The 63917-nt window shown below is 41.9% G+C and overlaps 4 protein-coding genes across 4 annotated transcripts; 2 read left to right on the top strand and 2 right to left on the bottom strand.

The window, feature by feature from the left end:
* The first annotated feature begins 3324 nt into the window (after positions 1-3324).
* Positions 3325-10274, top strand: txnl1 (thioredoxin-like 1). The gene is made up of 8 exons (XM_069706400.1): positions 3325-3351; positions 4447-4543; positions 5276-5449; positions 6170-6292; positions 6898-6967; positions 8118-8290; positions 9802-9906; positions 10003-10274. Exons 1-8 carry the CDS (start codon positions 3344-3346, stop codon positions 10030-10032), a joined length of 780 nt encoding a protein of 259 aa, XP_069562501.1. The 5' UTR covers positions 3325-3343; the 3' UTR covers positions 10033-10274.
* A 948-nt stretch (positions 10275-11222) lies between these two features.
* Positions 11223-38637, bottom strand: LOC138625406 (cilia- and flagella-associated protein 44). The gene is made up of 35 exons (XM_069706305.1): positions 38601-38637; positions 38305-38408; positions 37512-37656; positions 36535-36697; positions 35655-35757; positions 35349-35565; positions 34473-34587; positions 33653-33817; positions 32933-33088; positions 32788-32835; positions 31944-32043; positions 31662-31756; positions 31370-31579; positions 29911-30021; positions 29661-29813; positions 28397-28612; positions 26613-26755; positions 25354-25651; positions 22296-22351; positions 21867-22029; positions 21201-21331; positions 20541-20746; positions 20324-20468; positions 20056-20209; positions 19132-19373; positions 18589-18853; positions 18289-18492; positions 17303-17498; positions 17093-17206; positions 15599-15729; positions 15364-15480; positions 14317-14518; positions 13515-13675; positions 13093-13227; positions 11223-11505 (listed from the first exon to the last, which is right to left on the bottom strand). Exons 2-35 carry the CDS (start codon positions 38378-38380, stop codon positions 11293-11295), a joined length of 5349 nt encoding a protein of 1782 aa, XP_069562406.1. The 5' UTR covers positions 38381-38408; positions 38601-38637; the 3' UTR covers positions 11223-11292.
* Positions 38638-39129: 492 nt separating this feature from the next.
* Positions 39130-51493, top strand: pum3 (pumilio RNA-binding family member 3). Its single transcript, XM_069706257.1, has 18 exons — positions 39130-39186; positions 40546-40636; positions 40717-40920; positions 41515-41701; positions 42146-42221; positions 42501-42594; positions 43494-43560; positions 43866-44040; positions 44201-44304; positions 45077-45155; positions 45328-45426; positions 46146-46199; positions 46421-46501; positions 46633-46775; positions 47641-47863; positions 49422-49509; positions 49603-49693; positions 51055-51493. Exons 2-18 carry the CDS (start codon positions 40570-40572, stop codon positions 51182-51184), a joined length of 1962 nt encoding a protein of 653 aa, XP_069562358.1. The 5' UTR covers positions 39130-39186; positions 40546-40569; the 3' UTR covers positions 51185-51493.
* Positions 51494-54494: 3001 nt separating this feature from the next.
* Positions 54495-62730, bottom strand: kcnv2a (potassium channel, subfamily V, member 2a). Its single transcript, XM_069706746.1, has 9 exons — positions 62259-62730; positions 61683-61820; positions 61088-61266; positions 59206-59377; positions 57821-58012; positions 57473-57727; positions 57260-57376; positions 57006-57131; positions 54495-54764 (listed from the first exon to the last, which is right to left on the bottom strand). Exons 1-9 carry the CDS (start codon positions 62385-62387, stop codon positions 54495-54497), a joined length of 1578 nt encoding a protein of 525 aa, XP_069562847.1. The 5' UTR covers positions 62388-62730.
* Between the last annotated feature and the right edge of the window lie 1187 nt (positions 62731-63917).

Here is a 63917-nt window from a genome sequence, read left to right as displayed (position 1 = left end):
AATGTGAATTCCAATAGACCCCAAATGTTTTCTATTTTGTTGGTAGATTTTCTTAAAGCTCCCCGTGGGCTACTCCATGCACGTCCGACTTAAGAGTCTCAAAGAGGAACAGTTTTATCATCAGACTGAACACATTTCATGTCAACTTGGTTATTTATGTCTAAGTCAATAAACAGCAGGCTTTAATGATCAAAATATGGATCTCAACTCTTGTATATATATATTATACTATATAGTGCGCTCTTTACCCTTGTGGACAAAAACACAATCCATATTCAGCAACAAAAATGATTTAAAAAAAAATAGCGGGTATAGAGAAAGGTCTAACAAACAACATATGAAGTTGCATTATGGGAAATATAGGCGCTTAACCCCAAAAGTCTAAAAGTCAGGATTATCAATTTGATTTTTAATTCAGGCATACTTGTTTTGATGGAGGATACTCCATTTGTTGAGCATCAGTACTTATTTCTAGTAGCCTAACTACATTTAAAAAATTGCATTTTGTTTTCAACTGCACATGGCAGACACATTAAATAGACACATTTAAATGAAGAAGGAAACAATGAAAACTGAGGTGAGGAAATCAAATGTTCAACCCAGCGATGAGATTTTCCCTGTTTTTTTAAGATATGCTAAAGGATGCAAAGGTTCTTGGACATAGCCTTCCACATTGGATTTAGGGAACTAAGAGAGCTTCATTAACAAGAAGGAGGCAGAAACATTATGGCAAAAATGTGAACTGATCTTTGAAAAACGTCCAGCTCGGTTATTCTAATGTAGTGCCCTAAACTTTAAAAAAAAAAAAAAAAAAAAACATAACACTGAAAGGAGGGCAATGAAAAAAAAACTATTTAACTCAAAGGGGGTCAAAGTTTTACTAGAAAAGGTGATGTACGGTTTTTCTATCCTGTAGAGAGCAGTAAAACGGCCAGAAGCGTTTAAAGTGCAAAAAGCCTAAAGAAGAAGAAAAAAGAAAAGGAAGCCCCGCCAGAAGTAAAGATAGGGACTGAGATGATGAGAAGCACGAGAGGAATTAGAAGAGGACGGCAGCATCCAGTGTTGAAGAAGGGGAGGAAACAGCAGCGTCGGATGGGGAGAGGGCAGAGATGATGGCAAAATACAAACAGAAATCCACAGCTCTGTCAACCTGACAGTAGAAGGTAAGAGAGGAAGGGAAAGGACACGATCAGCTCATCCTGGTATTCATGAAAGAAGAGACAATACTAACAGTCCACTTGATGCCACGTTTACTTTAGAAGAGTTGAAAAGAGCGATAGAAAGAGGACGACTTACATCACCAGGGAAGGATGACGTGTTACATAATAATAAAGCGTTTAGGTCGTTTAGTAATGATGAAATTGTTCTGTTTTCATCATCAGGTTTGGGAAGTGGGGAGACGACCTAGTTCTTGGAAAGAAGCTGTGATTATTCCAATCAGGAAACCAGGCAAGGACTCATCAAACCCAATGAATTATAGACCAACTAACATCTCATGGAGGTCAGATTATGGAAAGAATGATTAAGACAGATTAACATTTTATTTGTAAACCAGGGGAATGATAACAACTCATCAAAGTGGATTTCAGAAAGGTAGAGGAACTATGGACCCAGTTATTTGTTTAGAAACAGAAATGAATAAAGCTCAAGTGAATAAGGAGTCAGTGATGGCTGTGTTTTTTAAAAGGCAGACGATATGGTTTGGAAGGAGGGATTGTTGATGAAATTAAATATGATAGGAATAGGTGGCAGAGCATATCATTGGATTAAAGACTTTTTATTGAACAGATTTGTGTGTCGTGTGGTTCGATGATAAATTAACATTGAATGATCATATTCAGAGGATAGTTATCAAATGTAAACAGATTTTAAATGTAATGAGGTGTCCAACAGGGTCAGAATGACGAGCCAGCACATCTGATGTTAAACATATGAATGTCGCTCTGATGAGATCAGTCCTTCATGATGGTCGTGTTGTATTCGGATCAGCTGTAAAAACTTCATTAAAGGAGCTGGAGGTGGTGAATCCGAAGCTCTGAGACTCTGTTGTGGTGCTTTTAAAACAAGTCCTGTGTCTGCTCTTCAGGTGGAGGAGGGTGAGACGCCGCAGCATGTGAGACGCAAGCTCTTAACTATGAACTACTGGGACAATCTTCAAGGACGTTGTGGAGATAATCATCCAACCACAAAGCTGCTTCTCCCATGTTGGGAGAGAGAAAGGACCAAACAGGATTATCCAGACATGTCATTAAATCAGATAACATTCACCCCTGATGTACCGTTATCAGCAACACCACCTCGGCTGGTTCCCTCAGTGTCAGTTCATAATTACTTTTTGGGGAAAAGTACTGTAAGATCTTGGTGATATTGCAGGAGTGGTGGAGGACAGACTACAGACCACATATCAATCATTTACCCCGAAACACACGGACGGATCTGAAGATCCTAATACAGGTAGAACTGGTTTTGCGGTCAACATATGCAGTCAAAAGGAAAACATCAGACAATATCTGTTTATACAGTAGAGACGTTGGTCATCTTAACAGCACTGCAGTGGGTGAAGGAGCTTCAGATCAGAAAGGTCATCATCTGTTCAGATTCCAGTTCAGCACTATTGTCATTACAATCATTCACATCTCATAGCAGGCAGGATTTAATCAATGAAATACATGAAACACTGTTCAGACTTCAAAATATGTGTCTTCATGTATCATTCATGTGGCTGCCGGCACACGGAGGGATAAAAGGAAACGGAAGAGCAGATCAATTAGCAGAACAAGCTTTGCAGAGTCAGCACAGTTCAGCCGTTTTATTCAGCAAAGCAGAAACTAAATTAATAATCAAAAGAAACTTTGTGAAGGAACGGCAGCACAGTTGGGACTCAGGAGACACAGGAAGACACGTTTATGCACTTCAGAGAGACGTTGGCAAATGGAGGACATCCAGAAGAAGCACCAAGGAAGAAAACATATTAACCAGACTGAGGGTTGGACACACGAGGCTGAACAAAACAACACAACTAATAAATAAACACCCAACAGGACGATGTGAGTTCTGCAAAATACCAGAATCTGAACATCTTATCATTTGTCATTGCCAGAAATTCACAGGACAGCGAGACATGTTGAAGAGGAAGCTGGGAGTTGAGGAACTTCATCTAAAAGACACGTTAACCTTATGGGCAGGAAGTGTGTTGCAATACTTGAAAGAAACAGGATTGAGTAAAAGAATTTAGTTCACTGAATTGGTGCAACCTTTGTTTTGTTTTTGTTGTTTTTTGTAAGGGGATAGATAACTCTGGTCCACACTCCCACACAGTAGGCTCGCCGTGGTGAAGTTCACAATGGCCGGGTAAGATGACCGAACCGGCCGCGAGGCTGACCAGGCCTGTACTTTCTTTTCTCAGCGTACGAGTGGAAACATTCAAATCTTGTCGTTAAGCTGTTTTGAAAAAGTGACGAGCAGAATAATGACGTTTATCTGTCAAGGAGAACTTAAATTACCTCAACGGGGCTAAAGGCGTGCTATCGTTAGCAGCGGTTAGCTCGCTAGCTTACAATGACATAGCAGTATTACAGCCACTGGGCTGCTGAGGTGTCGCAGGATTTAATGACGTGTCGGCTGATTAAAAGAAGAACAGGACACCATCTCTGGTGTTGTCTCCAAGAAAAAGTAGCACTATTACCGCTAACATAATGCTCAAAGGTGAATGGTTTGCTCCCCGGGTGCCTGGACATCGTGTCTTTGTACTCTGGTCCATCTGTTGAGTTGATAACATGACAGAGAATCAATGGCAGCTTTAAACATGTAAGATATACTCTGCTCAAAGTTGCTGAAATGAAAAGTTGAATTGGGTTGTCCCATTAGCATGCCATAAATATTGTCAAATATTTGTAAGTGATGACATTAAACAACCCTCAAATGTAATTTGGACCTCTGGTAAGCTTTGGGTGTTTATGAAGAATGCCTTTATTTCAGAGCCTGATTTAAGCTTATTTACGACCTCACGCTATCAAAAACTCAGAATCAGAACCTGCTTTATATATTTACCAACAGTGGGGATGATATAGTAGTGATAGAGTACACAATTAATCAATAGCTCTTAGGAAGTACGACAAATCAGTGCTAAGTTCATCGGATTCATTTTTGGGGATCGATATTATGTTTTTGCTGTATTATATCAGTGAACATGTCAACCAATAAGCAACAAGACATGTCTGCAAGGAAATACTAAAGATATCTTTAATTTAGAAATAATGTCTCCGATATAAATCCAATCCACGAGAGCACTGTCTAGTGCAAATCAAAACAGCAGAAACCGGTTCTTCAAATAATTCACTTTACCATGATGTATAACAGAGGCAGTTGATAAACCGAATTATTTCTGCACTCCTTAAAAGATGAGAGCAGATCCTTAACCTAACGTCCTCCCCGCTGCCTCCTCAGGTGTCGACCCTGCGTCAGAATAGCTCCAGCTTTCAACATGTTGAGTAACAAGTACCCACAGGTCGTCTTCCTCGAAGTCGACGTTCATGTTTGTCAGGTAAGTCTGATCCACCACATCCCCCTCATGGTTTACATCAAGTCCCAAAACACACAGAGCAGATAGAGAGAGAGAGAACAATTACTTATTGTTCAACCATTAAAAAAAAATCTAGTTGTGCCACCAATATTAAGGTTTATTATATGATGATCTTTGGACTATTCAAGCAGTGTCAAACCAATGCGAGAATCAGGCCAGATAACGTTGTTTCAACGATTTAATCTTTAAGCTTTTATTATTATTTGTACTTGCTGATTTCCATCGTGAAGCCGCAAGGGTAAAAACCATATCCAACAAACCTCACTCACTTCTTGTGAAATCAAAACAAGTTTACTGTGAGCATTAAATTATTAAATTGTGGATACATCATTTTTTTAGGTTTGTAACAATAATAGAAAATACAGCCTATTGCATACCTTATCTTTTAAATTGAACTCATACAGTCATACATACCATCATTTGGTATTGAAATCTGAACAGCACGTTCACTTCTGAAATAACAAATGTGTTTGGTAAGTTGGTTTTGCGGAAGCTGTGGACCAAACACATGTGAGGCTGGGCAGACTGAGTCAGAGCACCAGAGAGGGAACTTCATGAAATAGGCAACTCACCAGGCAGAGAGGCGCTGGTGAAGAACTACAATCAATAATACAAGGATTTCATGTTATTGGTGTAAACTCTAATGATAATACAGTGATAGTTCTTACAAAACCATTTCTCTCTTTCACTCAGGCGACAGCGGCAGCCAACAACATCTCAGCCACACCGACGTTCTTGTTCTTCAGGAACCGGGTCCGGGTGGATCAGTACCAGGGGGCAGACGCTGCGGGTCTGGAAGAGAAGATTAAACAGCACACAGAGAACGACCCGGGAAACAATGAGGACTCCGACATTCCAAAGGGATACGTGAGTGGACGTCCCCGACACCAGTCATCGTTCTGTTGGAGGGTTCTGATGAGATGTGTGCGGGATTTACTGTCAGGTTTTATCAGACGGCCATCAGCAATGTTTAAATATGTAAATGATGTTTGCATTTTTGATGTATTACTCATTGAAAAGCAGCTGAACATCTTCAGCCTTGTTGAGAGTAAAGGTGGATTTATACACCTGCATTAATGGGCGTCACTGTACTAACGCAGGCTCCTTTAACTTCCTCAAAAAAATTTAACAATTATGATTTATGATTATGATCAATCAACGGGAGATACCATGTGGGGTGGCAGGAACCTGATTGGCTGCTTGCGATTTTACACTTAACGTTTGGGAGTGAAAACTGCATTCAGGAAGTCAAGGAAAGACTCAGTAGTCCTCTCCTTTTCAGGAACAAACAAAGTGATGACACAGCAAAGCTTCTGCTCTCTGTGATCATCGCTCCTGAATGAATGAAAGCACAGTGATTCTACAGCAGTGGTCTCTTATCCAGTAACAAGACACTTTGAATAAAACATTAAAGTTATCTAGATGTAACTCCAGTGTAGGGATTCAACGGTACGTCAGAGGAGAACAAATTCACAGGAAAACAAAAATAAATGCATGTTATGGTTTATATCGTTGGAAACGATCTAATGTTGAAAAAAGGTGACAGAACCAGAAGTTGAGTTTCTCTTTGTCTGCTGTATTTTTCAGATGGACCTCATGCCTTTTGTCAGCAAAGCCGGCTGCGAGTGCCTCAACGAGAGCGACGACTGCGGCTTTGACAACTGCTTAATCAAAGACTCGTCCTACATGGAGTCCGACTGTGATGAACAGGTGCGAGCTGCCAGTTCATGCACGATATGTAGGAGTTTGTCTTTTTATTTGTGCAACAAATGGGCAGATGTAAGAATCCACAACGACTGCTTTAAACCCGCATCAGATAACATCAGTGCCTTGCATATACTGTTTCTTTGTCTAGGCAGGAGCTATTCTGAATAATATCCAAAATGTCCCTGTTAAGCGAGTACTTCGGGGTTATTACACGTTTGAGAAGCTGCAGGTTTCAGGTCGTTGTTCTCTTAGTGGAAAAGACCGAATGTCACTTGATTTTAAATGAAACATATCAACAGATAAACCAAGAAAACTGATTGCTGATCTCTATTTTCATTCTTATTCACTTCATGTGCATCTGCTCAAATCTTACATTATATATTACACTTAGCCTTATTTAAACTTTATATGTGGTGTTACTATGCAACCTCCACAGTTGATGGTGAAAGAGATGATAATTTTCTTTCCTCTGTCCCCTCAGGAGTAACACTTTTTAGTCCCAGTGAAATTGATTGTCCTTCTCGGTTGACCTTTTTTAAGAGTTGAATTTTGTTGTATGTGGAGTGTTCCGTTTTCTGACGTGTTGCTTCTTTTTAAATCTTATCCAGTTGTTGATAACGATCGCCTTCAACCAGCCTGTGAAGCTCTTCTCTATGAAGCTCCAGTCGACAGACTTTGGTGAGTTTTATTGTGCTGCTCACTCGGGTTGTGCCAAATCGTATTGTTCATGGCGATATCGTTGTCATTTGTGATTCATGTCATGATAGTGGCAACATTGCAACTTGTTGACATAGTGACATCGTGCCCTTACGGTATGATGTAAGGTACGTGCGTAACTTTAACACAGCAACAACAAGCATGGCTGAAGCAGCTCCACGGAGGAGGAGTTCGTTCCGAACAGGGCAGTGACTTCAGAAGTGTGGGAGGGGTTTCTTTACTACAGATCAGATTTACAACAAACCACATAAATATGTTCGTTTCTACTGAATGTTTGAAGGCAAACAGCTTCGTTTATGCTGATATAAAAGTAATTTTAGTTATATAGCACATTTAAATAAAACAAAAGTTGTTCAAAGTGTAGCACAACAATCAAAGAGCCTTTCAAAACACAATAAGCAACAAAGCCAAAAGAAATACATTAAATGCAATATGAAGCAGGAACAACACAAGAAAAATACCCGAGCACTACATAATGCTCAGAAAATACAATCAAAGGGAAATATCGGAAAATTTAAATATGATTTGAATCGAGATTTGATTTCAGTTGGAGGAAGAGTTTAGGAGCCATCACTGAGAAAACCTGGTCGGTCCCAAGAAACACCAAAAAGCGCTGGTTCAGACGCCTGCGCATGACATGTGGGGTATCTGTTCAGACAGAAAGGACGGAGCGTCACATTTAACCACTTATACACCGACAATTTTTTTTTTTTTTTTAAATGTACCCTATACTGAACAAGCAGCCAATGTAAGGATGCCACAAGAGGAGAATTGTGCTCACACTTGAGTCAGGAACCTCACCGCAGCATGTTGTATATCCTGCAACCAGGATATTAATGTCTGGCCCAGGCAACATACACAGAAATGCAATACTTTCTTCAAATTATGAATAAAGTATTTTACAGTATTTTCTCTTTGGTTATTGCAGAAATACCCTAAAATATCTTGATATCATTTCAGGGCCGTATCGCCCACCTCTACTGCTTACATTAATCTGAATCTGTTATACAGAGGTGATACAATGAAAATCCTTTTCAGTTTCCTTATAACTGTTCTGCCCCGCAACCACCTCGTCTCATTTGGTTCTTTTCGCCATCCCTCTCTCCATCAGCCCAAGCCCCTAAGGTGGTGAAGGTGTTCATCAACCTCCCTCGGTCGATGGGTTTTGACGACGCGGAGCGAAGCGAAGCCACTCAGACTCTGGAGCTGTCAGAGGAAGACTACAAAGAGGACGGCTTGATTCCTCTGCGTTACGTCAAGTTTCAGAACGTACAGAGTGTAACGGTAAGGACCGGATCAGCGAAGTTACTGCCGGAACCCGGCATAGGTAGACCTGAGACATGTTATGTTTCAATTTGAAATGTACTGAAATGCGTTCATCAGTTGCTTCTCAGTACATTTTATTTAAGACTGGAGTTTTCTAGCTGAAATCTGACATCTTCCCACCTACAGCAGAAACCCAACTGCACCACAGTCCTGTCAATCAAACAGACACAACGCCAAATATACTGCTTTTTGACTCCTAATATCTAATATTTGTATTATGTTTGGAGGGACTTTAGTGAATGACACTATTGACTGTGTTTCATAATAGAAGTTAAATGGGAGTCTGTGGAGGTTTTTAGGAGCCAACCCTTGCAAAGCTCGGTGGTTTTGCATTTTAATCCACTAATGCACTGGCCTCACTTGTCACACCCTGAAGCTGCGTCCAATTTTATATATATAGTTTATGGCTTCCACACAGTTAGGAAATGTTTGTCTACTGGCTTTGAGGACACGGAGGGTTTGATGCGCTGTAGTTGTTTGAGTTGGAGTGGATTATCTCACAGGTCCTGTGCATTTGTCCTGAGATTCACACGTGTCCAGCGTGTCTCAGTCTGTTGCAGTGCCTTTGTAGTTCTGCATCTTCTGTCTCACATAGTTGAGTCATACTGATAAAGAGTCCAAACACATTCTCAAACGCCCACAGTGTAAAACTGGTGTTTCATAGTAGCCTGGTTTCACCCGCCTACTACTCACAGTTTGAGGATTCGCAGTGATTGCAGCCTGGAAACCCTGTTCACATTAAGGTTTGCTCAGCTGCTCTGAGGGGCAGAGGAGTCAGTGACCAGGGGGCGTGGCCAGTCCGATGATGTTAAAGTCCAGCATTAGTTTCTAAATGTAGGTCGAGGTCTGTGCTAGATTGACTCAGCCGGAAGGGATGCACGCTCTAAAGTCCACGCTGCCGTGATTGATTGTTTAATATTAATTCTAACCTCAACCCTCCGACAGTGTAACAACCAATCCCAGACACAGCGTCCCTCCCGAGGATCCAATCTCGCACAAGGTTTCCGACAGTGGAGGCAGCGGTTGAGTTTTTTACACTCATCATCAAACAGTCCTTAACAGTGGAAACAGTGGTCAGAAGCATGTATTAAACCTCGAGTTTGGGTCCAGATAGTTTTACAAATTTACTCTGGATTTGGGGCTCAACCCAGCAAGGAATAATCACGTTCATTTTTTGTTAAAAAAGTAAAAAAATAAATGTGCATGGCATGACCCTGTGCAGCTGATTCACTCACACACTCTTAAAACTTGTATGTCTTATTTTCTTAAGTGAAACATATTTTGAGCCATTTTTCAGACTCATCAGTTGAGCAGTTTAGTGTGAAGATATCGATGAGTGCGAAAGATCAACCCAGAGACACTTGATCAGTCTGCTATACGTCTGTTCTTCCTAAAACGGTGCCTGCTGAGCTGTTTTAACTGCTTTAGTTTGATTGTTGATGGCTTCTTTTTTTCCCTCTTCTTCCCAGTTGTTTGTCAAGTCGAACCAAGGAGATGAAGAGACGACAAAAATCAACTACCTGACATTCATAGGAACTCCAGTGCAGGCCACCAACATGAACGACTTCAAAAGGGTATGAAGCAGCTGCAGCGACCTGCCTTCATTAACGTTCAGGTTTGTTTTGTCTGTCGTACTCATGGATGATGACGTTTGTTTTGTCACCGCGCAGGTTGTAGGAAAGAAAGGTGAGAGTCACTGAGCAGGAGGATGAAGAGGAGCAAGAGGAGGAGGCTGCTGATACATCCAAGGACTTTCCCTCTGCCAAAGCTGCCACACACACCGCTGTCAGACAAACACACGCATACACACACACACAGCCTCCAAGTGTCCTCCTCAAGCTCTGTTTGAATTCTCTGCCTGTGGAGACTCGGTCTATAAATGATTTGTATTGTAATTCTGATGAAATCACTGTAAATAAAACACAATCCTTTTTCAAAGGCATGTGAGTCAAGCCTGTTTTCTGTGGGAGCTTCAGCAGGTGGAGGAGAAGGGGGTAGCAAGAGGGATGGTAAAGTAAGACAGGGTTGAACTGTGGTTATATTAGTAACCAGCCGTGGAAATATTACCACAGATTCCTTAAAAACATGTCCATCATGGTTTCTATATGAAATGGATTTACAATGGAAATACATGCACTGGTGTTTTTAGGTGCCTACAGCTCTTTGAGTGCGTTTCAGTTTCACCACCAGAAGCTCCGTCTGCTCGGACTGTACAGAGCAGGAAACCACTCGGGAGTCCACCTTCTTCATCAAAGCACATTAAATCCACATTAAATCAGGCCAGAAATGGCCGTTTGCAAAGCTGTGCAGAGCTTATGTCTGCCCCCTGTGGTCAGTGGGGGAATCACCCCTGTCCAGTTGTGTCATTGTAAAATGAAACATTTCAGTGAAGCAAAGAAGTCGCTTAGTTGATCTTTGTAATGTTAGAGAAGGACCAAAGTCAAAGCCTGCTGTTACTGTGTATTCCTCAATAAATCTGTTCTCTGATATTTCAAACATTAAGAACAAATGTTTAGGTCACTGGTTTAGTCATTCTTATCAGCACTATATTTCTCTGTGTGGTTTGAGGAGCTCGTCTCTGCCCACCACACAGAAAGCGCCTGATCATTTTTGATCCAGGCTATACTGAACTGTGCGAATTAACTCTCAGAAGACAGGACAAGACTACATGTAAGCCGGTTTTATATTTATCTCATATTGTTATTATTGACATTGTACTACTATACTAATGATATTGTTGTTTGCTGCTCTACCTGCCCTTTTGCATGTTTCTTATCTAGATACACAGACAGAAAATGGATAGATCTTAATATGTGACTTAATCATGGCAAATATCAACTATTTACTTCATTAATCATCGACTATGAACCATCAATCATAATCACCGCTGTTCAATCAAACCTTTATTCTTTTCTTTCCAGTTCTGCATTTGGGTCCTAAACCTGCATTAATCATAACAGTTAGTTAGTTTGTTTGTTCACTGTGGGGGTGTGCAGGACGGCGTGCAGTTGGGCCACATCGGGGGGCAACACGTGGCCTCCTTTGCGGGACAGAAGTCTGATCTCTCTCCTGAGGGCCTCAGCCTGCTGCGACTGTGTGTGGGCCAGCTCCTGCAGCTTCCAGATCTCCTCCTGGTCCACACGTCTCTTGTAGTCCTGGAACTGCTGTCTGCCCTGAATACACACAAACACATGAACACACACCGATCAGTCACAACATTAAAACCACCTTCCTAATATTGTGTAGGTCACCCTCGTGCCACCAAAATAGCTCTGACCCGTCGAGGCCTGGGCTCCACCAGACATGTAGGTGTGTCCTCTGGTGTAGGCACCAAGAAATCAGCAGCAGATTAAAAAAAAAAAAAAAAAAAAAAAATGCTCATTTTCAGGTGTTTATTTTATTCTGGGTCTCCACCAGAGGAACTTTTCATGATTAACAGTTCAAACAAAAAGTTGAATTCATCTTTTACACGCCGAGTATGCCGGCCTGGTATTCCCAGACCTAAAATTCACTCCATGAATATGTGGGTCTTGCCAGCCTTTAAAGGGAATCATTTCCAGTCATTAAATCCTAATGGGATTAGTTATTAATTAATTATTAATGAAGGCTGCATAGCCCCCCAAATGCTTAGAAACTCCTCCAACACTGGTCGTTGGTTGGTCCAACCTTTAGAATGACCTTAATGTGACCAGGGTTTCCAGACTATGATCACAGTGAAGAACCAGGATACCTGTATGCAGCCCCTGTCTTTTTAAGGCTTGATGGTAAATATTACATTATGTTATTAATTTTTATTGAAATGCAATGTGTTTCATCAGTGACCTCTGCCGTGGTGCATATTAGACAATTGGCTAAATGTAGGCTCATTGATACTGCATTTAAATGGGTTGTTTTATGTAAGTAATCTTTTCATTGTAACCATAGAGTCACTGGACTAACACACACAGCTGTAAAAAAGTTTTCGGAACAGGGACCCAGGCCCAGAGTTTTATGTTTCAATTCAACTGTCCAATGTGTGGTTTTTAAGTCAGTTTGGCTTTCTGGAAAAAAGCTCCTTTTTCCTCATAGTGCATCCTGCCGCAATCTCTCCCTGAGGTATACAACATGAACATCAATCTGCCCAATCTGAACACGAGCAGATGTGTTTCCTCTGCAGAGGAGAGTTTTTTCCTACTACTTGGCAAATCTTCCTTTATAATAGCAACCAGCCAAGGTGCAAACACACCTGGCTTTTAAAGGGGATGGGAAATGACACTCAATGACAAGTTTAATGCTGAAAATAAGATCTGTCTAACATCACAATCAAGTCTAATCTCACTGTGTGTGTGCTGCAGGTTACGTGTTCATGTCACGCTTTTTTAAGTTTCTTACTTGACAGGGATTGGCTTCCAAAATATTTGTGATTGTCACAAATCCTGCTTGTATTTGCTTTGCCTTAAAAAGATTTTTAAGGTGAGCTCAGACAAACTTTACCCCTTTAGCAGATGGATGTGAAAACTGTCTTTAAATCAAACTCTGCACATCATTCTGAGAACATATAATATCATATTAGGCAGACTGATCATCTTGGAATAAAAAGATCAGGCTGGGAAAAGTTTGAAACTACTGAAGAATGATAGTAAGATATAACTTACTAAATATACTATAACCATACATTGTAAATATATGGTTATGGTATGTTTATATAAACATATGTATAACTCTGTGGATCCCAGCATTGATTATTCTCACATCAGATGAATTTAAGGCAGTAAAGTTACCATTGTCTTCTGCCTGGTGCTGAGTTTCAGCTCCAGTTCCTTCTTCTGATCTAAGAGGCTGATCATGGTGTGAAGATGCTCCGTGTTACACCTGGTCTCCTCCATCGGAGCCTGACGTGCCTCTTCTACCTTTGCCTGACACACACACACACACACACACACACACACACACACACACACACACACACACACACACACACACACACACACACACACACACACACACACACACACACACACACACACACACACACACACATCCAGAAAAAGGATCAATAAACTTGTTCCGGTTCAAGTTGTCTTTAAAAATGATATTTTGAATTTGTTGATTATCAAAACAAAACAGAAATACAGACATCTCACAAGTGCTGAAGCAACACACACACACAGACACACACAGACACACACACAGGTAAGCGTACATCCCACTGTTTGAGCTCCCTGGCGTTCGCAGCTTCTTGGAGGAATTTTTCCTGCTGGAGCTCCTCCAGGCTCCTGTTCCCCGACAATGTCTGCAGAGCCTCCAGATCCACCAGCTTGCCAAACTTTGTCATCATCAGCTGGTCATTTCGCTTCTCCAACTCTGCACCAACACACATGCAGACACACAACAATACACAGATTAATAAACGTGATTGAATCTAAGATGTTGGAATATTTCTCCAACACCATCTTGTCAAACTTGCAGCGCAGATCTATTTGTTTTCATCTGTTAGTGTCCTTTCTTTGAGTTGTTTGTGTTCATGTGACATGTAAACTTTACACTTTTCTGTGTCACAGATGGTATATAAAAGTGGACGTAGTTTCCGGCTCTGAAAAATGAGGCCGATGCAGAAGTGCCTTAAACTGTAATACCACCGGGTGCCACTAGAGGTTGGCTCCAAAAAGCCTCCATAGACTCCTATTCAACGAGTCTCAAAATTCTCAGTGAATTCTTTTAGTGTTCTTGTCGTCCATCTGAAAATAATCCCGTCATTAATTATAAAATAATCTCCAAAAATATGTGTTTTTGGGGGGGCGTGTCTCTTTCATTGACAGGCCTGTGGTGCAGTCGGGTTACAGCTATCGGTGGGTGGGACGTAGTATTACTGTGTTTCCAATCAGATGGAGTTAGATCCATCACTCCAAATATGGTCCCTTCTTGGTCTGTACACATCTCCAAGGGTTGCGGTTGACATGGAGAGGAGCTCGAGGTCTCTAAGGCCTGACCTGTGTGGCTCTTACCCTGGACCTTGGCAGCCATGTCCTTGCGGTCGTGGATGAGCCTGGCCTGCTGCTGGCGAGCCTGACGGTACAGATCTTTCTGGTGGAGCTTTTCTGCCTGCAGCTGGTGGATGCGCTGCTGCAGCCGGTTCAGCTCCGTCATGTTGAGCACCAACGCCTCACTCAGGTCTGACGGCATCGAGCCGTTAGTAACAAATTCAATCTGGCAGACATATGGAGTAAGTGTAAGGAAGAGAGAAGATACAGGAAGTTTAACAAGTCAATATCATATTGTGTAAATCCGGGGCTGTCGATATTTAAATATCATTTTTCATTTGTGTGCACAAGTTACAAAAGAACAAACTCTTTATTTATTTATTTATTTTTTTTTTTAAAGATAATAGACATCAAACAATTTAATACAATTTGCCATTGCAAACTTTAAGAATAACAACAATAGCAAGACGGGTCAAATAGAGGAGGCCCATTTTCCATGTTAAGTAAATGAAAAAGGAGGTGCAGTGTCATTCAGACAATTTGTTCCAGCTTCCCCTTTTTATTCAGAAGCTGGAAATATTTGGCAGCAAATTTCTTTTTAGATGCTTTGTTTTTTCATTCAAAAAAAATAAACCTCCTGGTGAGAAGAATTGCTTAAGATCTATTCAACTTAAAAACTCCCGATAGGGAACTCCAAGTCTCATCATAGAGTCATGAAAGAATTGATTGTCCATAAAATTTTAGAGATGGTTTCAAGGACCAAATTCATCAAACTGGATCATTTTAAACGTCCAAAACAAGTCAAGTTTGTGACTCGCAAACAAGTCCCAAGCAAAGGACTGCTCACATCAATCACATGGAGCGACGAGATCTCTGCAGTTTGGCTGTAAATCCAACAGGGATTGGACAGGACATTCTATTAATTTATTATTATATTTATTGGTAATTGGTTATGTTTCTACCGTACATCCCAGATATCACATACTTTTTACTTTTCAGTAAGTGGGTTAGGAAAGAACAGAACTGATGTTGTTTTGTCTTCAGTGAAGCTCCGTAGTGTTGGATGTTTACCTGGTGCAGTCTAATGGGCACAACCAGATCCAGTTCGTGCATTTTCCGCTGTTTCGCCTTATTGATTAACTCCAATTCGTCTTCGACTGCCTTACGATTGTTCTCTACTATTTTCTCCTGTAAAAACACAAATCAAATACACACACATACGGCAGGATGTCAGTGAAAAAGAGTGATTAATAACAGAAACACAGCAGTGATGAAAATATAGAGGAATTCAAAGGAGGAGTTTGACCTTCTTCAGGAGGGTCTCGATCTCTTTTTTCAGGGCTTCACTGCTCTTTTTCTCCTCAGCCAGCAGTTCCTCCACGTCCAGCCGATGCTCCCGCAGCTGCAGTGTATTCTCAAACAATTCAGGATCACAGCCTAAGACACACAAACGCAGATTCATACTTAAAACTGAAGCCTTAAGAAGCAAAGAGACGAACTGCAGAAGTGCTCTGATCATAATCATTCTGTGCAGGTTTTAACAGCGACTTAAGGACTCTAACCCTAACTCCCCCTAACTCTAACCCCCCTAACCCAAACCCTAAACCCTAACCCAAACCCATCCTAACCCTGACCCTAACCCTAAACGTAACCCTAACCACCCAAACCCTAACCCTACTAACCTAAACCCTAACCCTAACCCTACTAACCCGAACCCTGACCCTAAACATAACCCTAACCCTATCCCAACCCTAACCCTAACCTAACCTAACCCAACCCAACCCTAACCCCACTAACCCCACTAACCCTAACCCTATTAACCCTAGCCCTAACCCTACTAACCTAAACCCTAACCCTAACCCGACTAACACGAACACTAACCCGAACACTAACCCTACTAACCCTATCCTAACCGAACCATAACCCTACTAACCCAAACCCAAACCCTAATCCTACTAACCCTACCCTACTAACCCGAACCCTAACCCTAACCATATCCTAACACTAACCCAACCCTAACCCCAAACCCTAACCACCCTAACCCCCTAACTCTAACCCTAACCCCTAACCCTAACCCCCTAAATCTAACCCTAACCCTAACCCTATCCTAACCCTAACCCTAACCCAACCCTAACCCCCTAACCTTAACCACCCTAACCCCTAACCCCTAACCCCTAATCCTATCCTAACCCTAACCCTTACCCCTAACCCTAACCCTAACCCCTAACCCGCAGACGCGGCCCAATTAGCTGTGTACGCAGACAAAAGTAAAAATTCCCTCCAAACAGGGTTTAAGATGTATATAAAATACCTCAAATTGAATCATAATCTGATCTGGTTTTTCAATATATAAGTTTTAATTATCTGGTAAAAATCCTTAAAATAACATCTACTCCTTCTCACTCAGTAAAACTTCCAGAATCTATAAAAATCCAAAAATGTAATTTAACATCAGAAAAATTATTACATCTTAATTAACAGAGCTCATATTGAAACTGAGGTGGGTTTTTTTTTGGACAACATTAAAATCTTGAATGTTTTTTCTATTTATGCATTATGTATCTATCTGGCCCCTGGTCGGGCAGCTCAAAAAGGCTGCACCAAATGTAGGTAATTACAAACAGCCCCTCATGTTAAACAGTTGGTATTCAGGCCTCGTAGCAAATATTCCACCATCAAACCCGCTGTAGCTGTAGATATGCAGGTCTGAAGTGAAATGCTTTGATCTGTCCTGCTAAGAATGAAGAGTTTCCACTTTACTGTGAAAAAAGATTTGTATTTCTTGCAGCATTACACTGACCTGTAGGGCAAAAATTGTCATCCACAGCAGCTCCTCCATCGTCTGTGTTGCTGTCATTGTCATCAGCCCAGTCATCGTCTTCATCTGAGTCTTCGCCGCTGTCCTCTTCTTCTTCTACAAACACGTTGGGATCGTAAAGGACACATGGACAAACTGAAACACACATCATCATCATCATCATCATCATCACACTGCATTCCTTTCTCTCACCTTCATCTCCCGTCTGCTCCTCCTTCTTTACACGTTTAATCTTCTTCTTGAAGATTTTGGTCAGAATCTCTTCAAACTTGTGGTTTTCCCCCAGCAAGTCTTGGAAGGCAGCGGTCAGAGCCTTCTCTCTGTCCTGCAGCTGGGTGATGTCGCTCTGATTCAGCTCCAGCTGCTCTTCACACTCCTCCAGCTTAAACTGTCAGCAAACAGAGAAGACGTAATGTGGATCTATAAACAGTGGTCGGAGGAAGGAAATCACTTGTGTTACCACGTCTACACACAAGGCATAGTGTGAGCACCGCAGCAGCCTCAGTCCTCCTGTGTCTGTACAGGAAGCGCTCGGCTGTCAGTGAAGCTGTTCACATGAAAAATGGAAGCGCAAAAACTCACTTTGGATTACATGTAGGACAAGTGAAACGTGAGCCGTTACATGACCTGCAGCTGATTGATCAAACAACAAGTGGATCTGTCAGACCACAATTAAAAACCGTGTATGAAAAGCCTCCTGTGTAAACAATCCATCAATACTACATGTCTGTCCACAGGTCTGTTAATGAAGACCAAAATCAAACTTATTTTATAACTCATTCACTTGCAGAATTATAAGTGACATGCTGCCAGTGACCGTGCTGTTTTAAAAAAAAAAATAATTTCAGACTTGCTGTGAAGTAAATATTGATGTAAAATAAACTGCAGTAGACACAGTGAAAGTGAAGAGCATTTACGACTGCAGCAACTTTCAGATGTGATTTTGACCAAGTGACTGCCTGGTGTTTGATGGCAACATTTTATTTAGTGAAAAATGTGGCTCTATGTGTGTCTTATGGCTGCATGCAATTCTATCTGCCACTTTAATACTACATCCAGGAGGTTTCCAATCTCCTAAGATCTGAATCCAAACCAAAGGCGGCTTAAAGGAAGGAAATCAAAGAAAGGCAGCAATATTGTACATCAACCAGTCAACAGGTACGTTAAATTCCTCCCACCGTGATGCTGTTCTCCTCCTTCATGCATCCATTGAGCTTCTCTTGCAGGCTGTCCTCGCTCTTCTCAAACTGCTTGAGAAGCAGCATCTCCTGGAGCAGTGTCAGCAGGCAGCGTTCAGCCAGCTTCAGCTGGATGTCCAGACGCAACTTCTGGCCACGCAGCTGCAGGAGCTCCTCATCGAACTGACAAACCGAACTCTCCATCTAAAGATGAAAAATATCCACATAAGACTCCTGCTTCTTTAATCCACCTTCATGGCCTTTGATTCAATCAAAGATGAAGTGTTTCAGGGTGCTTACCTGCTCCAGCAGAGACTTCTGCTCGTGCAGCAGTCTGATCTCCTCCTCCCTCCGCAGCTCCTCCCCCAGCTCGCTCAGCTCTGCTCCTTCATCCACTGCTGCCTCCTCTTCCTCTCTGGTTACACAGAAGGCAGATGCAAAGGACATCCCCTCCTCTCCTCTCTCCTGCTCTTCTTCTTTCTCCTTCTCCCCCTCCATCGCTTTCTCCACCTGCTCCAATAAGCTCACGGCTCCCTCCTGTTCGTCCAGCTTCACGGTCTTAACCCTGTTAGGAAAATAAAAGAATGCAGTGATTCCTGTAAAAGTATAAAATCAGCAGGTTAGAAAAATCTTCCCTATTTTCTTATCTGTTCAATAAACAGACCAGCTTTTCAAAATAAATTCTCTACATGGGTAAAGATGTTAAAGTCCCAAACTGATGCAGCAGTGCAGTATACAGTCATATGTGATAATGCCTGACTGCTGGAGGTCTGCTGGTCTCCTAAAGAGTCATTTTATAGAGAAGTTCAGTATTTATTGTCCACTTCGAGTCTTCTTTCGTACCTCTGCTCCCTCAGCACCCGGTATCGCTCCAGTGTGCCGCGGCTGAACTGCAGCTTCATCTCTGGGGTTTCCTCTGGTAACAAAGATGGCAGGTCGGGTGGGGGGAGGTGGAGATGGGTGGCCAGCCGCTGTTGGACCTTCTGCAGCCGCTGAGCCTGAGCGTGCAACTGGGACACCAGATGAACCTTGGAGTCCCGCAAAGCCCTGATCTGTCCATTCATCTCCATCTGCTTTTCATGGCTCTGATGTGATGGAGGGAGTCATTACATCAACCGGCTGCGCCTGCAACTAATATTCCATTTACCACTGATTCATTTGTAGATTATTTGTAATTGAGTTTCCAGAGTTCAAAATGATATGCTAAATTTGTTTTTGTTTTTTGACTAATAAATAACTCCAAATTGATCAAAAATATATATGATAATGAAATAACTGATTAATCAGATAATGGGGGTTCAGTTTTCTTCCTCTTGTGTTTTATTTTTAAATCATAATCCAAATGAACGATTATTATGTATCACATCGTCACACTCTGAACTTCATGTCATGTATGTCCTAGTGTTTATGTGTGCTTCATTTCCTGCCATTGTTTGGTTTCCCAGGTAGTTGTGTGTGTATGTAGCGCAGCCTGTTCACCTCCCAACCTTATGTGAGTCTTTTTTTCTGGTGAACTCACTGTTTTGTGAGTAAAGCTTGAATTTCTTTGACCTCAGGTTGTTACTGTGTGCCGATGAGTTGTTTGTTGAGACCCAGTTTTCAAAAGGCAAGTGTCTGAGTGAAACTCCTGCCGCCGAGCAGTAACACACTGTGTTTTACTGTATGTGATTGCCATTAAAACTTGGTGCTGTAGTTTAACTGCATCTGAGGTCTGTGTGTGGATTGTGGAAACAATTAGCAGATACGTGTATTTGTGTGAGTTTATACGTTTCTCTCCAGGGCAATATGCTCCTTTCTCTTCCTGTCAGGGTTCACTTTTGGGCATTTCACTGCTGTGATGTCTCCGATGTTCTCTTTGGCTTCTTTGATAGCCTGCAGGTCTTTTGGATGGTCATAGTCCACGTTTGGCTTCTCTACATAACTGAGACACCAACAACACATTTTTGCACAACCTCCAAGTATCTATATAGCAACTGATTACAAACTTTTTTAGGAACAAGAGGGAAAGCATTGACCACACTTGAAACCCACTCACATTTGGGCCCATTCCTGCTTCCTCTTTTCTATATTGGCCTGAGCTTGCCCCGCTTTCGCTGCAGCCTTTCGGAGCCTCTCCTCCTGCCGGTCTCCCAGCTTTATCTTTGCCTGGCGAGCCACTGGGGGGCGCAGCATCACCTCTTCTGGAGAACAAACACAGATGAGGTGAAGACGTGTCTATGACAGGTGAAACAAACTCACAAACACTATTTTACCCTCTAATTTGTCTTTCATGGGCTCCATTCTGGATTTCCTGCGTCCTAGTGCAGCATCTCTGTCCTCCTTAGGCTGGCTCGATGTGCTCTGCTGTGTGACACTAGTTGAAGGCTCGGTGAGCAATGGCAGGCAATAGGTGGAGACTCTGTGGTCAGAGCGGATGGCGACCACTGTGACCATGTTGGCCTCCAGAGAGTCACTGAACCTGTGAACAAACACATAGAGGGCAGAGGAGTTCATTCTGAGCGGAGGAAAGGCAAATCAAAATGAAATCAAAACCTCTGAGGATGAGTCAGCTTAAATATTTAAATTCATACAAACTCATACAAACTCAGACAACACTCACTACAATTGTGTAATGACCGAATTGCTTGTAACAACAACCCGATGGAACCTGATCGTTGTTTCCAAGTCTGCAAAAACACGTGTAGACTGGAAGGGCAAATGCATTTGGTGCACATTGCTGTAAAAAAATTCTGAAGGGACTTTATCTGTGCATGTCCAGGTAATACATTTGTATTTGGTTACTGTGTGTGTGTGTGTGTGTGTGTGTGTGTGTGTGTGTGTGTGTGTGTGTGTGTGTGTGTGTGTGTGTGTGTGTGTGTGTGTGTGTGTGTGTGTGTGTGTGTGTGTGTGTGTGTGTGAATGTGTGTGTCTACCAGTCCTGTGGTTTTCTGAGTGCTATGCTGCAGCGTTCCTGCTCCCAGCCCAGCTGCTTTCTGACCTCCATCACCCGCTCGGCCTTCAGCTTCTCGGCCTGCTCATAGAAATGTGGGTCCAGCTGCAGCTCCTAGGCACACACACACACACACACACACACACACACACACACACACACACACACACACACACACACACACACACACACACACACACACACACACACACACACACACACACACACACACACACACACACACACACACACACACACACACAAAACACAGAACTAAGAATATTGTACTAGAATTACATTCCCCAGAAACCGTGCAAGCCTTACCTCGACCTTCAAGCTCACAATTTGTTAAATCTGTGTTACAACAGCAGTCAGGAGCTGATATGTACACACAGGTGTGTTACATGCCTCTTCATAATACTTGGCATTTGGAGATGCCAGGTATGACGTATGAGCTTTTAATGAAAGTGATGAATTTCACAATCCGTGCTTTGTACAAAAATGTAACAAAAACTGAAGTTTCAGATGCGTCAGGCAGAGTTCTATAAATCACATAAAATACTTATTTAAACCAGATCACAGCAAACTAGATGAGTTATCAGTCCTGTGGACAGTTCGAACATACACACCCGGGTGTCTGTGTCTGTACCTCAGGTTTCAGGCGAACGTGCGCCGGCAGACTCTGGTTGTCATTCAGCACTTGTTTGAACTTCTTCTGAAGGTCAGCCAGCTTCTTCTGCTTTTCCAGAATCTTTAGCTCCGCCTCCCGACGCAGGTGGTCGGTTTCCAGCTTTTGTTGAGCCGTCTCAATGCTGGAGAGAGTCAGAGTGGGGGTTAGAAGGTAAGAAGGGATACAACTTTCATGATTTTCTTGAGTCTCAGTCTTAAATGTTTATCAAAGCTACATCTTCCACAAAAAAACCCCGAAAAAATAACTTAAACATGACAAGATACAATGCAGACAATATAATTATTTACTTCACAATTGAAATGCACAGACAGTCAGACAGAAAGAAATATGACAGAGAGGAAGATAAAGAACAGAGAAAAAGAAGACCAATTATGACTAAAATCTCACCTGTAGGCTGCCGGGTCCTCAATGTCCAGAGCTAATGCCTCATTCTCAAAACCCACCTGAAGAACATATCAACAAAATGATGCTGTTTTTATCTATGAACACCTACAACCATCTATTTGGTTAATCTGCACTGTACAATAAGTCAACTTCTTATTTTGACTACTCAGACTTCTGAAATATCTGATGTTTTCTTCTAAAACACTGCTGATACAGTGAACCAACAACATGTGACAGTTATGACAGTTTAGACCTCATTCAAATGTCGGGCATTGCCTGTACAGTTAATAACCTCCTCCATCGAAAAAAAGTTGTTAACCTTGTTAACGTGTCCATGTGGTGTTTATATGCTAGAAGACCATGATTGAAATAAACATAGATCTGCACATACTGAATGAAAGCAAAGGTGTATAGTTATATGAACAGGAAGTATTTCTTTTGGGGAAATTTTTTTTGATATGTAATATTGATGAAGAGAAATTAGTTTTTAAAAGTTGAATCAGTCAGGAGAGGGACTTTAAGACAATACAAACAAACCATCACACAATGTGAAAACAGTTTGTTTTACACTTACAGTGCATCCGGAAAGTATTCACAGCGCTTCACTTTTTCCACATTTTGTTATATTACAGCCTTATTCCAAAATGGATTAAATTCATTTTTTTTCCCTCAAAATTCTACACACAATATCCCATAATGACAATGTGAAATTATTATTTTTTGAAATTTTTGCAAATCTATTAAAAATCAAAAACGAAAAAAAAAAAAAAAATCACATGTACATAAGTATTCACAGCCTTTGCCATTACACTCAAAATTGAGCTCAGGTGCATCCTGTTTCCACTGATCATCCTTGTGATGTTTCTACAACTTGATTGGAGTCCACCTGTGGTAAATTCAGTTGATTGGACATGATTTGGAAAGACACACATCGTCTATATAAGGTCCAACAGTTGACAGTGCATGTCAGAGCACAAACCAAGCCATGAAGTCCAAAGAATTGTCTGTAGACCTCCGAGACAGGATTGTATGGAGGCACAGATCTGGGGAAGGGTACAGAAACATTTCTGCAGCATTGAAGGTCCCAATGAGCACAGTGGCCTCCATCATCCGTAAATGGAAGAAGTTTGAACCACCAGGACTCTTCCTAGAGTCGGCCGCCCGGCCAAACTGAGCGATCGGGGGAGAAGGGCCTTAGTCAGGGAGGTGACCAAGAACCCGATGGTCACTCTGACAGAGCTCCAACGTTGCTCTGTGAAGAGAGGAGAACCTTCCAGAAGGACAACCATCTCTGCAGCACTCCACCAAGCAGGCCTGTATGGTCGAGTGGCCAGACGGAAGTCAGTAAAAGGCACATGACAGCCCGCCTGGAGTTTGTCAAAAGGCACCTGAAGGACTCTCAGACCATGAGAAACTAAATTCTCTGGTCTGATGAAACGAAGGTTGAACTCTTCGGCCTGAATGCCAAGCGTCATGTCTGGAGGAAACCAGACACCGCTCATCACCTGGCCAATACCATCTCTACGGTGAAGCATGGTGGTGGCAGCATCATGCTGTGGGGATGTTTTTCAGCGGCAGGAACTGGGAGACGAGTCAGGATGGAGGGAAAGATGAATGCAGCAATGTACAGAGACATCCTTGATGAAAACCTTCTCCAGAGCGCTCTGGACCTCAGACTGGGGCGAAGGTTCAACAGGACAACGACCCGAAGCACACAGCCAAGATAACAAAGGAATGGCTTCGGGACAACTCTGTGAATGTCTTTGAGAGGCCCAGCCAGAGCCCAGACTTGAACCCGATTGAACATCTCTGGAGAGATCTGAAAATGTCTGTGCACCGACGCTCCCCATCCAACCTGATGGAGCTTGAGAAGTCCTGCAAAGAAGAACGGGAGAAACTGCCCAAGAATAGGTGTGCCAAGCTTGTAGCATCATACTCAAAAAGACTTGAGGCTGTAATTTCTGCCAAAGGTGCTTCAACAAAGTAAAGCAAAGGCTGTGAATACTTATGTACGTGTTATATTTTCATTCTTTATTTTTAATAGATTTGCAGAAGTTTTAAAGAAACTATTTTCACTTTGTCATTATGGGATATTGCATGTAGAATTTTGAGGAAAAAAATGAATTTAATCCATTTTAGAATAAGGCTGTAACATAACAAAATGTGTAAAAAGTGAAGGGCTGTGAATACTTTCCGGATGTACTGTATATGTTATGGGTTGTTTATCACTGAAGATTATTTTTCACATTGATTTTTTTTTCACTCCACGTCTACTGCATATTAAGACCCTGTTTCACCTAGCTCCCTCAACTAAACCCTTTTTTTGACCCAACTTTGCCATTTGCACATTTATAATCTGTACAACCTACAACACCCTCTTTGATTCAAGTAAGCTCAGAGTCCACAAAAAACTTAAACATGCGAGGCTACAACTGAGGCGGACAATTACATCATTGGTTTATCACAGGTGACCCATCCACTTATTTGTGAACTATAGTTTTAAGCTTTAAGCTTTAAATTCTGATTTTGTCATCGCAATCTTCTTGCCAGAAGTGACCATGGTTGGACGAGCTGGGGAGAAGTGAGATGTGGATCTGACTGAGAAGCTGAGGACACTGTGCCCGCTCACCGGAAACCTGACTGCAACTCAGGCATGTCAATGAGGCATGTTTGGTAGTGTGTTTGGCATGTCAATCAAGCCAAACACACTACCAAACATGCCTCTCTTTGAAGCCTAATATCTAATTACAGTAATGATGGAATTATTTTCAGAAGGACCACCAGAACACTGATCAGAACTAGTGAATTTAGTGAATGACACTATAATGACTGGAGGAAAATATGTATTAACCTACTTTTTTTTTATGAGAAGTTGATGCTTTTTCAATGGTAGATATTTTTTTGATGCAGCCCTAATTGGCCCCCAGTGGTATTGTACTTCAAGATACTTGCGCATCGACCAGGAGACTGTGTGCATATTTGCATATCGATTCTATGGTTTATCACGACAAGGACACAACAGAAAATAAATAAAATAAATGTCAATTTAATATGGACTGACCCTGGGTGAAGCAACCTCGGCCCTCTTTTTCTGCAGGCTTTTCTGCAGGCTTTTCTGCAGCTGCTCCTCCTCCGGAGGAAGCATGCTGAAGGAGAATATGTTCCCATCGTCTCCCGCTGTCAGCACAAAGAGGTCGTCGTGGCTGCAGCGGATGTGTCGCAGGTGTCCGTAATAGTTGTCGTGCATGCTGAGAGCCCAGTAGGCCTGCATGGAGGTGAGGCTGTGGTCGCCAGGCTGCAGAGGGTAAACCCTGATGGAGCCTGAGTGCATGCCACAGAGCAGCAGCTGCCCGTTGGAGCTACAAAACACCAGGAAGGGCATTTCAACTATCACCTTAAACAGTAACCAATACTGTTGTGGTTCTATGTGTCAAGAAGGCTGTAAAGTTTACATCCTGAAAAGGTCCTTAATTTCTGGCTTTATTTCACACTCTTTCTGTGTGAGTGTAACACAGACTGGCTGTTACCATTTGACTATTTCAACCCGGACATATACGACCTGGCCGTGATCGGACCACAAGTAGCCAGCAAAAGTACAGATGGAAACACACTCAGGTCGCATATGTCCGGATTGATATAGCCAAATGGAAACAGGGTCAGAGTGTTGTTAAAGGGACTCTCTTGATGCACAGATTCAATTCTGCCTTAATTGATCCTGGGAGATATCCCTGACCATATAAATTTACAACCTGGCATCACCCTAAAGCATGTAAGCAAATTAACTGAGAAGTATGCATGTCACAAAAGTTACATAACGTACGTTATATAATTTTTTCTCTCGTGTGGACTCCCTCCCACCACCACCAGCGTCCTCCTTCTATGACTCTTTGCAATTTCTCACATGACATCGACCCTGGTCATACATGCATGTACTTTAACATCTAGGCAAGATAAAATATGACATTGACATGGTATCCTCTAGTAGACTGACAGGTGCATTACACACTTTCGTGTAATACAAGGCAGGAAGGTTATGAAGATGAAAATAGTTGCCTTTTTACACATGCTATAATCAAAGAGCAACATTTCTGATTTAATGTATTAATAATGAATATAAGTTCAGTATTCACTCTCTTTAAGCTCCACCAGTTTCTGACAAAACTATCTGTCTATGTAGTCGCTAGATGCTTCATGTTAATGCTGTAGTTAGTTGCTAACTTTAACCAATTTACACAGTAATGTGCTGCAAAACCAAAACAATGAGCTGAAAGAGGTCGTATTTGAATCATATGAAGCATTCTGATTGGTCAGCCTGGCTACCTGAAAGTGAGGGAGCGAACAGGGTCGTCGTCTGCGTTATGGATAAGCAGGAAGTCAAAGGGTTCATCCTCCCGCTGTTCCGGATCCTCATCCTGGTTCTCAGAGAACTTACAGTGATACAAGAAACCTGAGTCAAAGCCGCCCTGCAGGAGAGAGAAAAATACATTCAGTCTTTAAGGAAGATTTTATCCTCGGATACCTTTCCTGAATTACTAATGTGTCTCAGCTTCCAGCGATGTTCCATCTTCCAGAATGTATTGTGACATCCACAAATAATGATGATAAACTTCTACTATTAACCTCCACATTGGGTTACTGTTTGAGGTTCTTGATACAACTGCTGGTAGAATACTTACAGATCATGAAACGTACTGTAGTCAGGAAACACATTTTCATTGTTGAGCCATTAATAAGAAGTGACAGCTGATCAAACCCAGTAGCACTGAGTCTATTCCAGTCAGGATCAGCTGATGCTGATAGTCAGACAGGGAAATAACATTATACAGTGTGTCGTGTTGAAGGACTCACTGCCAGTTGTTCTTATTAAGGCCCTGTTTACATGACATCAACATGCGTCCTGAGTGATCTGATCACAAACTGTGAATACACCCATGACTGAGTGACACTCCACTCTGGTCAGACCACATCGGAGGATGCATGTGGCCACATTCTTTTAGCAGTGTGAATGCAATGCATCCTGGGTCACATATAAGAACCACTTTAACTGACATCCTCTGAATAAACAAAAATTTCTGTTGGAAAAAATATCCTGCGTGACTCTGTAGACTGCAGCTGAACCGTACAGGAAGTGGAAACAAAAACCTGCAAAATACAAACTAAACTGAACAGCATGAACAGTTAATGTATCCACCGCAGCACGGAGCCAGACTGTCTCAAACCCGCTGGAATAATCAAATAAACCGACGTGATCGGGTCACATCTGACGGTTCAGGTTGTGAATTACAAACTCGTATTCAGACATAGAAGGCTAATTGACAGTGCATTAAAAAAGGCTTGGGTAAGCAAGGGTGTCTCATTGTGTTAAATACCTGTTGCCTCGACTCATCTCTCCACTGGTTTCTGTCCGTGTTCACGTGTTTATTTGTTTGTTTATGTACATGGTGTATATATTTATTTGCATATTGAGCGGGGAAGTGAGATCCAATCACAAGTGGTCAATCGAGATGCATGTGGAGACGCTTGATAATGGCAGGTGTGAACAGAACGTATGTTTCTGTCCACTTGTGATCGTATCACCCAGGATGCATGTTAATGCCAGGTTTGATCAGGGCCGAAGATTATAGAATAATTCACGGCTCATGTTTCACCCATTAGTGCATGCACCATCTCGGCCAAATTGGAGATAATTCTTAGTTTCTTTTCAGTGTGGAGTGCTGAATCAGTTAACAAGGCCAACTCTCACAGATGAGTTTATATTTGTAGCTTACCCACTGATTACTGTGTGGTTGCTGTATTCACTCAGACAAAAGAAACTGTGGTAGAAATATTTGTCAAGCAGACAAATAGTGAGTTTCCATACTCTGTCACCTTAAACTGTGGCTTATACATGGAGGTGGGACACTGATTGCAAAAGTTAATGGAGATCTTTTTCATCTATGATGCAAGAATGAGACCAAAGACAACCTGTTCTGGTCCTGCATTGCATTCAGGTTGATATTCAGCTTGTGCAGCTGCAGGAAATTGGTGTGTTTTAGAAAAATTAAATCAAAGTTGTCTAATTCTGTTACTGTTAAGAAATCCGTAGTGTATGGCTGTGTGTGTACCATGGAGAGCCAGAACTGTCCAGACTGTGAGTAGAAGCCACAGCAGAGAGGACTTGGAGGATCTGGGATGTGGAAAGGTGGTAACTCTTCCTCTTTCTCATCTTCTTTCTCCTCTTGCTCTTCATACAGCTGCTCCGATTCCTTTAACTGCTCTTTCTCTTTCTCTTTCTCTTTCTTCTCCTTTACAGCCTTACGTCTTGCAATTTCCTCTTCTCTCTGAAACACGCAAACGCACAGATTGAAACACAAATCATCTCATCTGAAATGCTGGATTTATTACCTGCGGCAGCAGTGTGTATGAATACAGCAGGAGATGAAGGACGCAGAGATGAGATCAGAAGTCAAAGGGAGTTATTGGTGGGTTCTAATATGGAAACAAGATGTTTGTATATTAATGTGAGAATATAGAGAATTTGGCCTGTTTTGCTCTCATAAGATATCTTTGCAGGATGGCACATAGCAATGAAATGTGAAGGTCCTTGCAGTTGATAATATATAAAACCTCCTTAATAATCTGGAGTTGTAAAACTATAAGAAGAAAAAGTCAAACAAGCTTATAGAGAGGAAAGAGCAACATGCAGTTAATGAACAATAAGCACACATTTGTTTGTTGGTAAAAGTGGCTGATTTGGTTTCTCATATGCAAATGGGACATGCAAACATCTGCTTTTGGCAGTAAAACTCTGAGTCTGACTTTCAGTATTCTGAAGTAAATCCAGACATAGAATCTCAATATTAGCCATTCTGTAAAACTATTAAAATAAAGACAATAGTTGTATGTAAGGGGATGATTGTAATGCTTTTTTCAAATGTGTTACAACCCACCTCTGTCTGTCCTTGTTCAACTAGCTGTATCAGCATAGCGGTTTAATATTAACACGGGAAAAATGCATTATATTTTGAATGAGAAACTGCTATTCAATCTAAAACAAGCCATATGATTGTATCTGCAATCGTAAAGTGCTAAACAAAAAATAGACTTTGTCAAAAAATTTACTTTCTCACCAAAAAAAAAATGTTGCTCTATAAAATCTGCATCTGCCTGTTTACAGCCTTGAAAATCATTACATGGGATTGGGGAGGAAGTAGGTAAACAAATGGTCGAGTAACTCCTATCTTATTCCTGTTATGAGGATTTGGTGGTGTTACAACTTTCCCCATGTTACAACATACCCAATCTACTCCACAACATGATGTAAATACAGTTCTACAGACGTATTTATTTAATCCAACAAATTTAAATGAAGACAGAGCGTAGTCAGACCTTGATTCGAGATTTGATGCTCCTGAACCTGAAGGATCTTCTGGGCAGCTCCGGCACCTGGAAGGTTTTGGCCGGCTTCTGGGCCTCTGGATCAGGACGCTGCACCTCGACCACGTGACCGTTCTGACACAGAATGAGCAGCCTGTTTTCAGTCTGTGTAAAAATGTAAAAAAAAGAAAAAGAAATGTTAAATGAACAATTTTCCATCACAGAGACACTTGGGTTCAAGTAAAATGAGAACCAGACTTACGTGGGAATGAGGTGACCACTCCAGTGTCTGCACCGGCCCGGGAACACGGATGAAACCGATGGGGTTGTATTTCTCCCCGACAGTGAAGAAGAACACCGTGCAGTCAGCGCTCTGAGCAGGAAGGTCAGAAAGGCAAATGGAAAAAACAAAACTACGGTCAAATAAAGTGTCGATAATAGACAATAATAGAAACTTTGACAAAAAGCATAATCCACAGCTCTAACATTAATCTCTGTGTTAAGATTCAATTTATGAATGTAAATAAATTAAAACTTTGAATATACACTGGTTCACTATCAATGTTTAAGAGACATTTAACATCCTTAGTTAGGTTCAAAGCTGCAGTAATAAACTTGATGGGTTGCAGTAGATTAAGTCTGAGTTATGTCATGATATTCACATAAAACTATTAGGTTACTTAATTTCTTCTTATAAAGTAAAGACGTGGGTCTAAGTGATGGGAAAAAACATCCTGAGTCAAGCTGTTTCTGATCAAATGTCATTTGGTCATTTGCAAATTTAAGTAAATAAAACTCATCATCGCCTCACCAAAATCAGATGAACTCAATGCTTTCTTTACTATTCACTGCTGTTTAGATACAACAAAAAACAAACAGAAATCAAAGAAGGGTATTAACTTTGTCTCAGCATTAGTGTGCAGTTTGAAACTGACGCACACAAAATGTTTTACTTTAGATGTGGAGTCTTTTTCACAAAGATTTATTAGACTAATCTGTAGAATTAGGCCAGTCTTTATTTTTTGTTCTTAAATGAATTGGTCAACCAAGTTTTTTTTAGTTTAGAAAAAAGTTTAAACTTACTCAGAATTCATTGGCAGTCAGTGCAAATGAAGGTAATCAAGAGAAAGCTTTGTGCAAGAGATAAATTTAGACTACCTAGCTGAAGTCCAGCTGTAGTTTAGTTGAATCTAAACTACAGTCAAAGCCTGATGTGAAATGTTTTTTGTGCCTCGTATTAACTGTGAAATGAAGAAGGCCTGTTTTTGGTTCTTTGTACCATACAAGTAGAATGAACTTCAGCACAACTCAGTGTTATAGACATTCAGAGGCACAAGACACTTCAAAGCTTTTCTTATTGATCTTGGGATATGTGATTGTTTTAATTAGTTTGTGATGACTGAATTGACCTGTCTGTATTTGTGATTGTGTGTATACGGAACATATTTGTTCTCAGGCCTCTGTTGCAAAAGAAATTTAAATATTATGTAACGAAACAAAATTTCTAATCTAGGCTGACTACAGCTGCCATTGAAACAGACTTCAAGATCTTGAAGATTTCAAGAATTCAGAGTACAGAGGAGAAGCACAATCACAATACTTTGTGAGTAATGTGACAGGCACAACTGTCTTTTGACAAAGTGCTGCCTCCCATGGAGCTGTGTGTTTTCTAATAGTGGCTGTCATCGTGATAAATACCGTCTCCCTGGAGAGCCTCTTACCCCCGTGGCCAGGACCTCTCCATTCTGCTCGTATGCCACAGCGGTAACAGGAGCGTTATGAGGTTTGAACGCCTGTTTGAGGCGCAGCTTAGCGTCTCCTGTGGGGCTCCATCCGCTGACCACATGCAGCCCCTGAAGGTCATACAGCTCCAGCAAGCGGACCACCCCGTCCTCAAAGCCTGTCACCAGTAAGCCTCCACTCTGCGTCACCTGAAAGCAAACACCAGAGGTCAGCGCTCCTTCTTCAAACTGTATGTGAAAGAATGATTCAGTTCTGCATCAACACTCTTACCAATGGTGGAGCCCAGCTGAGAGCAGTTCCACCCTGATTGAAGTAGCTGCTGGTCAGTTCTCTTTTTGCAAGGAAGTCAAAAACTTTGACGGAGCCTGGGGAGCATGGACAGGCGCAGGCAGAGTACCTGTTATAGTGTGTGTGTGTGTGTGTGTGTGTGTGTGTGTGTGTGTGTGTGTGTGTGTGTGTGTGTGTGTGTGTGTGTGTGTGTGTGTGTGTGTGTGTGTGTGTGTGTATGTGTGTACAGTACATGTGCAGGTGTGGAAGTGCACATAGACTCACAGTCCTGAGCAGTTGTGGCCATCAGGTGGGAATTCTTCGATACGTCCAGGCCCCGGATCGCCCCGGCGTGGAAGGAAAACAGGCACTCTGGATCTGGAGTCTGCTCACATGTGATACGAAAACTGTTATTTCACTGGCCGAAAACACTGTGTTTATTACAACACACAATGCTACCGTGTAAGTTCATAGGAGGGACATTTAAAATATGATGACAAGTTTAAAATACCCTCATAAAGAGGCGTGGAGCATTTATTCTTTCATAACAGGCCTCTAAATTGTGAAGAAAAGGGTAGATCTCTCATCTTGTGTCTCCCTTATTTCTCCTGAAAATAATGGTAGATTAAAAATGCATATTGTGATCTTATTTACCATATTCAGTGAAATATTGGTAATTAAAATGTCTAAAAATCTGTTAAATGCATTTACATCAGTTCTCTGGGAGACATCAGCACAGTGACGAAACCAACTCTCAGATTTGCTGTGGCCCTCTCGTGCAGTAAATCTTACATTACATTGAACTCCACCAGCCTGCAAATGTTTTCTTTTTGGTCTAATTTGTCTGAATTTATCAAGAAACTTTACCACCTGTTGATTAAAAGTTATTTGAAGAATCCAGAGACTACTGACCCTACTGAAGGTGGTATATTTTTGACACGACATTTACAATTAGAAACAGGCAATATCACATACACATCCTCATAAACACTCATATTCAGCCCAATACATGTCAGAAGTTTGTGCCCTAATTAATTTCAGTCAGTCAATTTAAACATAGTGGACTGTGGACTGATCAGCCAGACAAAGTTTAAATATATAAAAACCCAAAGTGACGTCGGAATCTCACCGTGTTGGTGAATGAAAGATCCAGTTTCCAGATGGCGCCACTGGAATCCTACAAGACCACAGAGCAGAGAGATCAGGACTGAGGTGAGGCTTTGATCATGTACAAACTGCTTTAATTAGACACTTTACACGTTTTGCACTCTGACCTGAGCAAACCAGATGAAGGAGTCCGGCAGGGAGCTCCTGACCACAGAGGAGAGGCAGACGTTGTGTCCCAGTACCATCTCATTAATGGGCTCTATCTCAAACCTGCTGCTGTCGCTGCTACTGTCGGCTGTGTTGATCCTCTCGAAGTCCCAGCCCTGCAGGGAGGGTGACAAAGTCAACCTGAACATTAGAAAAGATTTACATTCTTTCTGTTTATGTCCACATATTTATATATGTGTATTTTTAGACCTCAGAAGGACAACTGCCATGGCCAAAACTAAATTAAGAAAATACAACATAAACTATCTTGCTACTAGTGCTCTCTTGGCAATTTTGATGCATCAATGTGTATTACTCCACCTCTGAAAATAGTCCTCGAGTCATTATTTACCCTTTATTTTGTCATCCTTTCTAAACACTACAGAGTCCAACTGTTACTGAGTCTTTTTCAAATATGAAAGTATGAACAATGTTCCTTTCAGGGTGGCTGTGGCTCAGATGGTAGAACAGATTACCCCCTTGATATTACATTAGTGGTTCTTTCCCCGGTTCCTCCTGTCTACAAGCCAAAGTGTCTTTTGGCAAGACACTGAGCCCCAAGTTGCTTCCGATGGAGGGCGAGAACCTTGCATGTGTGCATTTGTGCATTTACTTTATTCCCTGTGAGACATTTGGTTTGCTGCCACAAAGTGACGTAACAACATCTGAGGGTATTTTACCCGGACAGCTCCATCGTAGCCAATCGTCATCAGCTGTCCATCTTCGAGGGCGAAGGGCTGGACCATCCCGGCGTGGCAGTTCTGCCCCTCCTTACGGGAAATCTCCACCTTGATGGTATTCCCATCCCACAGCAGCAAGTTGCCCCACTCTGTGCCCGACACCACCTAACAGGACGAGACATTAAAAGCCTTTGCATCGGTTTTAGTAAGAACTGAACACGCTAGAAAAATCACAAGCGTCACAAAGTTAGTGAAGCGTAGCAGTGATTGTTCTGCCAGAGAGGGAATATCATATCATATATAAATCATCAAATAAAATCAAACTAAATTTAAAAACTAAAACATCTTAGATTGGGAAATGACTACAGCAATATGTTTTAGCCCCGATGGTGTCATGACTGTAGGCACTGCACTGTCTGTTTACCATCTTTTGTACAGACTGAAATATTGTGACAAAATATTTAATGGATCACAGACCTCCATCATCCCCAAAGGATGAATAGTGATAACTTTGGTGATACCCTGACTTTTAAACTATCGCCATCATCAGATCAAAATTTGTTAACCAAATAGTGACAAAAGCAGTAACATTTCATCAGCTGTACTTTGTTTTTCCTGCATGCCAACAAACTTAACAAAGACGGTGAACAACATACCTGCTAAACCTCAGCATGTTTAACAGGTTTGATTTGACAACGTAATTGTAAATATGTCAGCATGCTGACGTCAGCATTTAGCTCAGTATCTCAGAGAGATGCTAGTATGGTTGTCGACTTGCATACAGTATGAACAGAAAGCATTTGAACAGTAGGGTGCAGACCTTTCCATCAGGAAGTTCCACGTAGCCCTCAATATCAGTCGCTATAGTTTTCCCAAAATGTCCCACAACGCCTTGCAATTTAGGACCTGTGAACGTCTTTGCCATTTTCCAGAATCTGACAGAGAGAAGAGGAGAATGTTTTTTCATCTTATATATATAAAATATTTAATAACATACAAGTGACTAATTGAACAGCTGATGTTTTCTGTCATTAACAGTTGAGATGTCATGAGTAAAGGACAATTTAATGGTCCAGAGCGGTGACTTTCTGATGTTTAATTGAATTGTCTGGCAACCTAATGAGAACAAGAGTCCAGGAAGTAACTGAGCCGGCCGAGACACAGGCTGGCACATAACCCCAATGATATGAATTCTGACACTTAAACAAGATATAACGTGGGAATCAGAAAGCTGGGGCTGATAAGTGGATTTTGTGACATTTGGATGAAGCCAGCCTCCCTGTTTCTAGTAGATAACCTAAGCTAAGATAATTGTCTGCTTGCTCCTGCATTATTGATCTGCTCTTCTAACTCTTAGTCAGAAAGCTAATAGGCAAATTTTCCAAAATATTGAGGTGTTTCTTTAAAAGCACCAATCGTTGGTTCAAGTTCAGGCAGATTCTTAGTGGTTTTGGGTTTAAACTGGTCTCGGCTGTGACACATACGTCCATATATGATTGTTAAATATCAAAAGGACACATTTCTTTTTAAATTTTTGTTCATTTACTGCCTACTGCTGTAATATTTTTTGCTCAAAGACCATACAATCTGCAAAATCCTCATTTACCCACTAAAAATGAAACTGGGTTACTGAAACTGAAATCCAAGCTTTGTTATCAGGGTTACAGCATTTTGAATGATTCAGTATGTCCTTTACTTGATGTGTGCAGATCCTGACGATGTGAGCAGGCCTGGGTTGTATGGGGAGAAGCTGACTCTGTACACCTCCTGTGAAATGGCCTTGCAGCTCAGCATCACCTCCTCCTGCCTCCAGTTCCACAGAGTCAGCATGTAGTCAGGTGCACTGCCCACGCTGGCCAGCAGGCTGCCATCATGGCTAAAGTCCACAAAGCTGTAGTCCTGCTCTGTGCCACCTACAGACACGCATTTTAAAATATGAACATCAAATAATGTGTTATAACAGCTGTGAAAAAAAAAATCAATGAATGTTGGTCACATTTACCTCTGAGGACGCGGTGCAGTGCTAACGAGGGGTATTCATACACTATGATGTCAGGCTGGTTTCCCTTCTCAGCTGCAACAAAGTACTCCTTGCTTGGGTGGGCCTTTACACACACACACACACACACACACACACACACACACACACACACACACACACACACACACACACACACACACACACACACACACACACGCACAACGCGCGCGCGCGCAAACAACGTCAGTAATGTGTATTTGCTCCACAGCCATGTTACAAAGTAAATAACATGTTGTCAGATGATTCAAGACAGCTTTAGAACAGAAAGCATTTTATAATCGGATTGGTGTCCATCAATTACCTCTTCTTCTCACATCATTATGTATGTTGGAGGACAGTCACTGTTCATGCTGTGTGAGATCTACGCATGAACCAGGACCTGTACATGCTGCAAATGAATAGCTATAGCTCCAGTATGATTTTTAGTAAATGTGCTAAAACGTAAAACCACCAGTATTGTCTGAAATGTTACCATATAAGACTACTATGAGATCTGAATTTCATCTTTTTCCATAGCTTTGTAATTTAGTACTTTGTGATAAATTACAGATGCTTTTACTTTAAAGCAAATAGAACTTTAACTTTTTAGGTGATCCTCCACATTATTTGTACAGATTCTACTCTTAATGCTGCATTACAAGTCATAATTCGATCGCCAATCTGCCTGTAAAACATGCCAGTAGATACAGCAGATTTTACCCCGTAAAACAACACAAAGTGTGAACCTTCGAGCAGCTACTGAAGTACCACAACTGTAAGTGAACAAATGTGACGTCATCCATCTCATCAGTTTTTCCTGCTGTGGGTCACAGACAAAGTGGAGTCTCAGTGTGCGCCTCACCGTGATGGAGCCAATTCCTCCTCCGCCGCAGGAGCGCAGGTATCTCTGTTCCTTGGTGGAGACGTCCAGCAGGACGAGCAGATTGCCAGCGATGAAGATCAGAGTTCTGTCGTCCAGCAGCTTCAGGTTTGCCCTGCGCCTACTGTCATAGCCAAAGGAGTGACTGAATGCAGGACCAATGAAGGATGAAATCAGGTTCACTGAAGCTTTACGCTGGAGTTACTTTAGATTTCTTTGTTACCAAATGTCCTGTAATAATAATAATAATAATAACTGCTCATTTTTAACACCAATATACCTTGCCCTCCATTAAATATTCTATTTTTACTATTAATTTGGAAGTAATAGTTGTGAAATATCACATACTCTTACACAATGATAAAATAATATTGTGATGCCTCTTTATTGTGATTATTGGTTTCAGTGTATTATTTTGACATCTATCATTCACATATATTTCAAATTATTGTATTATTACTGCATAGTGTGTGTACTACATACAGTCTACTGCACATATTATACATGTTTACATGTATTTTGTGTTTAGGATTCATACTTAACCTCATATACTGGACTAATGCCTATGTGTAGTATACACATAATGGCTGCAAAATTGCCTTATATAGTCTGCAGTAGGGTGTAAGTGTATCTGAAATGAAAGCCAATGAAGACGTTAATAAGCACACACAAACAGACGGGACTAAAAAGTTTGTCTCAGTGAAGAAAAGGAGCAAAATAAGACCCAAGACTTCAGCTTCCAAAGGTTAGAAAGTTCACTACAAAGCTACAGAGTTAATTTTTTACTGTTAAAGGCATGTATTTCTGTGAATGACAAATGTCTAAGGTCGAATACATTTTGTGGATAGTCTCTATGATGGATGCTTAGTCTACTTCTGTTTGCTGAGCATCATGAGAGAAAGTGAGAGGGGCTGTGGTGTGAAATGCTCTTCAGGAAGCCATTTTAAAAAGAAGGATACGAGAGGTGGAGGAGGTTCTCTGGGATTTCAGACTCGGGTGTGATGAACGCTCTGGAGTGAAGCTCCTCATATTTGTAGTGGATGTCTGCAAAGATCTGTTTTTTTTCAGACTCCTGCTGCATCACTGAGTTTTCGGTATCACATCCTGTGACAGAGGAAATGTTTAAAAGCAATTCTTTATGTACCAAACAAATTAACATGCATTTTTCCTTTAAAGTAGCAAGTCTGTCATGACAAACACCATAAAGAAGAACAGGTCATTGGAGACTTTCATGGGTTTCCAAAAGATTACAAAAACATAAATAGTAAACTACTGTCATTGAATTAACACTGTCTTTCAGTAAAATTGCTTCTCTCCATAATTTTACATAACAAAGTAATTGTTCATGATTTTTCCTCTTCATCAGACATCTGCTCTTCACTCTTCAGCTGTCTTTTTAACTACTGTCAACGGTGACATTTAAACTTCATGCAGTGCACACGCCTGAACTGTCCTCACCTCTTCCACTAGAAAATATTTTACTTTTCAACTAACGTAAACAAAAGGAAATCATTTACGTTTATTGTTTAGACATCCATTAACATTTCATAATGAAAACATCAACCGGCACCTCAACTGCTTTCTTTAGACATTGACTAATGTTTCTGTTAGATATCATGTAATATTTCAACTGTTTTTATTGTTCAGATATCAACTAACATTTCAATTGTTTTCACATCTTACTTATGTGTCAATTGGCACTTTGAAAGCCTTTATCTCGGTATGATGAACATGATGATGCTCTAACTTTACCTTCACTGTGTGCAGCTGCTTGTTTCTCAGCCTCTTCATCAACACACGTTGTGCTTTCTTCCGACATTTCTGCCATTATATCATCTGCTCCTCTTGCTTCTTTTCTGTTCAATAAACAGTGTCATCTGTTATTCAAAGTAATTTTTCAACTTGAAAAAAACTGACCCTAAACTAAAACATACAACATTAGCAGCTGACTTTGTTATTCTGCATCAAACTCACAATTATTGTACAACGTTTTTCAGATAACTATACTAGTTATTATTAGCCCTTTACCAATATTTAACGTTGTGTACCTTCTGGATTTGGCTTTGTAATCGCTCCCCGAGCCTGTTTTCTCATGTTGCCAGGCAACGGGGAAGGTCAGGCTGCAAAGGCTGACGGTTAATGTAGTTCAAAATCGTCGTCTTGCTCTTTTGAGTTGCTTCAATTGCGACCAAACCGGCAGTAAACTCAAACAAAGCTGAGTAAGTGTGATTATCTTGTGAATAAATGAAAATTTACGGTTGGAGAATTTGAAAGGTTGTTAAATGTTAATTGGACAGGATTCCACAGAAACGAGCTTTGCCCCTTTAAACACTACTTAAACAAACGATAAACAAACGTGGCGCATCTTCACAATCACGCCGAGGATGACAAACATCCATAGAAACAGACGTAACTTGTTATTGATACACTGTGGGACTGCGCAAGATATCTAAATATGACGATTTTAAAAGTGCTAAAATGTAATGTGCTATATTTCAGAGAGGTAAATTGTCGCAACAACTTTCGTTTTACGGCAGGAAAGGTTCCGTTTGATTGGACGGTTTGTGCCGTAAACCGTGCTGGTTGCAGAACGCATGGGACAGTGCAGGGACGGCGTGTGTGAGCATCTGAAATGTAAGTTTCTCCCGTAAAATCTTGGATACCTTGTTCTTTTATAATATAACATTATTTGTGTTAATATAATAACAGTTACTAACTCATATTATTATTATTGTTATTATTATTATTAGGAACTGACGAGCTTCGGAAAACGTGCAAAGGCGCTTTAGCCACGTAAAAGTAGCGACAACCCTCTCAAACAAACACAATAAAGTAAATGTGAGGCATTCAAATATCAAATGGAACTATTTATTATCAGTAGAAGTACTAATAGAATGAACACACATGAAAAAGGTTTCTTCAGAGTGTTGAGTTTCTTATTCCTGAGATATGTTCTTGTTTGTAATCTGACTGTCTCGTAAAAACTAATTTGAGTTCAGCAAAGTGAGTAAACGGCTTTGAATTGTCAACGTGTCCTAAAATAGATGCACATTACTGCGTGAATGAAGAACGTTACGTGTACTTCTCCCACTCACTGTTGTTTCCACGTGTTATTCATCCCGCGTGTGTTTGCATCTCTTAATATCTTTAATATCAGATGGTAAAAGTTGTTATATTGAGTTCTTGTCTTTCAACCTACATATTTTATCTGATTTCTGAAGCTCAATCTAGAGGTGGATGATATATCATCATTTTATCATATTGTGATATGAGACTAGATATCTCAGATTTTGGTTATTGTAACATCATGGAGTCTGGTACTGGTTTTAAAGGCTGCATTACAGTGAAGTGATGTATTTACTGAACTGACCAGATTGTTCTAGCGGTTCTTTTATTTGCCTTCATTCATGTAATCATTATATCAAAGTTACTGATAATTACTGATGAAAAATCGTGTTATATAAATATAGTCTTCCCTGCAGTATTGCTGCAATATGGGTAACAAGGGATTTGGTCAAATATGTCATGAGAATGCAATCTGTCCACGTCGCCCAGTTGTAGTTCCATATAATGTTTATTTTTGTGCTGAACACGCCTACATTTAATATTAACCCGTGGCAAACTTTGTTTTGCAATTTAACGTTTAGCATTTAAAGATGACAAAGTCTGATCTTAAAATGTCCCAATATTGAAGTGCTGAGGTAGAACTACAGCTCAGCCACTGAACCGCCCGTCAACATAACTATATATTGTTTTCCAGCCATCATAAGACACCACCAAGCTGTTAATTTATTATTTGCTCTATAACTTTTCTACAGATATGCTGATAATAATCATGGTCCTAAATGATGTGAAATTGCATACTTGTAATGGAAAAACGTAAACAAATGAATCTTAGTCCTCCACAAATCTTTGAAAACGCTGCTCTGTACAGATCTTTGCTGCTCAGGTTTCTTATGACGTGTCTGTTTTTCGGATTTTTTTCCATCTCAGTTTCTCTCTTGGACACACGCTACGATGGAGGCCAAATACAAAAAGCCATTTTCTCCTAAAGGCGGAAAGAAGCTTGCCCATAAAGGAAAAGGTAAAATCTGCTGGATGTCAACCAGCTACGTACACTGTCAGTTTGCCAGCTTTGTCATTGGCATGTCTCTCTCTGTCCAGATTCCTTGGGGAGCAAATTTGGTGGAAAGCCGGGCGGCAAAAAGCCCTTCAAACCGTACAACAAGACGGAGAGGAAGAGCAGGCCAGGCAATGTGAAAGACGGCGACAAGAAAGACCAGAAATTAGCTTTCTCCAAAGCTGGAAAAGGGCCGCTAGGGAAGAGAAAAAGGCCGGCAGCGAAAGATGAGGAAGAAGAGGGTGAAGGTGAGACAACATGTCCACTGTAGCACTATGTTTTTAGAGAGGCTGTCATGGTAACCGATCCTTGATTTAACCCTGTATGCTGGCAGTACTCTGCGTAAATCATTTAGTTACAGTTGAACATATTGCCATGGAAACATGGCAGCATTTTGCACACACGTTGTAACAACAGACCATGAACCACTCAAGTACCACTACACACTGCAGATACCAACATCTTTTTCATAAAATGTAATTGACCACTTTCATTAGCCTCAGAAAGACCAAATAACAACAACAAGACCATTTTTAAATCAAAGAATAAATGTATTAATCAGACTTGCTGGATAGTTTGTGGATCACAGTACTGAGGAGGAATTAGTAGAAAGAGAGATCTGTTCTAGTGGATAAAACAATTAACCCACATATTCTGTCCTGAAGCATTCGTTATAATTTTATTTCAATGTAATTCTTTTTCTGTAAAGTTGTACCCAACCGTTGTAATTCCCTGTGTGTGTGTGTGTGTGTGTGTGTGTGTGTGTGTGTGTGTGTGTGTGTGTGTGTGTGTGTGTGTGTGTGTGTGTGTGTGTGTGTGTGTGTGTGTGTGTGTGTGATCAGGTCCAACGGCCACAAAGCTGAAGAAAGGTGAGTTTAAGGCTCAGCGGGAGCAGCTGACGAGGGAGGAGCTGAAGAAGAACAGGCAGCAGAGGAAGAAGGACCTGAAGAAGAGCCGTCAGGAGGTGGACAGGAAGGACATGTTCCAGATCATCTGCCGCTCCAAACAAGTGTGGGAGGAGCTCAGGAGGTACACACACACACACACACACACACACACACACACACACACACACACACACACACACACACACACACACACACACACACACACACAGTGAAGTGTAACACAAATATAAAATGAGAATGCAGTACAAAACTAAAATTTTTGTAGAATTTGATTGTTTGATATGAATATTAGACTATTCTTTTCTTTTATTTTTCACAATGATAACTCTGGCAATCAGAAAATCCTTCAGCTCGTTCTCAGCACGGCCAATCTGCTTCCAGTGGTCCCCCCCGCCCCCCGGTCGGGACCATCACTCAAAAACATTGCATTAGTGATTGTTGGGATGAGTGCAGAGGCTGGTGTGAGGTTTCTGTCCAGTAACAGACGGTCCCGGTCCTCCTGTCAGAACCTTAATCTCAGCGTGGTGTGGCAGCTTGTATTGACAGATGATGTTTGTGTCCACAGGAAGAAATGCACCGATGACACGAAGAAGAAACTGATGAAGGAGCTCCATGATCTGATCCGCGGGAAGATCAAACAGGTGCGTCTCCTCTGCCGGACGCAGATTTGTTGTTTTGGTCGTTTGGAAGAGATCAGCAGTTTGTCCTTTTTAAGTCCTGCTTCCAGCTGTGCAGCACATCGTCAAAGGAAAACTTTGGATTATAATAGCTTGAATCATATTTTACTATCCATCCTCTCTGTCACTGACAGTAATGAACTTCCAGAGTAAATATGTCAGGTAGCAGAGAGTCTCTTGTATTTTGTCTGCATGTTATTAAATCTGGTGGACGGTCGTGTGTTCTCCCTCTCCTGCCTCTAGATGGCGTTCGCTCACGACTCGGTGCGAGTGTTGCAGTGTTTCATCCAGTTCAGCGGCCACCAGCAGAGACTGGAAGTGTTTGATGACCTCAAAGGTGAGCGCCACATTTTTCATCTTCCTCTGATGCCTTTCGAGCAGCTTGTGTGCGTGTGATTCTCATGTTTACCATTATTAGGCAGTCGCCTTCATTTTTACCCAGAATAAGTGAGGACTCGTGGGTAGATCGGCACGAGAAGTTGTGATTTGTTGTACTTTTGAACTGCACAACTTGCAAAGGTGATGTCTGGAAAATGTCTGTTAAAAACCTGTCTTGTTAGTTCAGAGCAGAATCAGCTGTTGGCATCTCAAAACAGAGCTCTGGATTTAAGAGGGAGGTGAAGAGGTTGTGCACAAAAACTGATGTGAAAAGTACCGTCTGTTCGTTTATGATGAAGCTCTATTGATCAAAGAATCCAGGTCCCTGTAAATGTTTCTACTGTAACACTATGGGGCTTTTAGTTTGAAACAGATGAAGGAAGTGTTTGTGTTAACATGTGATGCAACAGCTTTAACGGGGCAAAAGGGGGCGGATCAAAACGAAACTTCACGTTGACGTTGTGAATCAATCAGTACAGCTTAAATCTCAATAGGACAATTTTGACTGTTACTTGTTTTTTATTGATTTTTTTTCATTTGACATCCTCTTTTGAGATGATTGGATCTTCAAGCACTTCACAAATGTGAATGAATTTCAACCAGGTTGAGAGAACTGAACATTTGATTTCCTCACTGGGAGAAAAAGGTGGTGTAGTGTTGTTTCAGCATCACTACACCTGTTGTTGTACCTTTATAAGCTACCACGACGAAGACTTGTACCACCCTGCTTACATATTCATATTTATATTGTTATATAATATGTCTTTTACACCAAGATCTGATGAATGCTGACCTGTTTTTATATTTCTGAAATATGAGTGAAGCCCCAAACATTTACATTCTGTCTTTTGTTGTCAGATGACATCATCGGTTTGTGCAAGTCGCAGTATGGCAAACACGTGGTGAAAAAACTGCTGATGTACGGGTGAGTCAGCTCCAACTGGTTTCGTCTTCTTCTCTTTCAGCAGACGTCCATTTACAAATGTTTTTTTATTTTGTCCACCCAATTTGAATCAAAACGGTCTAAACAAAATAAACGCAGAAGTTAGTCCACTTCACCAAATACTTCCTCAAACATGATAAAGTTACGTGAAAGCAGAAAGTACGAAACGTCCTGAACGCAGGACTGTTGGATTAGACAGGATTGGTATTATCTGGATGTACCTAATAAACTGGTAACTGTGCACATATGTCAATGTTGTGCCTTTCATGTGTTTATTTCCTCCCCAGGAACAAGGAGTTGGTGGGGTCCGTGATTCTCGCGTTTAAAGGTCACGTGCGCACGATGCTTCGCCACGCTGCCGCCTCGTCCATCATCGAGTACGCCTACAACGACAAAGCTGTGCTCACACAGAGGCTGCTGCTCACCGAAGAGCTGTACGGGAACACCTTCACAATCTGCAAGGTACGCACGCACACAAGCAAGGGCTGCATCCAAACATGAAATGTGCTGATGGCAGAGAAAATGCACAACAAGCTGACAGCTGAGTGACTGAAATGGTTTGATTGTTCCAACATCTTCTCATCGACGGTCAGTGAACATTTGTCTGCCTGTGTGTTTCCAGTCATCAGTGTGTAACACCATCGAGAAAGTTCTGGAGGCGAACCCAGACAAGCTGAACAACATCATCGACGAGATGAAGCAGAGTCTCACCCCCATGGCTCAGAAGTAAGAGCAGAAAACCACAACAACAACAACAACAACAACACTCAGTGAATCTCTGTTCTGATGAGTCGACCACATTTTTGACACTTCATTAAGTTCATGAAGTACAAACATGGTCTGTTTCCTGACATGACGCAAGTAACTGTTTATTGGATAAACAGTCGTTAAACAAAGAAACATCATGTTAAGTGCAGATAAAACAGCACCAGCAAGAAAGTGGATGCAATTCACTTTATTATTATGGTAAATTAATATTCGCTGTCGGATCAGAACCAGTGGAACCATTTCAATGGACACACCCAATTTCACTGCTGTAGATCATTTTTTATTATAGCTACTCTGTTGAGTACTCAGTTACTGTCATTCATCCATCTTGACTTTTCGAAGGAGTGATTGGAGGTTGGACCCTCAGTCTGACTGGTAGAAAGTGTGACAGGTGTATATTTCACCGTCCCACCTTGTATACTTTTTTTTCCCTGCCAACATCTATTTAACTTGGTCACAGTTACAAAGGAAGAGGGCATGCTGGGAAATTGTGATAAGAACACATCTGAAGCTACTCTCATAGTTTAATTCAGTCAGATCAGTTCTTCTGTTTGCTTAGTTGGAAACTTTGGTTCTTTCATTTTTTTGGGTAACTTAGCTTAAGAAACACATCTGCTTCTTCATTTGTTTTCACTTTGTCTTCTTTTATTCTCCTTGTTTCTCATCTAATTTAATGTGATTTGAGTATGTGGGTTATTTCTTCACTTCCTTTGTTGTTGCTGTGTTTCAGAGAACAAGTGATCAAACACTCTCTGGTCCACAAAGTCTTCCTGGATTACTTCCTGTTTGCTCCTGATAAACTGAGAACGGTGAGCAGCTCTTTGACGGCTCCCATTATCTTGTATATTTCTATCGAAGTAAAAGAAATCACAGACCGTTATATGACTGCTTCATTACAACAAAGAATATCTTGTGAGTGTTTACGTGCCGACCGTTTTCCCCACCAACCCGTTTCCTGTCTTTGTGTTTGTTCTTTCGCAGGAGATGATCGAGTCCATCAGAGAGGCGGTCGTCTACATGGCTCACACACACGACGGAGCCCGAGTGGCAATGCACTGTCTGTGGCACGGCACAGCCAAGGTGTGTGCACACGCACACGCACACGCACAGCTGACTTCTTATCCCTCAAAAGGAAAATGGTTATATTCAAATAGAAAGCTTAAATTGTACAGTTGAAGAATGATATGCATCTTGTTGCTTTATGCTGCCAGCCTTTGTGCTCTCTCTCGTTTAGGGTTCCATTTTCCATCAGGTGTAATTGTCCTCAGGTACAATCAGAACCGGCCTTACCGCCCCAATGACATCCTCTAATTAACGTATTCATGCAGGCCTTCCTTGGATTTTGCACACATTAGCCAGCATGTGACCATGCAGTAGTGAAACTAATATACTTAAAATTCAGAGTCAATATTTAGAAATGTAGTAAAAGCCCGAATATACATGAAATGCTTGCCTGCTACGTGTCATGTTTCTAATATAAAGCTGCACCAACCTTTTATGTTTTTTTGACCTGTCCAAAAGCCCTTCTGCCGCTGTGGTGCTCCAGTGGGTCACTAAGCCTTCAGTCTTTAGGGTGTTTGTTGTTTGAATAATGTAGCCGGCTTCAGTATTTAAGGGATGATGTGTATCAGCTGCATTACCATGAGGATTTGTTGCCATGGCAGCTGCAGATTAAAGCTGGGCATCTTCCACACTATTTTCTACCCGTGTCTACATCATGTAAAGATTCAGGAAATGAAAGAGTAAAAGGAAACAAATGAGTTCTAAACAAGTGTTTGTTTTCTTTTTTTTTGTTTCAGGACAGAAAAGTCATCATCAAAACCATGAAGACGTACATGGTGAAGTTTGCCACGGTGAGTGCTGCTCCACTTAATCCTCCGTTCATCAATAGAACCAAACTGTCAGTGTTCTAATAACTCAAGAAACACTAAATGATGATCATTTACAAGCAGGAAGGATCCAAACTAATAGAAGTAGTGATTGGAGTCCAAAATGTTGTCCAGATGAAGGAGAAGAACACGCGTGGGACAGAAATGGCTTCATGTTATCTGTAATAATTTGTGAACCTCCGCAGGGGGAGTTCGGTCACCTGGTTCTTCTGGCCACATTCGACTGTGTGGACGACACCAAGCTGGTCAAACAGGCCGTGCTCTCAGTAAGTCTGATCATGTGACTCTCAGTCGGACAAATTGATGGGCTCTGACGGCAGTTTGATGATTAGAATCATTTACAGATCCTTCAGTTAAATGTAAGACCTGTCTGAGTCATCGTCTCGTGCGTGTTCAGGAGATCCTGTTGTCTCTGGATGAGGTCATCGGTAACAAATATGGGAAGAAGGTGCTGCTGTACCTGCTGAGCCCCCGCGACCCGGCTCACCTGCTGCCGGAGATCATCAAGGTGTTGGAGCGAGGAGACGGAAACGCACACAGGTAACAGCTGTCTGAGAGCAGCGCGTCCATGGCGACGGACAAATGGCGAAAAATGTGATGAACTCTCTGCCACTCTGACAACAGTTGGATGGTTCCTCCCGTTCCACTACACATCCCACGATGGCCAGCGTTTAGAGTGAAAAGTGTCCCATCGTTTCATACTTAATTTAAGGACCTTTATGAGTACACCATCCAGGTACTCGCAGTACTCTGCGTGTTTTAATACCTGACAGTGGAAACACACGTATGCACTCAAATTATGAAGTGTAAGAACGCAAGTTGAAAACAAAGTGTTCCATGGAAAGCGAGAATACAAATAACATTAAAATGTATTTATTTTACATGTTATTCATATGATTGTATTATGAGGTCTATATAATGGTTATAATGCCTAAATCTTTAAAAAGCAGTGACACTTGTAGTCTGACCTTCATTGGGCGTTGGGATCTTTCCTGAGAAGAGTTGAGAATCTTGTTAAACAAGTGAGGGTGATTTAGTGTTCTCGTATTTGGTCAAATTGATGTGAGCTAACAATGAACTTTCCACCCACAATCCACTGCAGCTGACACAGATCACCTCCATTCTTCCTGTTGTAATTCCTGTAGGTGACCAGCAGAGGTCAGTAACTCACAGATCAGTGAATGTCCCGATCACACCTTTAGTTTTTAATTGGTTCCTTTAAACCCGGCTGAGTCACAATGGTTTCAGTCTGATCAAGAAGCTGCTGCAGAAAAATGGTTCAGCACGTGTCATTGCTGTTTTGTTTTTTCCAGTAACATTATTGTTCTGTGGTTCTCTTTGTTGTTGATGCATTCATGTGAGAAGAATGGAGAAGGTTGACGTTCAGATGTCTCCCTCTCGTCAGTAAAAAAGACGCTGCGACTCGATGGAAGGAGCTGCTGGAGGTCATCTCCCCCCCGCTGCTGGACTATCTCCGTGACAATGCCGACACCATGGTGATCGACAAGGCGACCAGCGTTACCATCAGTGACATCCTGGCGTCGGCCTGCGGGGACCTGCGGCCCGCCATGACGGCTGTGGCTCAGCTGGCCAATCAGGAGTTATTGCCGGGAGGGATCGACGGACAGGTGAGACGACACGTTTTACATCCGAGAGATTTTAGGTTCTGTAAAAATAAAAAGAACTTTCCAACATTGTCACATGTTCACAACAATTTCCAACTCTGTGAAAGGTTCTCATTTTGTTTTGATTGGAACCAAAGGCAGTGCACAATAAGTGACTGCAGCAGATATCGCACAATACTAATTTCAATCTGTTCAATCTGACGTACAGTTATGTTTAACAAATATACAAATGATTGATTCACCTGTCACACGGTGGCCTCTGTATGACACAAATTAATCCACCTGTAATACAGACCAGTGTTTATACGTCATCAGACCTTAATTACAACAAACCTTTGTCTTTCAGAAAAAAAATTGAATTAGTTGTAAATGGATATTAAACTAATAAGTACTCAGTAATATTTGTAGGGAAAACATGTCACTTCACTGTCTTGTTGCTGCAACTGAGAAAGCAGTTTGAGCAACTTGTATGTATAAATCAAACCTAGAGTAAGATCCTGTTTGTCTTTTTCCTCAATGAGCTGTTAAGGCCAAAACAGCGTACGTCAAATCAGCCGGCGGTGGCGAGTTGTGAGTGACACATCGCTCCTCTGTCATATTTCAGGAATCACCACGTTTAAGAGACTTTTTCTATATCACAGCTCCAACAGCAGTTTATCTTCATCTTCCTCTCGTTGTTTCAGTCTCTCAATCTGTAGCATGACCTACTTATGATTGGCGCTGCTGATGAAAAGTTTAATTTGGCCTCAGCATTTCCCAGCATGCCTTTTTTCTTCCTAACCTTTGAAAATAAAACAACATAATTAAATAGGCTTAAGTGATGGGCAGAAATAATATGTATTAGTAATAGAGCATGCAGTTTTGCAACATTTTAATTACGACAACTAAAGAACAGCAACATAAAACAGGCTATGACTCAAAACCATAAATATCCCATGTTTGAAGGTGGTATATATACTCATCACAATCAGTAGACATTGTAAATCATTGATTGATATACCATCTCGTGTGTGGAAGCTAAACCACGCAGAATCTAATAATGTAAACAAACACTGTTCATCAACAACAAAAATTCAAAGACAATACATTTACATTTTTTGAATGATATTTCAATAGTGATATAAGTTTAGCATTTATTTCAGTGTTTAGAGAGCATGTGTAAACAGGTTGTTGTTGTAGTACAGACTTGTGACCAGGAAGTGGCCCTATATGACAGGAGTGATTATATCATTGAATAAGTGTACATCATAGCTGCACCTATAATGACATAATCACAAATGCATTCATATTGTTTTGTGTTTACTGTAAGCAGACAGTCGGAGCCACTGTGTTTGCGACTCGGTCACAGTGTGACTTCATGGTTTCCATATAAAATTGTTATGAGAGAGAGAAAGCAGTGAAACACTTTATTAGTTGTAGATTATTTACCAAAAGAAGCTCGCAGAGCAGATTTCCTCACAAACAGATGGGATCCATCAGAAGTTGTTTTCCCTGAAATGGTTTGTTTGTTGATCGTCTCAGCTGCTCTTCATCACTCTGAACTGTGTTGTTTCCTCTGTAGCTTCACATGGCGGAACATCCAGCAGGTCACCTGGTGCTCAAGTGGCTCATAGAGCAGGACGTTACTTTAGCAGAGGCCGGCAAGAAAGGTAAAAACACGCACGCACTCACGCACACAGTGAACATTCCGATCTCTCTCTCCTCCGGCTCCCTGATGATGTGCACCTCTCTCGCCCTCTCAGAGCGCTTCGGCAGGATCCTGGTGGACACGGTGGGGACCGACAACATGAAGACCTGGGTCAAAGTCAACAGAGGAGCCATGGTGCTCTGCAGGTCAGTGTGTACAGACGCACTCACACGCAGGGCATCACATTCACTCACCATAACTACTACTTATCTGATAACACACTTAAACCAAGCATTCATACTGTAATCTAACTGACATTATGAAGACGTGGTTTGTTTGTTTATTTATCCAGATTATGTATCATCAAAAATGTAAAATGATGTCTGAGGTATTCTGGATCACCAGAAGCTGTTTGTCAGCAGTGTTCACAGGGTATTCTAAAGTAAACATGTTTCTAAAAGTATCTGAATCTCTGGAGCTGCAAAATGATGTGCTTAAACTGCAGTTCCTCAAGTGGCCACTCGAGGCTGGACTCATTGACCACCATGTTAGAATGGCAACTCTCCAACTGAAATGTTTACAGCGTGGTCCAAAAAAACAGTTTTGGTCTTTACAGCCAATTTCCACAGAGGTGAATTTCTATATATCTCACTTGTTTTGAATAGTGTGAAGTGTTGAAACCACCACTTGGTTTCCCCGAGTCCGTTGATAGAAGCAGTCTTCAGGCGGATTTAGTTCTTGGCTTATCTTTATTCAGTACAGCATACAAGATATCTTGGAGAGCCCAACATCAACCGGAGGTCTCTTTGTTGGAGTCTGTCACATACAGTTCAAGCGCACACTTTTATACAGTCCTGGGCATGTTTACTTAGAACTAATGTACAACCTCTCGTGCTGGCAGTTTCTCCACTTCCCTGTCTCGTGCTGAGCCTGTTCTACTTACTTCTTCCTTTCACTTACTGATTTCCTGGTCTCCTGTCTGGGTCATTACTAGTTCAACGGTTTTCTATACCATATATAGAGTTATCCTACACTTGGACTCTTGAACTCTCTCTTCCCTGTTTTGCAACAGGTACACCCAAAGGTCAGTCACGCTGTGTATTTCGTACACGTGCTAAATTCCTGCATAAGCAATGTGTTACGCAATGATTACAGTCAGTATATATTTTGAGCATACAGCCTATGATCCCTCATATGCACTAAGCAGAGCTATATCCCACAGAAGTTGCACAGTTAAGGGCGGGACTGCTTTGAGTGACAGGTGGGCGCTGTCATAGTCGATTAGATTCCTACAGGTGTCAGCCAGTCAAACAAACAGAGACTCAACTCAAGTTCTGCTTGAAGCAACAGGCTTCATAATGCATCGTGGTGGGAGTAAGGTGGCGACGCCAGGGCTTCAGAAACCTCTTCAGAAAACTGTCGACGACAAACTTTTAAACTTTGACTTTGTATTAACTGCCAAAACGACATGTTTCCAAACCGTCTGTCTTTGTATTGTGAATGAAACCAAAAGGTTTGGAATGAATCCTCCTGTTTAAAACTCATTGCTTGTGTTTTTTATCTGCAGCCTCCTGAACAGCTGTGATAAATCGGTGGCTGCGGAGGTGAAGGCGGCGCTAAAGTCCATCACGTCAGAGCTCAGCAGCATCAGCAACAACAAAGGAGTTGAAATCCTGCTGGAGAATCTGAACAAGTAGAGACTTTTTATTTTAAACACACTGCTGACATGAAGCGCATCACTTCCTGTGCAGCTTTTTGTTTCTTCCTAAAAACACCGAACAGACTGCCGAATGTTTCTGGCAGCGAATGGGAACGTCTTCTGGAAGTGGAGACAGCAGTTGGTGTAATTTCAGGCTCTGTTGAAAATGGACTGAAAATATTTTTTGGAATATGTGAATAATGTTAAACGTGAAAGTGTTTGGGTGAGCTGATGCTTCAACAAAGCAGCTTCAAACACACAGATGCCCATTTTACATGTAAATCTCAAATAAATCTGTTGTTCATCACATGTACTTTTTATAAATATGTCATGGCAGCTCCCCAAAAGTGAGGCCAAAATACTTAGTGCAGAAAAATTGTTCGCCATTGAGCAGCTTTAATTCAGAAGAAGGAAGGCGCCATCTTGCGATCTAGATGGAGAGAGAGAGAGAGATGGTTACTTTATTAATCCCACAAGGGGACTTTTTTTTTTCATCTAGTTCTCCTTAAAGGTTCCATATTGCATAAATTCAGATTTCTGTTTCTTTATTGATTATAAATCAGGTTGTGGTGTATAAATAATGTTCAAGTGTCAAAACGCTCATTCCACAGAGAAACAAACACAATCAGCAACTGCTTTTTGGACTTTCATAAATTTGTGATGTCACAAACTCGCGCTGATGTCATATGTCCACCCTCAGCACGTCCTATTGTCCGACCTTTTATAAAGAAGAAAACACGGCGGTTTTCCATCGTGGAGCCGGCAAACCAGAAGCTGAAGAAAAGCTGTGGTCGGCCTGAACATGTCACTCAGAAACGAATCAGCCAATCAGAAGAGAGGGTCACTGACATCAGTGCTCCTAAAAGGCATAGACACACAACAGCCTGTTCTTGGTAGAGCTCCAGAGAAGATTGAGAGAGGAGAGGTTAGTTTTTTTAAAACCACAACGGTACCTTATCATAGATATAAATAAAACAGGAAAAGTGTTCAAATATGGGACATTTAAACATCTCCATCCATCAGTAAAGTACTGCGCAGGTTCTGGTTGCAAATAACATGACCAGTAAAGATGGCTGCTCTCATTTGAGGGATTCAGTCTTCACTTGCAGCAGGTTAAGGTCCATCTTCACGTCCCGTTAACTGACTATTTCAGTTACAGTCAGTCACGTCTTCCTCGGTGCTCTGAGTTGCTCACGTTCTTTCCAATGACTTCGCTGGTTCTTCACATTAAAAGCATTCATGGTGGTGTAGAAAAACTGTTCTTTCACCCACCTGGAGCTCATAAAGTAAAGCATCTGCAGTAAGTGGTGAGCTCCATTGACCAACACATAAGACTGAAAAACCTGAAAAGTACAGTGCAGACAGGTGCAGAGTCATCAACAGGAAACAAACAAAGTCTTTTACGATGCAGTATTATTAAAAAAATAAATAATTTTTTTTTTTAAAAAGCGCTGCCTAACAAACCTGCTGGTCTCTCCAGTTGAGGCTCACAGTAAAAAAAAATAAAAAAAATTGGCATTTACAGACGGGAGTGTTACAGGGCCAGTTCACCCAAAACATGAAAATAGATCACCGTCCTGTCGTGGCTTCTGTCATACAAATAGTATTTGGTTTGAATAGTTATCAGTCTGTATCTCTGGAGGGGAATGGGAAGTAGAAACTAGAACAGATGGACATAACAACACCCGATCTGTTTCTTGGTCATTTGGGTAAACTGGCCCTTTAACTAAAATTCTGCAGTTGGCTTATGCTGAGTGATTCCATTTTTTGCTTTTTAATATTTTGTATGTTGTAAGTGATTATTTGTATCAGCTGAATACATTTTATTGTGAAACTTACTGAACCCAAGTTGTGATTAAAAAAAAAATCAAATAAAAAAAAAAAAAACAGCTGGAACTTCTGGTCTCTAACGAGAAAGAAGAAGAAGAAAAAAAAAACTTCTCAAACCTAAAACACTTTTTAAAAGACTTTTAAAAAAAATGTTATTTGTGTGAGCATGACAAAGTAAAACTAATGATTCGGTTTGCCCTGCAATAATAATAAAAAAAAAAAAAAGTAAAATTGTAAAATCAGTTTGAGTCGAGCAGACTGATATTTTATTCAGTGTGTTCGGCTAAAGGACGAGAAGTGTGCAGCTCCAGAGACTCATTAAATAAATATGTTTTAGCTGCTGTATTTGACAGAAGTTATACAATTGTGTTATATTCAGGACTGATGACGGTGCACGCGCACACACACACACACACACACACACACACACACACACACACACACACACACACACGGACAAGAACAGATATACAGACACGTGGGGCAGATAAACAGGTCCCTTATACGTCGTCCAGATGGCAGGTCTTTAACTTCCGATTTATTTCTGTCCTGTTGTCGTGAACTGGTGAATCCTGGATTATATACGAGCTTTACACAGCGTGGACGGAGGAAGAGGAGAGGACGCTACGGACAGCTTTAACAGACCTGTCTAGATGGAGAAAAATCAAATCGGATTCTCCTCCGAACTCCACTGGTTCAGGTAGTTGTTCTCTACCTTTCTCCAAATGCATGGTGGGATAGACTTCGAGGATGAGAATAAAATGCACCTTTAACAATGCTGATGTTGGCGTGATATTTTGAATGAAGTCTTTGTTAACGGAGGTCCAGACAGTTGGAGGTTTTCTCCGCCACCGGGACTCACGCTGTCAGGTGTAAAACGGAGGCACGATCGCAGGTAAGAGTGTCATTCTCTGAAGACATGCTTTCCAACCAGTCATCAGAAATAAAATGTGCAGATAATTGCTCTAGACACCGACTGAGAGAGAGAGACACACACACACACACACACGGTTGTACTCTGAATTACATCGAGTGGCACAAATAGCTTGTCACTCCTAATTAGTTTTCCGGCACATCGACCATAATCAGCGAATGGATTCTTGAGTTATGGCCACTTAGTTCATCCTCAGGTCCAAGTGAACATTTGTGCCAAATTCCTTCAAGGAGTTCCCCGAGATATCCGATACACGAGAACGGGACGGACGTGCGGTCACCGGAAACTTTGATCACCGAAATATATTTACTTCATCCTTCAGTCCGAGTGAATGAAGTTTGAAGAAGTTCCCTCGAAGCATTCCTGAGATATCGCGTCCGCATGAAAGAGACGTGCAGACAGCTGGTCCCAGCGTGGAGGCCTGAAAAAGACAGGTAGAGTGAACAGTTTGCAGTTTCCATTGTAACAAATCGATGATTTCCCAAACAGGTGTCACAGGAAGTGAATTCCTACCATACACGTTGAACTGTGCCGGCGGACCGCCTCACTGCGGCCTCAGCGGAACCACGTCGTCGCAGTGCTCGGCGAACCGCTTGGCCGCCCGCCTGGTGAAGCGCACCTTCCCGCGCGTCTTGCTGACGTCGGCGTACTCGTGAGACTTGAGCGTGGCGTAGTAGTCGGAGAACTTGTTGTAGAGGATGGAGATGGGCATGCTGTTCAGGATGATGCCGAAGGAGATGCAGGCGAAGGCGAAAATGCGACCGAGGTTGGTCTCTGGGTACATGTCGCCGTAGCCCACGGTGGCGATGCTCACCTGAAGGATCAGAGAGGACGGAGGAGTTTAACAACGCAGAGGAAGGACGTCCACGTCTCTGTTTTTCAGATAGGGACATTATAATGGATGTCAAGCCGAACACTAACACCCACTTCTGATTCGGAAGGACATGTTTTTGAGGAGAATAAACAGGATAAAGACATAATTCAAATATCATTTTTGAGAAATGTATCGTATTTGTGGCTGACAATTTTTCAGCAACACTCATTCGGCGTATTTATATTCTGTAATAGTTCTGTGGGATTATATCCAAGCTTCGCTGCATTAACAAACATTGGTATTAATACGACGTAGAAATAATTAATTATATCCACACATTTCATCATTATATGTTTAATAATACTGCTCTGTGCTGCACCTTACACACAGAGTGAAGCAGCAACATGGTGACAGACGCGAGTCACTCAACTGTAGCACCGGATGCACAACCTATCTGACAGCTGTACGAATAGAGCTGCAGAACAAAAAACATCAACACCAGCTGTTTGTCATGTTGATGGAGTGACAAGAACAAAACAAGAGCAATATGGAGAAATGATCTGTCTGACTGATTCTATCACCTTATGATAAATGGTCTGTACTTGTAAAGCGCTTTGTCACCTTTCGGTCTCAAAGCGCTTTAACGTGGTTTTCCCATTCACCCATTCACCCACTAAAGAGACAGATCACCATGCAAGGTGCTGCCGTCAGGAGAACATTCACACACCGATGGTACGCCATCGGGAGCAACTTAGGGTTCAGCGTCTTGCTCAAGGACACTTAGGCATGTGGACAGGAGGAGCTGGGGATCGAACCACCAACCTTCTGCTTGGTGTGCGACCCACTCTACTGACTGAGCCACAGCCTCCCTTATAAAGCAGCCATGACAGCATTATTGTACTAATCAGCATAAGAACAAAACTCTCTATTGCTCTCTATTACATCCATCACTAAAGTAACGTTCTCTAAAACCTAAGAGATGTCCAACTATTAAAGACCTCAACAGCGTGTGAATGGTCGGAAACGTCTACAGCGGTTAACTATGTTAGCAGTAAGTATCTGTAGCATCACACGCTAACATGACTTCTAGAAATCACCAGTTTAGAGGCTCAAAAGAAATATGTCTAAATGTTCCCTTTATTTTCAAAATGTCTGCAGAAACATGTTTAACTGTGTGTTTCAAAGTCAGTCTTATTGCAGTGTGATTCACATGATGTAGAGTGTTGGTATATATTATGTTCTCCTCCCCTTCCATCGTGTGTGCTATTGTTTTCAAAACTCCGTTGCAGGGGTTGTGTGTCGGTCACTGACCTACGAGCACAAACACACACTCTGAAAAAGGTGAGTTCTGATGCAGAGTTGGTCTCCTTCCAGTCTAATGTGGGGATCTTAATACCAAAGCTCGCCTCCACACGTGCAAATGTTCCACCAAAACAAGTATTTTGCGAAGGTGCCCTCACACCCTCCTGGGCTTAGTGCTGAATGAGACCATCGTGATTGGTTTAAAAAAAAAAAAGCCTCAGTGACTTTATCTCCATCAGAATGATATATGGATGCAGCCACACTGTTCTCCACCGCCGGCACAGCGTAGTGGTCCTGTTCATGCAGTTTATCAGTGGGAAATATGTTCAAATCTTAACTGAGGTCATTGACTTGAGTTACAGCCATTTTATTTACAGAGTAGTTGTTCAACAAGTGTTTCCTGCCTCAGACTTCTGGATCATTAAACTTGGGTGTCTGTCTTCCTGTGATAGACTGACAACCTGTCGAAGGTGTCCTCCTCCGTCACTCTCAGTCAGCTTCCCCGGCCAAAGCAGGTATAGATAATGGACGGATGGATTATTGAAGGGAGACGGCTGTGTGCTCTTTATCAGCTTTCTCTGTGGGAAACATCTCCGCACACTGGACGGAACTTTGTTATATGAATCTTTCACAGACGTGAAATGCTCACAGTACTTATACACCTGCTGCTGTATATGTTTTATGTACATACGAGGGGCTTCCCTGCATATCCTGCATTCTTTCAGAGCAAATGTCTCAGTAATTAATGCTGAACTTCTGCAACATGCACAAACTGTGGGAACAAGGAGGATGCTGACAGCTTCTACCTGTGAACCCTGTCAGAGAGAGTCTGACGTCTGCGGTGCCGTTAGCGTCTTCTTTCATATGGAACAGAGAGGGAGAGCAGATTGGAGAACAGATTGATGATTTGTGTGAATGTGTGTGTGCTGGTTGACTCACTGCGGCCCACCACCATGCTTGTGGTATGGAGGTGAAGTTGGTGTTGTACACGTCGTGCTCCACGCTGTACACCATGGCTGAAAACATTAAGATCCCCATGCCGATGAAGAGCAGCAAACAGCCCACCTGCAGAGACATTTCCCAACAAGCGTTCATCAGCTCATCACTAGTATGAAAACACAAGTAAAAGGCTGCGTGTGTTTTGATGCCTGAAAAAGTCTCTGATCTGACAGAAGCTGCGGAAACGGTCCGACCTGCTGGTAACACTGTCTCAGTGTGAAGCCGAAGGCTCTGAGGCCCGTCGAGTGCCGAGCCAGCTTCAAGATCCTGAAGATTCTCATCAGACGCATGATCCTCAGAACCTGACCCACCTGCAGGGAGGGAGGAACAACACACAAGAAGAGACACAAAAATGTCTGGAGTTTATGTTTCTGCCCATCACACCGATCACACCCACCGGTGTTTACCTTTCCGACACGAGCTACAGTCTCGATGTCTCCAGAGTGCGGGTGCACGTCGTCGTCCTCGAAGCACTCCAGGATCATCTGCAGGTAGTGCGGCAGGATGGCGACCAGGTCGACCGTGTTCAGCACGCTACGTCCGAAACACTTGATGTCTGGGGTGGAGATGAGGCGCAGCAGGTACTCCAGGGTGAAGAAGGTGATGCAGCACGTCTCCACGTACTCGCCGTAGAACCTGCCGCTGGGCTGGCCCGACGCTGTCTGGAGGAGACGGGACAAATACTTATTTTGCCTGTCTGCATGCTGAACTATCACTGAACAGTGGTTTCGCATGTTTCAGTGTCTCACACACACCTTGTACTGCATCTCCTCCACGGTGTTGAGCGTCATGACGACCAGCGACACCAGCACGAACATGGAGGAGATGACCGCCATCAGCTTGGCGGTGACCAAAGAGAACGGCTTCTCCATCAGGTTCCAGATCTTCCTGCGGGTCGGCCCGAAGGCCATGCCGTCAAACACCTCCTCGTCCTCCTCCATCTCCAGCTGGAGGAGGCGCATCAAACACGGGATACAAACAGGACTAATGGTTTATCTTCCTGGGAAAAAATAAACTACACTTAATGTGAAATGATACTGAAGGCAATTGAAGAGAAATAATGGGAGTAAAAACATTCATGAATATTTGTTATTTTCAAATGAGGAAAAGCAAACAACCAAACAAATAAAATGTCAAGATGTGAAAGAGATTTAAAGATCTAAAAGCTAAATGTCAAGAAAAACACACAACTGGTACAACTAAATGAGATGAAATCAGTGATGGAGACATCTGTCGGACTCTGTGCCAAAAAAAGCTTATTCTGTTCTCCCCATCTGCCAAGACAGAGTTCTGCTTTATAATGTAGGTCAGACACACGCAGAGTCCGTCAGCAGATTACAGGCAACATCTCAGGTCAAATAAAAACACACTGCAGCAGTCGGAGGTGATGATGTGCTGACGTTTCACCTCGCAGCACTTTTAAACACACGGAAGCCGAGCGGGTCGTCACAGCAACAGCTGCACAAACGTGATGACTCATCTCCTACAGATGCCAGGGGCACTGTGGAATTTGATTGATAAATATTTTCAACACTGAGAACCACAAATGGAAATCCATCGACATGTGCTGTATATGTGTGTCATCTATTTGGAGCCCAAAATCTTACAACTTGAAGAAACAGACCAACACGTCCTGCGTGGATCGATGGAACGAACGTGAAGCTTTTCAAAATAAAGGTACTAGTTTTCCACACAATTGTGCGTCCACGTATAAACAGCATTTTGCTGTTACAGCTGAACCTGACGGGGCCACTTTCAGCTGCTTCACACAGTTAGATTGTTTAGATTGTTAGATTGGTTCCCAACATAGGGGACAGGCCCCTTTAAAGGGTCACAAGATGAATCTAAGGGGTTCTTTTTTGTGAAATATGAGAGCCCATAAAAATCTCATTACAACAAAGCGCCCTGACTAGGACTGACTTTGGAGGAGTTGGACAACTGTTTAATCTTAAATATTGTATTTTATAAGCTTGTCATGTTTTTAATTTAAGATCCGAATATAAAAAACGAAAGCTGTCGGATAAAAACAGAATGAAACATAAATTCTCAAGTGAAGTACCTCAACACGGTCCTTCTCAAGTACAGCAGCTCAGTAAATGTACCTACATTGAATACTGTATTAATAACATACAACACGCACCTCTGCCATGAGCTGCTTCTGTATCTTCAGCTGGTCGTTCAGCTCGTCCTGCCTCTCTTCGAAGGAGATGCGGCAGCAGCGCTGGCAGTTCTTGATTCTGACGCCCCAGTAGTTGATCTCCTCCAGGAAGCTGCGGGGACACAGCTCGTCCTTGATCCACAACACTCCGGTCCTGATGGAGAGGACAGAGACAGGACGCAAAGTCATTCAGAAAAGAGAGAGGAACTCACTGTGTGAACTTGTGTGTGTGTGTGTGTGTGTGTGTGTGTGTGTGTGTGTGTGTGTGTAACTCAGTTTTACAGTACATCCGGAAAGTATTCACAGCGCTTCACTTTTTACACATTTTGTTATGTTACAGCCTTATTCCAAAATGGATTAAATTCATTTTTTCCCTCAACATTCTACACACAATACCTCAAAATGACAATGTGAAAAAAAGTTTGTTTAAAATTTTTGCAAATCTATTAAAAATAAAGAACGAAAATATAACACATACATAAGTATTCACAGCCTTTGCTCTACTTTGTTGAAGCACCTTTGGCAGCAATTACAGCCTCAAGTCTTTTTGAGTATGATGCTACAAGCTTGTCTCCTATTCTTGGCCAGTTTCTCCCGTTCTTCTTTGCAGGACCTCTCAAGCTCCATCAGGTTGGATGGGGAGTGTCGGTGCACAGACATTTTCAGATCTCTCCAGAGATGTTCAATCAGGTTCAAGTCTGGGCTCTGCCTGGGCCTCTCAAAGACATTCACAGAGTTGTCCCGAAGCCATTCCTTTGTTATCTTGGCTGTGTGCTTCGGGTCGTTGTCCTGTTGGAAGATGAACCTTCGCCCCAGTCTGAGGTCCAGAGCACTCTGGAGAAGGTTTTCATCAAAGATGTCTCTGTACATTGCTGCATTCATCTTTCCCTCCATCCCGACTCGTCTCCCAGTTCCTGCCGCTGAAAAACATCCCCACAGCATGATGCTGCCACCACCATGCTTCACCGTAGAGATGGTGTTGGCCAGGTGATGATCGGTGCCTGGTTTCCTCCAGACATGACACTTGGCATTCAGGCCGAAGAGTTCAATCTTTGTTTCATCAGACCAGAGAATTTAGTTTCTCATGGTCTGACAGTCCTTCAGGTGCCTTTTGGTAAACTCCAGGTGGGCTGTCATGTGCCTTTTACTGAGGAGTGACTTCCGTCTGGCCACTCTACCATACAGGCCTGCTTGGTGGAGTGCTGCAGAGATGGTTGTCCTTCTGGAAGGTTCTCCTCTCTTCACAGAGCAACGCTGGAGCTCTGTCAGAGTGACCATCGGGTTCTTGGTCACCTGATCACCCCGATCGCTCAGTTTGGCCGGGCGGCCGACTCTAGGAAGAGTCCTGGTGGTTCAAACTTCTTCCATTTACAGATGATGGAGGCCACTGTGCTCATTGGGACCTTCAATGCTGCAGAAACGTTTCTGTAGCCTTCCCCAGATCTGTGCCTCGATACAATCCTGTCTCAGAGGTCTGCAGACAATTCTTTGGACTTCATGGCTTGGTTTGTGCTCTGACATGCACTGTCAACTGTTGGACCTTATAAAGACGATGTGTGTCTTTCCAAATCATGTCCAATCAACTGAATTTACCAGGTGGACTCCAATCAAGTTGTAGAAACATCACAAGGATGATCAGTAGAAACAGGATGCACCTGAGCTCAAAGGCTGTGAATACTTACTGTATGTACATGTGATTTTTTTTTTAAATTTATTTTTATTACATTGTGTGTAGAATTTTGAGGATAAAAAGGAATTTAATCCATTTTGGAATAAGGCTGTAAAATAACAAAATGTGGAAAAAGTGAAGCGGTGTGAATACTTTCCGGATGCACTGTATATCGTTTTATTCATTTCATCTCACCTGTAGAAGTTAAAGATGTTGTGGAAGATTTTCGGGTCCCGGTCGAAGAAGAACTCGTTGCTCTGGACGACATAGTCGTCACACAGGTCCAGCTTCTTGTTGTGGTCTGTGTAGGTGGCCAGGCGACCGATCCGGGTCTTTGGGTACTGGGCTGCTAACCTGTAGGGCAGCTGGTACACCTGGATAAATCAAAACATGAGGGATTAAATATAAACATAGTTATAGAAAATGCTTTTTAAAGGCTTACAATGAGTGAAAAGAAAATTACAGTTATCACTTGACCTTGACCAGTCAGCGTTTTCTGTTAAAAAAAAAAAAAAAAATAAAAAATCATCACAAACGACAGATTTGGCTGAGTTCACAAAAAATAAAAAAAAAAACACAAAATAAAAATTGTGGTATCCATGCAACTGAGGCCGCTACTGACACCTAATTCATCTGTTGATAATTCTATGATTGAGTAAATAACAAAGCCTTTGGCTTAAACTGGTTATTTTTCTGGAGGTGGCAGATTTAAAAACAAATCTGACAATGACTGAGTCCTTCTGTTATTATTCTGTGTAACAATATTCAAACAATGTGTTTGTGAAGTTACCGTTCCTCCAACGTTGATGTTGAGAACACAGTGTCTGGTTGGAGAGAGCAGCAGGTGGGAGGGAGACACCAGCAGTCGATCCTCCACCTCCTCATATTCATACTCAGCATAAAGATCATAGATGTCCCTGCTCAGGTTCTGCACACATAAAACAAACTTTCTGTTGGTGAATTCTGCATTTTCAGCTTTTATACAATGTGATCAAGACCATATGAAGAAATTACCAAAGGATCAGGAAATAAATGCAAATACCGAGTATGAAATACAAAAGTTCAGAGAAATAGAGACTATCAAAGTAATTTAGATCTCATATTGAAGATGCATCTGTGATCAAAGATAAAAACAGTAACTTTTATTAATTTTATTTTACATATTTTGATTTGGCAGCTATTGGCCCTCCTAACAAACAGCTGAGATTGGGCTTTTCCATAACGTGTACAGCTTTTAGGTAAAGAAAAAAAAAAAAAAAGCATCCAGTTTTATTTCGAGCTAAATTTTCACATGTTACATAAAGAGCAGAGAAACTTGTAGAAAGAAAACAAATTGCAAAAACTTGGATAAATCAATGGTCTTGACCTGCATGGAGTTCCACGGCTTAACGGAGGCATTGATTAAATCCAGCGGGTCGACCGGGTCTTTGGTGGCTGGAGTCCGGCTGTAGCCGGAGAACAGACTCCTGCTCCGAGCTCGGAGGTGGGTCAGCATGGTCGCTGCTCCAAAGTGTTTGAGGTCAACCAAAAGAACAAATCAAACTACACGGAGAGACATCCCAGGAACACCGTGTTACTGACACACACACAAACACACAGCCGGCATCTTGCACACATTCAGAAAAGAAGTCACGGACACATGCTCACTGTTCAGACACACAACATACAGATGTGGGAGAAGCAGACACACACAGAGAGAGAGAGAGAGAGAGAGACACACACACACACAGAGAGAGAGAGAGAGACACACACACAGAGAGAGAGAGAAAGAGAGAGAGAGACACACACAGAGAGAGAGAGAGAGAGAGAGAGAGAGAGAGAGAGAGAGAGAGAGAGAGACGTGACTGATGCAGCTGACTGAGATGATCTGGGTGCTTAAAGTTTGAAATACTACGATCCTCCTCTGTCCATCTCCGGATCGCTGCCGCTCTCTCTCCCCTCCCACATCTCACTGCTTTACAAATCCCATCAATGTGATGATTTCATTCATGGAAACGATGTTTTCAAACATGAACTAATGTCGGTCCACTGCACGAGTAACCATAAAGGCTTGTATAGATATGTATAAAGGGTGACGTGTTTCCATCATCAGCCTGTCTGCATATAAACAGAGGAACACGACTAAGAAGCAACAGTACGGTTCAGTGGTTATTTGAGCTTCAGCTAACATCATCTCAGCTATTTTCACTACATGGACTGGAGCAATATTTCTTCTTATTCCTGGTCTCCAGATGATGCAGCGTTTTCCTCGAGCCCCACACATAGTTTAACTTAAGAGTCTGGAATCTGTCTCGGTCTTTGGTTTGTGTCCAATTAGTAATAATGTAATCATTTGTAAATTAAAAATGTCCAGAGACTGTATTGGACACATTCATATTGGTGTCCTATAATGAATGCAGTACCCGTCTGTGAAGCCAGGGGTCAGTACACTTAGATCCCTGAGCACCTGAGCCCTGGGCCTTTTGGAGCAGCATTTGGTGGTTGTCCCACAAGAAGGTAAAGCTTTACCAGTTGACCAGTGATCCAAACTTCACATCTCTATACACTCATATCTCACCATTACATCTCATGAACTTAATGCTTCTTCTCTCCCATAGTTTTTTCTGATTGTCTGTTGTCATGAACTTTGAGTAGTGACCAAAAACCCAAATCAGGCTGGAACAAGCTTCCTCCACAAAGTGTCTGGATCGATGAGGTAAGAAGTTCAGTGTTGCTCCTTCACGTTAACACGGTTCAGATCAGCATGTCTCCTGAGAGACATGGAGCTTCTGCAGGCATGTCCACCTATAGAGGAGTCCGGGCTGGACACAAGAACCCACTTCCTGCTGCCACCACGACTCGACTCTGGATAACCAGCAGAACACGGACGGACGGACGGACGGATTTCATATTGCACATTGTATTAAAATACTGGAAAGAAAACCAAGGTACTTGCTGTAGAATCCGCATTTATGCATTATATAAAACATTTAGTCATTTAAAGGCGGAGTTGGATTTTGGGAGAAAAGGGAGCTCAGCTATTTGG

Source organism: Brachyistius frenatus, unplaced genomic scaffold, assembly GCF_029030835.1.
Source record: "Brachyistius frenatus isolate BFR_SWC_R1_liver_20210118 unplaced genomic scaffold, ASM2903083v1 Contig_3, whole genome shotgun sequence".
Lineage (NCBI taxonomy): Eukaryota > Metazoa > Chordata > Actinopteri > Embiotocidae > Brachyistius > Brachyistius frenatus.
The sequence above is the reverse complement of the archived record's forward strand: the minus strand, read 5'-3'. Positions and strand labels throughout refer to the sequence as shown.

Excerpts from the sequence above, each read along its gene's own strand:
- txnl1 (XM_069706400.1), top strand. Across the intron at positions 4,544-5,275 it reads TCGACGTTCATGTTTGTCAG|GCGACAGCGGCAGCCAACAA; the intron begins GTAAGTCTGATC and ends TCTTTCACTCAG. Across the intron at positions 8,291-9,801 it reads AGAACGTACAGAGTGTAACG|TTGTTTGTCAAGTCGAACCA; the intron begins GTAAGGACCGGA and ends TCTTCTTCCCAG.
- LOC138625406 (XM_069706305.1), bottom strand. The coding sequence starts at position 38,380 with ATGGCAGAAATGTCGGAAGAAAGCACAACGTGTGTTGATGAAGAGGCT. Across the intron at positions 25,652-26,612 it reads GTTCGCTCCCTCACTTTCAG|CTCCAACGGGCAGCTGCTGC; the intron begins GTAGCCAGGCTG and ends GGTGTTTTGTAG. Across the intron at positions 14,519-15,363 it reads TGCCCATTAGACTGCACCAG|ATTGAATTTGTTACTAACGG; the intron begins GTAAACATCCAA and ends TATGTCTGCCAG.
- pum3 (XM_069706257.1), top strand. The coding sequence starts at position 40,570 with ATGGAGGCCAAATACAAAAAGCCATTTTCTCCTAAAGGCGGAAAGAAG. Across the intron at positions 40,921-41,514 it reads TGAGGAAGAAGAGGGTGAAG|GTCCAACGGCCACAAAGCTG; the intron begins GTGAGACAACAT and ends GTGTGTGATCAG. Across the intron at positions 41,702-42,145 it reads GTGTGGGAGGAGCTCAGGAG|GAAGAAATGCACCGATGACA; the intron begins GTACACACACAC and ends TTGTGTCCACAG.
- kcnv2a (XM_069706746.1), bottom strand. The coding sequence starts at position 62,387 with ATGCTGACCCACCTCCGAGCTCGGAGCAGGAGTCTGTTCTCCGGCTAC. Across the intron at positions 61,821-62,258 it reads AGCCGTGGAACTCCATGCAG|AACCTGAGCAGGGACATCTA; the intron begins GTCAAGACCATT and ends TTATGTGTGCAG. Across the intron at positions 57,377-57,472 it reads CTGTAGCTCGTGTCGGAAAG|GTGGGTCAGGTTCTGAGGAT; the intron begins GTAAACACCGGT and ends CCCTCCCTGCAG.